General features: G+C 43.8%; 2 protein-coding genes and 2 pseudogenes across 3 annotated transcripts; 1 reads left to right on the forward strand and 3 right to left on the reverse strand.

Moving 5' to 3' along the window:
• Positions 1-2839: 2839 nt before the first annotated feature.
• On the reverse strand, positions 2840-11755 carry LOC137753893 (zinc finger protein interacting with ribonucleoprotein K-like). The gene is given in 8 exon segments (XM_068529332.1): positions 2840-3527; positions 3530-3813; positions 3898-4029; positions 4114-4337; positions 4419-4915; positions 9861-9987; positions 10415-10453; positions 11738-11755. Coding segments are annotated over 7 exon segments (1479 nt in total). The 5' UTR covers positions 10448-10453; positions 11738-11755; the 3' UTR covers positions 2840-3345.
• A 7449-nt stretch (positions 11756-19204) lies between these two features.
• LOC137753617 (zinc finger protein 530-like) lies at positions 19205-55107 on the forward strand. Of its 2 annotated transcripts, XM_068528903.1 has the most exons (6): positions 19205-19490; positions 34963-35089; positions 36997-38356; positions 49483-49488; positions 53693-53705; positions 53807-55107. In XM_068528903.1, exons 1-6 carry the CDS (start codon positions 19458-19460, stop codon positions 54506-54508), a joined length of 2241 nt encoding a protein of 746 aa, XP_068385004.1. In that variant the 5' UTR covers positions 19205-19457; the 3' UTR covers positions 54509-55107. The 2 variants fall into 2 exon arrangements, with proteins under 2 accessions (XP_068385004.1, XP_068385003.1); XM_068528902.1 differs by lacking the exons at positions 19205-19490; positions 34963-35089; positions 36997-38356; positions 49483-49488 and adding exons at positions 49043-49233; positions 51871-51997 and having other exon boundaries at positions 53250-55107.
• LOC137753219 (large ribosomal subunit protein eL6 pseudogene) lies at positions 25794-26630 on the reverse strand (annotated as a pseudogene).
• On the reverse strand, positions 30770-31438 carry LOC137753430 (large ribosomal subunit protein eL33-like; annotated as a pseudogene).
• Positions 55108-63524: the final 8417 nt, after the last annotated feature.

Below are 63524 nucleotides of genomic sequence, written 5' to 3' on the forward strand. Positions count from 1 at the left end.
AAAAGTTATTAGGATTATGAAAGAGTCCTTACGTTTTGGAAGTACATTCTGAGGAGATTAGGCATTGAATGACAAGATGTTGGGATTATAAGTACCACAACCCAGTTATATGCGTGAGAACAGGTGAAACAAGAATGGCCATGAGTTGATCAATAATGATGGGGTTGGGGCTTCCCTGGTGGTGAAGCGGTTAAGAATCCGCCTGCCAATGCAGGGGACACGGGTTGGAGCCCTGGTCTGGGAAGATCCCACATGCCGCGGAGCAACTAAGCCCATGCGCCACAACTACTGTGCTTGCGTTCTAGAGCCTGCAAGCCACAACTACTGAAGCCCACGTGCCACAACTACTGAAGCGCAAGCACTTAGAGCCTGTGCTCCGCAATAAGAGAAGCCACTGCAATGAGAAGCCTACACACCGCAACAAAGAGTAGCCCCCGCTCGCCACAACTAGAGAAAGCCTGCGTGCAGCAAAAAAGACCCAATGCAGCCAAAAATAAATAAATAAAACTAATTAATTAATTAATTAATTTTAAAAAGTTGTCATTTCCAAATTATTTTACTATGTTTTACTCATATATATTCCTGAGGTTATTTGTGACCACTCCATCAGCATGGTGGAAATACATTATAATACTGTGCTACTGCACACTTTTCCCAAATCCATGTTTAGTGCCATCCTTTTGGCAACTTGAAATTGGCCAGGGTGGGCATAGATACACCAGAGAAACTGACAAACTCTACAAAATGGGCCTTGTTTATTTGAATGGCTAGACTTACGAAAGTGGTGGAGAATATGTTAAGAAGGTAGACAACGCTTGAAAGTATATAGCCTCTGGGAGTGTTACACTCCCAGAATAGCACCAAACAATTGAGAAAATATTCTGATAGTATTCAAAAATAATACTTCCTTTTAGTAAAGATGACACATCACTGCTGAGGAGTGAGTGAAGTTCCAACACCTGTCTTTGTTAGACATATGTCTTTTATTTATTAATGGAAAAGGAAACATCAGCCAACATCCATTTCAAAATAAGCAACTGGTAGTAACAGTCGTTAAAGAAGACATACAAGTGGCAAATAAACAGGAAAAAAATGCTGGACATCATGAAACATCAGAGAACTGCAATTAAAATCACAGTGAGATGCTATTACATCCCTGTTAAAACAGCTAAAATTAAACAGACTGACAATACCGAGGATTGGCAGGATGTGGAGGAATAGGAGCTCTCATATACTGTTGGTGGGAACACAGAAGGGTCCAACCAGTTTAGATCACAATTTGGCCGTTTGTTAAATATTGAAACATTCACATACTCTGAAGTAGTGGCACAAGAGAATTAAAACACATATTCATATAAAGAACTGTATGCCTATGTTCATTGCAGCTTTATTTCTAACAACACCAAACTGGAAACAACCCAATTGCCCATTAGCAGATGGATGGATAAACACACCGTAGCATATCCATAGACAAGAATACTACTCAACGGTAAAAAAATGAACTATTCATACAAGCAACATTGATGAATTTCAAAATAATTAGGCAGTACGAAAAATATCAACAAAAAAAAAGAGCAAACACTTTTATACTTCAATTCAAGTAAAATTCTAGACAATGCAAACTAATTTATTGTTGAAGGCAGTAAATCACTGGACTCCTGTAGGCTTGGGAAAGGCAACGACAGATTGTAAAGGGGCATGAGGTAAATCATGGTTATGTTCATTATTGTGATTCTGATGGTTTTATTGGTTTATATATATGGCAAAATTTTTCAAACTATACACCTTAAATATGTATAGGTTATTGCACGTCAGTTATGCCTCAATAAAGTTTCTAAAAAAAATGGTTCAAAATAAAAAAATCTGGACCTCCCACTCTTTCTGGAAACCAGAAGGTTTAACAACTCAATATTGACTCCACTCTATTTTTTCCCATTCCTGGGGAAGGGCAGCCCTGAATCAGTGCTGGAAATATGGGCAAGCAATGGAGGCCATTGCAGTCTGGGACAACAGGACCACTGGCTGGACCACAAAAGACACGTCCCTGGACAACAGGATCTCCATTCTCTGTTCTCATTTCCCTGCCTTTACAGCAACAGACTTGAGTTGACCAGCCCAGAAAGACAACGAGAACACAAAACCTTTAGATTATTTGCTGACAATGAATTCAGCTATAGGAGGTACACAGCCTTTGGAGGATCTGTGATTCCTCACAGCCATAGTCACTGGAAGATTTATGGATGCACATTAGAAGAGGCACACTCCATTTAATTTGCTGCATGCTCTTCCACTGACTATTAATCCCACCCAGGATTTCACTACCAAGTATGGTTGAAACCCGGCTCCTGTAGTCTGAGGAGGGATACCAGTCCACAGAATTATGAACATCAGGACACTTGGTTCCTTTGTAGAACCTGGTGAAAAGCTTCCCCTCAACAGTGCTGGGCATTATAGGACACCCTCTGGGAATATGAGACAAAGTCATGGCGGTCCCAAAGGCCCTGGAGCTTGCCAAAATAAGTGACCCCTCCTCAGGGTAACCTGTGGTCATACATTATGTAGGCTTCCAGGTCCCAAATTAGGACCACAAAGCATTATTTTAGTTCCTAGGAGGTCTTGGGGAGCAATGCAAATTAGGCCAAAACTGGAATGAAAACTATTCTGTCATTATACTGTCCCTGCTGAGGCACAAGAGGCTGAGGGCCCATCCCTTTGTACAAACAGGCCAATTCTGTTTTCCACCCACCCCCCACAGTGAATACAACCCCCAAGATTAAAGGTAGATTAAACAATAAGACCTTTATTGCTGCACAAACCAGAGCAATGGGGGTGGGGGGAGGGGAAGCAGTTACCAGTTGGTGACTTTGAGGCAGGAAAATCAACCACAAATGTCATGTGAAACCAACAATTTTGATGAAGGGTCAGATTCATACTTAATCAATTGGAAATAGGAAAATATAAGGGCACAGACTACTCAAGATTTCCTCCAGGGAATAGGAGAGAGCACAGACATCTGCCTTGTGTTAGCACATCAGGGTGACCGATGAAATACTGTGCAAGGCAGGAGAGGTGAGATGGGTTCTATCAGAGAAAATGGCAGAGATGTAACTCTGACAAGGGCCCTGGGGAGTTTAGAACATGGAATGTAGCTCCTGTAAGCTACACAGGTCCCTGGAACTCATTGGGAATTTCGCCCCTCTGGATGTTTGCAAGTATGAGGTTCAATTTCAGGCAGATGGCTCCCTCACAGAAGCTGTCTAGTGCTATTATAATGAACGAGGAGACAGCAATTCCTTGAGGTCTAAGGCCTTTCTCAAAGTGTGGACTTCCTGGTACTAAACAATGTTAGCTGTTTGGAGTAAAGGATTTCCCATACTTCCTGCGTTCATGGGGCCTCGCCCTGGTGTGAAATTTTCGGTGGAGATTGAGGCTGGAGCGCTGGCTAAAGGACTTCCCACGTTCGCCACATTCATAAGGCCTTTCTTCAGTGTGAACTACCTGGTGTTGAATAAGGACAGACTTTGCCTGAAGGATTTCCCACACTGCCCACACTCATAAGGCCTTGCCCCAGTGTGAATACTGCAGTGCTGAATAAGGCTGGTGCTTCTACTAAAGGATTTCCCACACTCGCCACATTTATAAGGCCTTTCTCCAGTGTGAATTCTCTGGTGTTTAGTGAAGATGGCTCTTCTGCTAAAGGACTTCCCACACTGGCCACACTCAAAGGGCCTTGTTCTACTATGAATTCGCTGGTGTTCAACGAGGCTGTAGCTTTGTCTGAAAGATTTCCCACATTCAGCACACTCATAAGGCCTTTCTCCAGTGCGACTTCTGTTGTGCCGATCCAGTTTGGATTTGGATCCAAAGGCTTTCCCACATGCCCCACACTCATAAGACCTTTCACTAGTGTGAACTCTCTGGTGTCTAATGAGAGTGGCTCTTTGGCTAAAGGATTTCCCACACTGGACACACACAAAAGGCCTTGCTGTGGTATGAATTCTCCGGTGTTGAACAAGGGTGAAGCTTTGTCTAAAGAATTTCCCACATTCGCTGCACTCATAAGGCTTTTCTCCAGTGTGTGTTCTCTGGTGCCGAACAAGATTGGATTTGCACCCAAAGGCTTTTCCGCATTCCTCACACTCATAAGGCCTTTCTCCACTGTGAATTCTGCAGTGTTCAATAAGATTGGAGCACTGACTAAAGGATTTTCCACACTCGCCACATTTATAAGGCCTTTCTCCAGTGTGAACTCTCTGGTGTATAATGAGGGTGGCTCTTTGCCTAAAAGATTTTCCACATTCACTGCACTCGTAAGGCCTTTCTCCAGTTTGGACTCTCTGGAGCTGAACAAGTGAGCACTTACAGCGCAAGGCTTTCCTGTATTTGCTAGACTCATAAACCCTTTTCCTAGTAGAGACTCTTGGGTGGTAAACAAGACTCTGTTTGTAGCTGGAAGCTTTCCCACATTCACGCAACTTGTAATGACTTTTCCTACCACGAAAGGTCTCCCAACACTTGGTGATTTTGTTGGGTTTCTCACCAGTGGGAGTGATCTGGTGCTGGAGAAGACCCAAAGTGGCTGGGAAATCCTTTCCAACCTTCCTACAGGTGAAGGGATGCCCTGACACATGGAATATGCAACTCTTTACAAATGATGCCCTATCCATGTCACTTTTCTTTGCACTGAAATGCTTCTGAAGCTGTCGTAGGTTTGCACATGCCCCAATCAAGTATGGTTTCTGCCCAGGTAGGTAAGCCAGGTGCAAAATGTCTTTCAGGATTGGGACACATTTCTCACAGGGGTGAGCCTTCTGGCTGATTGGACCTACCTTTGGAGTCCTGACCTGTGACAAAGCTTCTAGGGAAACATTTTGCTCAGAAGGTGTCTCTTTATTCTCTGTTCCATGCAAACAAACTGAAAGAAAAGAAATATTTGTGAATCATGCTGATTATGGTGGGAGAGTATTAATCATGTTCTTTTTAAAACTTTCTGTATAATATGATGTTTTGACATCTTAAAAAACCTTCACGGCCAGGGAAACAGTGGACTTGAACACTATAAACCAAATGGATCTAACAGACATATATAGAACATTTCATCGAATACAGAATACACACTACTCAAGAAAATTCTCCAGGAATTTTCCAGGGAAAATTCTCCAGGATAGATCATATGGTAGGCTACAAAACAAGTCTTAACCAATTTAAGAAAACTGAAATCATACCAAATATCATTTCTGACCAAAATACGATAAACGTAGAAAATAATGACAGGAGGAGAATTGGAAGATTCACAAATATGTGGAAATTAAATAACACATTCTTGAACAACCAACGAGTCAAAGATGAAATCAAAAGGGAAATCAAAAAATATATTGAGACAAATGAAAATGGAAACACAAAATACCAAAACTTATGGGACCCAGCAAAAGCAGTTATAAAAAGGGAAGGTTATAGCAGATACATATCTACACTAAGAAAAAAAGAAAGATCGTAAACACCCTATCTTCACACTTCAAAGACTAGAAAAAGAACAAACTAAGCACAATGTTAGCAGAAGGAGGGAAACAATAAAGATAAAAGTGGAAATAAACAAAATAGAGACTAGAAAAACAACAGAAAAGATCAAAACTAAGATTTTTTGAAAAAGATAAAATTGACAAACTCCTTAGATAGACTAAGAAAAAAAAAGAGAGGACTCAAATAAATAAAATTATAAATGAAAGAGGAAACATTACAATTGATACCACAGAAATACAAGGATCATAAGACACTACTATGAATAATTATACACCAACAAATTGGATAACCTAAAAGAAATGGATACATTCCTAGAAATATACAACCTACCAAGATTTAATTTTGAAGAAATAGAAAATCAGAGAAGACCAATAATGAGTAAGGATATTGGATCAGTAATAATAAACCTCCCCCAAACGAAAATCCCAGGGTTTGATGGTTTCACTGGTAAATTCTATGAAACATTTAACACCAATCCTCAAAAAAACTGAAGAGGAGGGAACACATCAAAACTCATCTTACAAAGCCAGTATCACCCTTACACCAAAGTCAGATAAGAACACTACAACACAAGAAAATCAAAGGCCAATATCCCTGAGGAACATAGATGCAAAAATCCTCAACAAAATACAGTAAACCAAATTCAACAGCACATTAAAAGTGTCATACAGGGCTTTCCTGGTGGTGCAGTGGTTAAGAATCTGCCTGCCAATGCAAGGGACACGGGTTCGAGCCCTGGCCCGGGAAGATCCCACATACCACAGAGCAACTAAGCCCGTGTGGCACAACTACTGAGCCTGAGCTCTAGAGACCGCAAGCCACAGCTACTGAGCCCATGTGCCACAACTACTGAAGCCTGCGCACCTAGAGTCCGTGCTCCGCAACAAGAGAAGCCACAAAAATGAGAAGCCCGTGCACTGCAACGAAGAGTAGCCCCTGCTCACCGCAACTAGAGAAAGCCCGTGCACAGCAACAAAGACCCAACACAGCCAAAAATAAATAAATAAATAAATTTATTTAAAAAAAAAAAGTATCATACAACATGTTCAACTGGGATTTATCTTTGGGATGCAAAGACATTTCAGCAAACACAATAAATGTGATATACCACATTAATAGAAAGAAGGATAAAAATCAGAGAGTCATCTCAATAGATACAGAAAAAGCATATCTCAAAATTTAACATCCTTTCATAATAACAACTCTCAACAAACTTGATAGAGAAAGTTTTTATTATATACAACATAATAAAGGCCATATATGACAAGCCCACAGCCAAGATCATACTCAATGGTGAAAAGCTGAAAGCTTTTTTGCAAAGATCAGGAACATAACAAAGATGACTGCTCTCACCACTTCTATTCAACATAGTACTAGAAGTCCTAAGCAGAGTAACTGGGCAAGAAAAAGAAATAAGAGGCATCCAAACCGGAAAGAAAGAAATAAAAGCATCTCTGTTTGTGGATGACATAATCTTACATACAGAAAACCCTGAAGACTACACCAAAAACCTGTTAGAATAAACAAATTCAGTGAAGTTGCAGGATACAAAATCAACATACAAAAACCAGGTGCATTTCTATACCCTAAAAACAAATTATGCAAAAAAGAAACTAAGAACCAATTCCTTTTACGATGATAAAAAAACAAAACAGGGCTTCCCTGGTGGCGCAGTGGTTGAGAGTCTGCCTGCCAATGCAGGGGACACGGGTTCGAGCCCTGGTCTGGGAAGATCCCACATGCCGTGGAGCGGCTGGGCCTGTGAGCCACAATTACTGAGCCTGCGCGTCTGGAGCCTGTGCTCCGCTGCAGGAGGGGCCGCGATAGTGAGAGGCCCGTGCACCGTGATGAAGAGTGGCCCCCGCTTGCCACAACTAGAGAAAGCCCTCGGACAGAAACGAAGACCCAACACAGCCATAAATAAAATAAATAAAAATAAACATAGAATAATCATTAAAAAACAAAACAAAACAAAACAAAACAAAACAAAAAATACCCTTAGGAAGAGATTTAAACATGGAGGTGAAAAGATCTTTACACTGAAAACTATAAACCATTGATGAAAAATATTAAAGACACAAATAAATGGCAAGAGGTCCTCTGTTCATGGATTGGAAAAATTAATATTCTTAAATATACTACCCAAAGCTATCTACAGACTCAATGCAACCCTTTTCAAAATTCCAATGGCATTTTTCACCAAAGTAGAAAAAAAAAATCCTAAAATTCATATGGAACCACAAAAGACCCTGAATAGCCAAGGCATTCTTAAGCAAGAAGAACAAAGCTAGAGGCATCACACTTCTTGATTTCAAATTATATATATTACAAAGCTACAGTAATCAAAATAGTATAGTACTGGCATAAAAACAGACACATAGACCAATGGAACAGAATAGAGAGCACAGAAATAACCCTCTGCATATATGGTCAACTAATGTTTGAGAAGGGGGCCAAGAATACAAACTAGAAAAGAGTAGCCTGTTCAATAAATGGTGCTGGGAAAAGTGGATATCTACATGGAAAAGAATGAAATTGGACCCTTACCTTACACCATACACAAAAACAACTCAAAATGGATTAAAAACTCACATGTGAACTCAATATCAAAAAAAACAAACAAACAACCCAATTAAAAAATGAGCAGAGGATGTGAATGGACTGTTTTCCAAACAAGACATACAGATGGCCAACAGACACATGAAACAATGTTCAACATCACTAACCATCAAGGAAATGCAAATCAAACCACATGAGGTATCACCTCACACCTCTCAGAATGGCTGTTACCAAGACAACAAATAACAAGTGTTGGTGAGGATGTGGAGAAAAGGGAACCCTTGTGCACTATTGGTGGGAATGTAAATTGTTGCAGCCACTATGGAAAACAATATGGAGACTCCTCAAAAAATTAAAAATAGAACTACCATACAATCCAGCAATTCCACTTCTGGGTACTTCTCTGAACAAAACAAAAACACTAATTTGAAAAGATATATGCACCCCTCTGTTCATTGCAGCATTATTTACAATAGCTAAGATATGGAAGCAACCTAAGTGTTCTTACCACACACACACACACACACACACAAATTAATAATGATGATAATAATAATAAAGGGGTGGGAGGCAGTGGATATGTTTATGGTCTTGATGGTGGTGATGGTTTCAAGGATGTATACTTATTTCCAAACTTATTGAGTTGTATCCAGGAAATGTGTACACCTTTTTAAATGTCAATCATTCCTCAGTACAATGGTTCAAATATAAATAAATAAATAACGTTTAACATTTACAAAAAGGGACCAATGGTCAAACTTCTTAAACGTAATTATTAGTGGGGCTCAAATTATATGTGAGGATTCCACTACTTTTTTGGCCACACAGCATGCAGGATCTTAATTCCCCGACCAGGGATCAAACCCACACCCCCTGCAGTGGAAGGACAGAGTCTTAACCACAGGACCGTCAGGGAAGTCCCAGGATTCCACTATTTTTACACACCATAACTGTATACTCTTAGGAATGTAACTAAATACAAAACAGAGAAAAATAGGTATGTCTCACTTGAACTGTAGCTTTTCTTAAATTTTCCAATGTCATAGCACCCATTACCCAAAACTATCCCATATTGGGCACAGCTGCTCTAACATGCTGAATAATAAATTTAAATTAACATAAGTCTTTGACACAAATTGGCTTAATAAAATGGTACCTCACAGGCCACCCAGTTAAAATAGTTAATATACCCCAATGTATGTTAAAACAGGGCCTTCAAGGATTAAAACTTATTATAGAAAATCTAATAAATGAAGGGGTGATTATCCTCACTGCTTTTCCATTCTAAAGCCCAATTATGTCTGTCCTTAAATCTGGAAAAATTAAAGGTGCCTCATGGTGGATTACTATAATATTGTGGTCCCATCCATCAGGATCCCATACCTAACATCAGTAAAAATTATATATCATATATACATATTGTTAAATACTAATTATATATATTATTAAAATTACCGACTCAATCAGAACTTGGGAAACCAGGTGTCATGGATCTGGACACATTCATTCTGCCAGGGTGAGGGCAAACAAGGTGAGATGCTTTGTTTTAGGCTGACTGCAAGACTCCTAAATCCCAGATGCTTCCCTGCAAGCTTGGTGCAACAGGATTTAGAACTACTTGGGGTGGGCAGTGCACACAGTTCAGCACTGGTACCCACAACACATATGCCAAGAAAGTGGGGAAGTTAGCAGAGCCCATGGTCTGTCTGTGGAAAGGGCAGAGCTGCCTCTGGGGGACAGAAGATAAGATAGAGACCAGGACCCTTGGGTGAGGGCCTTACCCATTGAGGCTGTAAGTGCAAAGTTCTCCAGCATCACCTTGTGGTACAGGCATCTCTTAGCCTCATCAAGGAGCCCCCACTCCTCCTGCGAGAAGTAAATGGCCACATCCTCAAAGGTCACACAGCCCTGCCAGGATGAGGAAAGATCATTCCATGATCAAATTCTCTCCTAGGACCCCAAGTTCCTTCACCCAGACATCCATCTCCTGCTCATCCTCCTTCCAGTGTCCCCACCTTAGAGGAAATATCAGGCTCTGGGGCCTCAGATACCTGCTCTCTTCTCATGGTATCAAGATCACTGTGTCTGCCCACACCAACAACAAGCACGTGGGCAGGGAGACGCCATCTAAACTCTGAGCCTGGCATTAGGGCATATGCCCTCTTGTCAGGTAATTCCCCTGGAGTCCCAGATTATGCCTCCCAGAGACAACCAAATGTGGGCTTGGGGTTTCTTCAGGGTCTCCAGGTCCATGGACTGGAAAAATCCCAGGACACAATCCCAGAGACAAAGGGTGGGTCAGGACAATTGAAGGCCTGGAATATCCTCCACTCACCTTTGTACAGTCCATAAGCACTTCTGTAGTCATGGGAGTCTGTAGGAAGAGGGAGGTCATTAGAGGGATGTAACCATGGTAGGCTCAGTAGGCTCAGGCCTCACTGTACCCCTGTCCAGCCCTGGAGCAAGGTGACCTGGGATGACTGCATTATCTCTGAGCCTCAGTCCTTAGTGCTCTTACAACTGTATGATCTTGGATAAAAACTCAACCTCCCTGTGCCTCAGTGTTTTCATCCCCTTTCCAGTCTGTTCTTACTCAGAGCAACTTCTGGAAAATCTGAAAAGCCTAACTCACACCATGTGCCTCTTCTATTCACAACCCTCCATGGCGTCCTGAGGTTAAAACTCCTCACCTTGCCATTCCAAGTGGGAATGATTCTGGCTCAATCGCCCCTCCACGACTTTACATAAACTGGTCCCTCTGCCTGTAACACTCTCCCAACATGTCATCACACTGGTTTTTAGATATGGGGACTCCACCCATGAGATCCTCACTCTTCTGGACACAGGGATCTATACTGAATAGACGTGAGCAGGCTCCCCGCACTTGGGGCTTTAGTGTCTGGTGGGGTGAGGGCGGTCAGGGCCCGCAGGACGAGCGTTTACCTGAGGCGGGTCCCTAGGCGCAGCCGCCACCATCGGAGTCTGGGAGGAGCGGGGTCTTAGGTGGTGGGCGACAGAGACGGAACTCGTGTACAATCGTCATCTACCGCCGCGGCCCTGCAGACTCGCCGCTGTGCAGTGGGGACAACCTCTCCCCTAAAGCCTCCTCGCTCTGGTCACCCCGATCCTGACTCCGCTCTCCTAAAGGACTCGTAACGCGGGTGGACACTGGAGCAGCCACAGTGACTGCCACAACAGCGGCGCCGGAAGTCCCACCCAGATCCTCTGGTCCGAACGAGAAAACGCCCTGCTTTCGGGCGTTCATTGGCTGCTAGTCTTGGCCCCCGGCCTCCGGCATTGTGGATAGCGTAGTTCCCATGGCCCCACCAACCACAGAGGAGGACGCCCACACCGAGATCGCGGAGTCGCGGAGGCCGTGTTAGGGCTCTGTGGCCCGGGCGGCGGTCTACCCTGTGGGCCTGTACGGAGGGTGCCCAGAAAGTGTCCGGATGAGGGGTCGGCGACGCTTCAACCCCACATGGGAACCCCTACGCTGACCCGGGTGGTCGCGGGCTACATGGGAGGTCTCCCCCGGCGCGGGGGTTGGGGGAAGACACAGTCAGCACCCTTTGCGAAAAGTCCTGAGTTCCCTCCCTGGTGTGAGAGCCGCTCCCACCCCTCTGCGACCCCTGACCGCAAAACGGGCTCGTGATCTGACCAGATCAGGGTTGGCAGGTTTGGCTGCCCCTCCTGGGGGGCCGTCTGGAAAGGTCGGGAGTTGACTTTGTAGCCGAAAAGTTGAGACTCTGCCTTAAGGGCGTCAGGCGGGGACTCAGCGTCCGGAGAGCAGCGCGGACTTGTCGCTGGCGACAAGGGGGTGCGCTTGACCTCTGCAGGGGGAAGGGTGAGGACCTTCGTCCTGGGACCAGCAGTAGAGACCTCGCGCCTGAAGCCCAGAGGGGCTGGGGGAGACCTTCAGGGAGCTCCAGGTTGACCCTTCCCAGGAAGACTCTGGTGAACCCGGGAGCCTCCGCGGGGTCTGGAGGCCCTTTGAGCGTCCCCGCAGCTCCCTGCTCTCCCCCCGGAAAGCCCCAGGGCAGCTGGCAGCCCGCAGCCCGCATCTCTCCCGGACCGGCGGGCGCCCCCTGGCGGCTGCGTGTGAAAGTTGGGATTCTGCCCTTAGGTGAAAAGGGGGGAGCGCAGACTCTGCGGCCAGGGATGGAGACTCAACCCCAAGGGGAGTGCCATTAAAGACGTCCAGGGAGGTGCCCACTCTCCCTGGATGTCTCCTCCGGCTCCCGCGCCCCCCTCCTCTCTGCCTGAGTCACTGTCAGCCTGCAGCCAGCGGGCACTGTAGGGTCCGGAGTTGCAGCCTGTCCCTCCTGCCACACCCACTGTGCCTAGGCCTCATTGTCCTATCCAAGATGCGACCTCAGATCACACATGGCTTCGCTGCCTTGAAGTGCATCTGTTCCTGAAGGAAAAGAACTAATGGGGTTCTCTTGGAACACGGGAGCAGGGAGAGATTGTCACAGAACAGCCTCCCCAGCGTGGAGCGCAGGGAGGACCCTAGACCAGCCTGCGCTTGGGCCAGGGTCCTTCTGAAGGAGGCTCTGCTGCGGATGGGGTACGCTGGCAGTGGTTCCCCCACCGCCCCCACCTGCACGTCTTCCCAGAGTCGGGGTGTCTGGAAAAGCAACACAATTCAACGCGTGATTCTGCTAAAGCGTAACTCATCCCGTTATTAAAAGAGAGGGTTGTAAAGTACTTGAAGAGAATTCCTAGACTAGGAAACCCCTATGGGGAGGTAGGACACCGTCAAAGCCTAAATGCAGGCAGCTAGGGGATCGTTGCTGCTCTCATTCCCTCCTGGCCCCTCCACCAGCTGCTGCAATGCTGCCTGACCAGGGTAGGAGCATATATATTAGGGCACCCTGTTACTCCTAAGTGAAGCCTTTCTGGGGTCTCCACCAACCACCTAAGGTGTTCAGGGAGGTATCCCCACTCTCGTCGGTCAGGATTCTAATATCACCGGCGCTGTGCAGCCTGTGCAATCTCTGGCCAGTTCTCAGCCCTAGCCGCAGTTCTCTGTGCATCCCTGTGAAGTCTCACGCTGAACAGGCACAGTTTAGCTTTCTTCCAGACACCCTGGTGACCCCATGCAGATTTCTGAGGCATCTTCATTGCTCACATACCATTTTCGGTCAGGTCCACACAGGAATTCAAGCCTCCTCCTCTGCCCTGAGCTTTGACTACATGGAAATCCACATAGTACAGCATGAAACTTCCAAATAATTTAAAGGCTGGAAGAAATCTGATTTGAGTAGGAGCCCCTTCTAGAAAGAGACTTACTGGAGTTAGGGAAATTATTTTTTGAGCTGAATAAGAGGGGAGGAAAATCCCAAAATGACAGGCTCAAGTCATATTATATACTACCTCTGTTCCTAATAGGATATGTCTACATCCTGTTGGAATCAGTTTTGCTATGTGCAGTTTACTCACAGAAAGAAAGATGGCTTTCCCTGACTTATTTGGGGAATGGAAGAGACACTATGAGGAAAGGAATTTAACATGTGGGCTGCAAGCCCGACTGGGATGGGCAGGGGGGAAGAGGGGCCAGGGAGCCTCAGAAAATGGAACAGATAAAGCTTTAAGGAGGTGGTGGGCGAAAGGGAGTTTTCCCGTTAAGAAAGTAGGTATCAGTCCATGTTTGTTCACTGATGGGAGGTCAGAAGAGAGGGGAAAATGGAGGAAAAGGATCAATAAAAACAGGAGTAAAATACTCCTGTTTTTCAGTAAAATGTCAACATCATTATGCACCTGGGAAATTCTAATCAAAACCGTGAGATACCAGTCTACATCTACCAGGATAACTATGGGGGGAAAAGGGGAAATAACAAGTATGGATGAGGCTGTGGAGAAATTGGAACACTCGCACATTGCTGATGGGAATGTAAAATGCTGCAATGTGAAAAACAGTTTAATAATATGAAAACCGGTTTAGCAGCTCCTCAAAAACTTAATACAGAAATGCCACTGGACTCAGCAATTCCACTCCTTGGGAAACCTGAAAGAATTGAAAGCAGGGACTCAACCATATTCGTGTGCAACAATTTTCATAGCAACATTATTCACGATAGCCAAAAGGTGGAAACAACTGAAGTGTCCATTAACACATGAATAGATTTTTTAAAAAATTAATTAATTAATTGGCTGTGTTGGGTCTTCGTTTCTGTGTGAGGGCTTTCTCTAGTTGCGGCAAGCGGGGGCCACTCTTCATCGCGGTGCGCGGGCCTCTCACTATCGCGGCCTCTCTTGTTGCGGAGCACAGGCTCCAGATGCGCAGGCTCAGTAGTTGTGGCACACAGGCTTAGTTGCTCCATGGCATGTGGGATCTTCCTGGACCAGGGCTTGAACCAGTGCCCCTTGCACTGGCAGGGGGATTCCTAACCACTGCGCCACCAGGGAAGTCCCCCTATAAAGTCTTAATTAAATCTCCAAATTTTTTAATACTGTCTGTTAAATAAGCCACTTCTCCCAACTAATTCATCATTTAGTTTTTTTATACATATGCTCCTATAAACTTATCCTATAAAAATGCCTGCAAACGTAGATATATTGCAACCTTATTGTTCTATCCCATATTTGTGTTTTGCCAGTAGAAGTCTGTAGTCACTACTAAATTATATATACATATTAAGGATAGTTCGTTTCATTAAATTGATTTTAAAATTTTTGTATAATTTTGATGTTCGTAGAAACTTCAGAACTGTTAACATTTTCACCGGAATTTTATTAGATAACACACTTATTGTGTGAATTGAATTATTAATATTGGGAAAATTTCCAACTAGGAAAAGTTTCTCTGCTGCTATTTAATGTGAATCCTATGATTTGCATACAGTTTTTGATTTTCACTCAATAACTCCCTCACATTACTTAGTTTTTAATGTTGTTTTCCAAAACTTAATTTCTTTCACTGGTGTATTTTTGCCTATGCATTTAAGGAGATTGTTGTGTATAAACGAAAATATTGGCAATCTTGATTTGTGACTATTCTAAATTATATCATTTATCCTAATAACAAGTCCTGTGTTTCTAGAGTGTACCTCAAGTGTATAAGTGTTTCATTTCTCAATCATAGAAATTAAATACATCTCACAGTTATTATTCCTGCTATATTAAATGATCATGACAGGAAGATGGTAATTCAACAAGGTGCTGTCCAGCATAGTGGCTTTGTGTCTTCGCAATATGAGAACGTCCTCATATTTCATTGTCCAGTACTGTAACATCAGTGCATCTGGAAGAAGGAGTTGTTCTCATGAAGAAGTCTCCCCTAAAATGTTGTTGAACTTATTTTTTATTATTTAATTTTGTACCTCTGTATCTTTTCCCAGGATGTAAAATATTTTAAGTGACATCCACGGGGGTCATCCAAAACAGATCAATTTTGTGTGCCAGCACAGAGATTTCTTAATTGTGAAATACAGTCTGTATAGATATTCCTGGAGAAATGATTGATACTTTCCCATCACAGTTTTCTGAATAATGAGTTGTTTCCTTAACATCTCCCAGCATTAACATTTGCAGTTATTTTTATGTCATTTATAGGCATTTGGTTTACGTGAGCCAATCCTTTGGAGTTAGTGCTGTACCAAAATTGTGCAGGAGCAGCTTCTTCAGGTGGAATCCTGTGACCTCAGTGTTCTGTTTCCTTGCTTCCCTTAAATGACAAGTAATTTTAGGATTTTCTTGGAAAGCTCCTGCTCTAGACTTGGAATAAGATTTTTTCCCCTCTCAAGACACTCTGCTTACTTATATTGGGAAATGAATTAATAGTCCGTAAAGTGAGTAGATTTAGGCATTGTTATAGGGTTGTTCATAATTCCTAGATTTTCTTTCAATTTAAAGAGTAAGGAAAGGCATGTATTTTTAAAATCAAATACTATATGAGTTAATATTGATTGTTCCTATAAAATGTAGGTTTTAGTTTTATTCAGATTCTTTGGCTTTGTATTTGAATTTATTTATTCTTACATAGAAAGTTTTGTTTTCCACTTATATTAATATATTCGTTTCCAAAATACCATACCAATACTTTTAGTAAAATACATAGACAAAGTTTAAGATCTTTGCAGGTAGTTTTACCTTGATATATCTCCCTAGGGATATAAAGTCAAAATCCTGTGTTTTCTTTTTCTTTCTTTTGGCCGCACCTCACAGCTTGTGGGATCTCATTTCCCTGACCAGGGACTGAACCCAGGCCACGGCAGTGAAAGCACTGAATCCGAACTACTAGACCACCAGGGAACTCCCTGAAATCCTGTGTTTTCAATTCACTTGAAGTATTTTCTTCTCATATAGAAACAAGCAATGGGATAGTCAGTTATTTTTTAACCTTTATATTTTATACTTTAAAAACATAAATTTGCTTTACTATTGTTTAATAGTTATGTGATATTTGCACATTTGTACAAATAAAACACCATAACAAGATTTTTTTTCTTAAAAAGTCTAGCTTTAAATCCTGCCCCCTTCTATATATGTTCTCTGCCTATATTTTCATTCCTCAATATACATGGAAACACTTAGCATACTCTACAGAGTTCTCTACCTGGATTTTCACTTCAGGAGACATAAAGTTCATAACTGCAGATCAGAGTGTAGAGATCCTTCTCACTCAATTTATAGGTGTAGAAAACTCTATTGTGCAGCTGGGACATAATACAGACATCTGACTCATACAGATAGACATTTAAAGTTTTTTCAAGTTAGAATGTCCATGAATAGCCTCTGCACCCAAAAGCACACATACTTAATGCCCATTTAAATTGACAGAATATGTGTAAGATTTAGCATTGGAGGTTACTGGGCATGATGGTGATGGTAACTTTTTTTTTTTTAAAAAAAGACTATTTTTTAGAAGAGTTTTGGTTCACAACAAAATTGAGAGGAGGGAACAGAGATTTCCTATATATCTCCTACCTCCACACATGCGTAGCTTCCTCCATTATCAGCATCACTCATGAGACTGGTACATTTTTTTTTACCAAAGATGTAACTATTTTGATACAGCATAATCATTCGATATCCATAGTTTAAGGTTCACTCTTAGTGTTGTAAATTCTATGGGTGTGGACAAATACATAAGGACTACATTCATCATTATAATGTCATACAGCATATTTTCACTGCCATAAAAATCCTCTATGCTTTGTCTATTCGTCCCTCCCCACTCCTCTCTACTCCTGGCAACCACTGCTCTTTTTATTGTCTCCATAGTTTTGCCTTTTCCAGAATTTCAAATAGTTAGAATCATAGAGTATGTAGTCTCTTTAGATTGCCTTCTTTCACTTAGTAATATGCATTTAAGTTTCGTCTATGTTTTTTCATGGCTTGATAGTTCAATTCATTTTAGTGCTGAAAAACATTCCACTACCTGGATGTACCAAAGTTTATTTATCGCATATATGTTTTTGTTTGTTGAACTGTCATTCATCGGGCTTCAAATAAAATCAGTATCCCATAGATACTGATGTGAGGGCTCCTGCCAAGTGGGGAATGGGGATTATCTTCAGCTCTCAAATAGGAGTGGGAATCCTTGGGAACTTCTCCCTCCTTTGTCTTTATAACTTCACACTTCTCACTGGACATCAGATAAGACCCACAGACTTGATTCTTAATCAACTCGTCTTAGCCAACTCCCTGGTGCTTTTCTCCAGAGGGATCACTCATACAATGGCAGCTTTGGATCAAAATATTTCCTGAATGAGTCTGGGTGTAAACTTCTCTTCTTTTCCACAGAGTGGCCAGAGGGGTTTCCCTCACCACTACTCCCCTCTTCAGTGTCTTCCAGACCATAAAGCTTTGCCCCAATTTCTCTAGGTGGGTGGAGCTCAGAATGAGATCCCCAAGGTACATTGGTTTCTGCTGTTTCCCTTGCTGGGTCCTGCATCTCTTGGTAAATATCTTTGTTTCTATCAATCTGAATGGCCCAAAACACAGCAAAAATATTAGTGTGAAGGACTTCCCTGGTGGCGCAGTTGTTAAGAATCCGCCTGCCAATGCAGGGGATACGGGTTCAAGCCCCGGCCCGGGAAGATCCCGCACGCTGCGGAGCAACTAACCCCGTGCGCCACAACTACTAATCCTGCATGACACAACTACTGAAGCCCGCGCGCCTAGAGCCCGTGCTCCACAACAAGAGAAGCCACTGCAATGAGAAGCCCGGGCACCGCAATGAAGAGTAGCCCCCACTCACAGCAACTAGGGAAAGTCCGCGCGCGGCAACGAAGACCCAACGCAGCCAAAAAATAAACTAATAAAAATAAAAGAATAAAAGTTAAAAAAAATTAGTGTGAAAATAAATTATGAATATTGTTTCTCACTGAATCCAGACAGACTTACCAAGTTTGTAGTTGTAGTAATATTCGTCACAACTGACTTTGTGTGTTTAGGCCTAATGGTCTGCACTAGTGGCTCCATCGTCCTTTGCCTGCACAAGCACAAGCACAGGCAGCGAGTCCAACACATCTTCCAGATCTTCTGCTGAGGCCATAGCCACATGTACTATCTGGATCATTATGAGCTCCCTTTCCCCCTTTACTCACATTCTTCTCTTTTGTCTATTTGGATGAGTCTATTTGCTATTCCAGGACAGTGGCTGGTGCATACCTCTATGTTTTTGTCTGGGAAGGAACCAGCCTGGAGTCTTTTCTCTCTCGTCCTGACCCAACGCACTGAACCCGTCCATCCTCTTCAACGTAGGAGGGACAGACCCACGTTGTGTCTAAGTGACTCTGTAGAATGATGTGTCCATGTCCATGCATCACTTTGGGAGCCGCTGAAATCATATCTTTAGCCTTCAAAAGTAGTTGAGCTTGAAGAAGGCTGAAGTGATTCCTTTCTCAACACTTCGGTGACCTGCAGACAAGATTCCCAGAAATCAGCCTTCGGCCTCTTTAAGAAGGAGTTAAGCTCCGCCTCTGCGCCCGGAAGTTGGCAGCTCCACTTCCCAGTGTCCCTGGTGGGGCCGTTTAACCTGTGTTCCCCGTCACTGATGCGGCGCGCCGCTTGCCGAAGCCTGTGGAGCTGTGGGAACAGCCCAGAATGCCTTCTGCTAAGCGGAACAGACGCTAAGACAATGAACACTGGGTAATGGGGGGTGTGTTTGGACCACAGGCTTGGGGCGGGACTTCTGGCATCGCTCAGGTAGCGGCTGTTTTGTCTGCTGTTGCGTCTGTCCGCTCCATCACAGCTTCAAGAATGCGGTGTTGGGCCCAAGGTGACGAGAGCGGGAAGGCTCGAACGGAAAAGTTGTCCCTTCCCACCTGCACAGCGAAATATCTGAAGGTCAGCGGTGGTGGATAACAGCTGTGCCCTTGTCCCTATGCTTCTCCACCGCCCCTTACGACCCGGCTCGACCCACACCTGCGATGGCTGTCGCCGCGTGGAGGGACCCAGCTCAGGTAAATACAGCGTCCTGCAGGTCCTCACCCTACCTTACCCCCACTCGTGTCCTAAGAGTGAGGGGCGCCTGATCACATCACTGCTTCCCAGCCACAAAGATTTTAAAAAATCTTTCTGAAAGAATATAAAATATTTATTAGATACAAATGGTTAATATTCCTGACTACGAGTTCATGATATTTTATGGTCAAGAACTACTGAGATCCTCTCTCTTTTCTTTTTTAATATTTATTTAATTTATTTATTTGGTTGCGCCAGGTGGGCTCCTTAGTTGTGGCATGCATATGGGATCTAGCACCCTGACCAGGGATCCAACCCTGGCCCCCTGGTTAAGACTCCTGAGCGCGGAGTCTTAACCACTGTGCTACCAGGGAAGTCCCCCAAAGCCTCTCTTTATTCGACAATTCTTATGCATCAAAATTGAGAGAACATGAACCCATGAGAGAAGCATATAATTTTAAGGTAAGAGTTAAAGTCAGCTGTTATTTCTGATAATATAGCAGGGAAGGATCCAGAGCTCACTTATGTACTGAAACAATTTAAAATGCAGGATTTGAAAAACACACAAAGACATACTTGATCACCATCTGAGAGTCTGCACTGGAATAAGGCTTTAAGAGTCTAAAGAATGTAGGAAGCCTTTTGCAGCAAGTTCTCATGTGTTCAGCTCTAGGCAGTCTACACTGGAGAAAGGCCTTACTGGTAGTGCAGTGAATATGGGAAATCCTTTAGCCAAAACTCCTATCTCAATGGCCATTTGAGAGTTCACACTGGAGAAGGCCTTATGAGTGTGGGGAATGTGGCAAAACCTTTATGTACAAATACAAACTTGTCCAGCACCAGAGAACTCACAGCAGCAAAAGGCCTTTATAGTATAGCTAATGTGGGACGTTCTTTAGACAAAACTTCAGCCTCGTTAAATACCAGAGAATTCACCCTGGATCGAGGCCTTATAAATGCAGCAAATGTGGGAAGTCATTTAGAAAACATTGCAGCCTCATTCCCCACTGAAAATGTCACACCATGGACAGGCCCCATAAAAGCAAATGTGGGAAATCATCATTTCCAGGTCTAACATTTTTTTAGTACTAGAAAGTTCACACTTAAGAAAGGTCTTAGATCTGCAGAGAATGTGACTGGTGGTAAAAGTCATTTCTTTGGACTTCCCTGGTGGCGCGGTGGTTAAGAATCCACCTGCCGATGCAGGGGACACGGGTTTGATCCCTGATCTGGGAAGATCCCACATGCTGGGGGGCAACTAAGCCCGTGCACTGCAACTACTGAACCTGTGTTCTAGAGCCCACGAGCCACAACTACTGAGCCCGTGTGCTGCAACTACTGAAGCCCTTGCGCCTAGAGCCTGTGCTCTGCAACAAGAGAAGCCACCGCAATGAGAAGCCCACGCACCGCAACGAAGAGTAGCCCCCACTCACTGCAACTAGAGAAAGCCCGCGCGCAGCAGCGAAGACCCAATGCAGCAAAAAAAAAACAAAAACGGAAGTCCTTTCTTTTATGAAATGTGGGTGAGAGTAGATGATAGTTGATGTCTGTGAGATGTCCTCTTTGGACCAAAATCATCAGCAAATCATCCTCTCCCCCACCACTGTGACCATTAAATCCTCCCACTCACACTTCCCCCTTACCTCATGTCTACTTTCCTCCATGGCTGTTGGCCCCACACAGCTGCTATGAGCTGTTTCCTCCTTAGTGTAGCACCCAGGAACACATCTCTGGAGCCATTCCACATGGTGTCAAATCCCAGCTCTGCTACTTTTGAGCAGTGTGACCCTGGGCAAGTTAATGAACTCTGTACATCAGTTTCCTTCTTGTTAAAATGGGGTAATATGACATCTACTGTGCAAGATTGTTATTAGGATAAAATGTTTAAGAGAGGAGCACAGAACACAGCCTGATGCTGTGGGTGAATTAGTGGTTTTGATCCCTGCTGTCATTAGCATTGTGATCATCCTGCCTGATCTCAGCGCCTTGTGGAAATAAAGTCTATACACTTCTATTCCTTGGTCATCAATTTTAAAGATCCACCTATATCTGTTTCGGAACTTCTGTTTCCCTTCTTATTCTCCACAGTAGAAGTCTTGCTTCAGGCCATGGCCAATTGCTATAACAGAGTATGCATGATACTTTCTCATGTTTTCTCTGTGAATTTGCTTCATTTATTTCCTGGATCTTCTGTATCTTAATCATCTCTACTCAACAAAAAATATGCTCTGATTGGATGAAAAATAAAGCCAACAAAAATATTCTTGGATCTATAATGACCTTTAAACTGTGTTGACTTTACTCATAAAATCAAGCTATTAGAAGTTGAGTAGTTCTTGAAAGGGAAGTGTGTTGTTCCTTTTTTAAATCCCATTTACTCTTTTTGTTTTTTGTTTTTGTTGTTTTTTGGCTGTACCGCATGCGGGATTTTAGTTCCCTGACCAGGGATTGAACCCGTGCCCCCTGCAGTGGAAGCGTGGAGTCTTAACCACTGGACTGCCAGGGAATTCCTTCCATTTACTCTTTATTTCATTTTTTAACTAAAATGTACAATGATGCACACAAATCTTATGGGTTCACTTAAATTTTTACACATGTATAAACCAAAATATTCTTCACTCAGATCAAAATTTAGAATATTTCCAACACTTCGGTAGGTTCCTGGTGGCCCATCCTTGTCAATAGCTCCTCCTACAATGGTAACCACTATTTACACTATCACCATGGATTTGTTTTGACTGTAATTGAGTGGAAATAAGTGGTGACCTACAAAATTTTCTCTTTTGTGTCTTCCTTGTTTTGAACATTATTAGGTCTATGGCATTCGTCTGTTACACATACCAGAATTAAGTTAGGATGAGGTCAGAATGCAGTAGTGTAAGCCCTTAATTCAATATAACTGGAATCCATATAAGAACAGATAATTTGGATACAGTCCTTAGAAGAGAATGCCAGGTGAAGATGAAGGCAGAGATTGGGTTGATGCTTCTGTGTAACAGGGTTCAGTAGAGATTGTGAACAAATCATCAGAAGTTTTGGGAAAGTCATGAAACAGCTCTCAGAAGGAACCAACCCTGCTGACATCTTGATCTCAGGCTTCTAGCCCCCAGAGCTGTGAGAAAATAGAGGGACCCAGAGACATGTCACTCTTGTCTACTTGCTTTATGGCTGCCTGATTTTCTTCTCCACATTTTTTCTGTTAGCCTGTCTGAATTCCTCTTTCATTTCTGACCAAACTGACTGATCCTCACATCCATTTTAAAGCCTTCACTACACATGCAGTGAAGATCAGTAAAGAGTGTGTTGAACTCACATCTACTGAGCATTCTTTTAGCATCTCTATAGCCATTGTTGACATACACTATTAAAAATTCTTTTCCAGGTGCAATTTGCTAGTGGAAGTTGAGAGGAGTTTTTCTCTAAATTTCTCTCATCACTGAAAGAGATGATCGTCCTTTCCCATTTTGTGAACTGAAAGAGTCACATAAGAAAAACATCACTGAATGTTTGCAAGTTTCAAATGGCAGGAATGATCAGGGATGTGAAGAATCCCCAGATATAAATGTTACTGTGAAATAGAAGCATGTTTTATATGTACTTAATATCTTAATTCCAATAATATCTCACCTCCATTCAGTATAAAGATCTCAGATACTTCTTGGTTCTTAGTGTACCACTTACAAGACATTAAACAGTTTGGTTTAACCAATATTCAGACCACAAACACTGTGCTGAGTATCTTCATATCCCTTTCTTGGAGAGAGGCATTTTCTTTTTTTAAAAAATAAATTTATTTATTTATTCATTTATTTATTTGTTTATGGCTGCGTTGGGTCTTAGTTGCTGTGCACAGGCTTTCTCTAGTTGCGGCGAGCGGGGGCTACTCTTCTTTGTGGTGCGTGGGCTTCTCATTGCTGTGGCCTCTCTTGTTGCGGAGCACCGGCGCTAGGCATGCGGGCTCTAGAGCGCAGGCTCAGTAGTTGTGGCACACGGGCTTAGTTGCTCCGTGGCATGTGGAATCTTCCCCGAGCAGGGCTCGAACCCGTGTCCCCTGTGTTGGCAGGCAGATTCTTAACCACTGCGCCACCAGGGAAGTCCGGCATTTTCTTAATTAACTCCAATTATGCTCCTGTAGAATCTTTTTAATCAGAGGACGGTTAAGAGCCTTTATTTGTTATTGAATGACTGCAGTTCTTAAGGGTCAGCTGTGGTCAGTAAGGAGGGAAAATTTTGGATTTAAAAGCCTTTCTTGTCTCTAATACAAACTGTTCATTCTTACTCTAAGATGGTCAAACTTTTTAACAAATTTATTTCCTAATTTCTCTTAACAGTAGTTCTGTTTCTTTCCTTATAGCTCTTACTATATTTTGCTTCATCAATATAATTTTTTGCTTCATCAATATAATTCTACTAGTCATTTCTCTTTTTTTCGTTTAATTTTAGTATTTAATTAATTAATTAGTTTATTTTGGCTGCTCTGGGTCTTGGTTGTGGCACGTGGGGTCTTTGTTGTGGAATGTGGACTTCTTAGTTGCGGCATGCGAACACTTAGTTGCAGTGTGTGGGATCTAGTTCCCCGACCAGGGATTGAACACCGGGCCCCCTGTATTGCGAGCACAGAGCCTTACCCACTGGACCACCAGGGAAGTCTCCTCTGTTTAATTTTTTTTTTTGTATGTGAATGTTTATAGTGACTTTATTCATAATCTCCAATAATTATAAACAACCCAAATATCTTTCAATGGGTATATTTTAGAATAAACAGTGATACATTGATACAATAGAATGCTGACTGACAATAAAAAGAACTACTAAACCATTAAAATGTGAACAAATGTCACAGATATTATGCCAAAAAACATATTACATGATGTTCTGGAAAAGACAAAACTAGGAAAACAAAAATTTGATCAGTGATTACTAGGAGTGGGAACTGACTTTTGAAAAAACATGAAGGAACTTTGGTGGTGGTGGTGCTTCCCAAACTGTATAGATGCCACAGCACTGCACACAAAAAAGTCAATTTTACCAAATGTAAATTATCAATAAAACCAACTTAAAAAACCCATCAGTCATTTTTCACCTATCTATTGCCAAAAACCCAAGTCTAATGACCCATCATTTTAGGGAGCCTGTAGGGTAATAGGCACTCTTATACATGAGTATAAATTGGTACAACCTCCATGGAAGGCAGTTTGGCACCATCTACCAAAACTGCCTAAATCCTTTGACTCAGCAAAAAGCTAATTCTTACCTGGTACTTGCTCATCTGTATGCATGCCTCAAGTTACTACATCGCACTCCGGTACCCAGTACTTTCTGAAAGTTTGCTTTAACCGAAAGAACTTCATTCGTACCTGTCTTTGTTAACTGGAAAAAAATCGAGATTTTCACATCTATGAAAAAAGGCAAAGGGGGAAAACAGCAGTTTGTTTTGCAGAGAGCCACTAGAGACGGCAACATGTCTGGGCAGTGGGAGTGCCACTGCCAAGCTCTTTCCCTGGGAACTACACTCTGGCATCTCAGCATCCAGAGCCATCACTTTGAACTGTCTGTGAGCATCTGTGTTTTATCCCATTTTATGCCTCTGTTAGCAAGATGTGTCATAAGGTAATTTCTTCACTTTTTGCCATTTTGGCTTACAGAAGGTTTCAGAGGCATACTCTACTTTTGGATAGCAGGGGAAACCTGTATAATTACAAATGATGGAAACCCAAATATCCATAGAATGCACTACTATACTATGCAGCAGTAAAGATGGACACTTCCTATGGAATAATCAAATTCATTTGTTATCTGTATAACAGCATGTACTGCACATGGGGTTTTTGGTTAAAAACGGGGAAAGGTAATTATACTAATTTGTTGTGTATGCTTTAAGAAACTAGGTACACAAGAAACTAATAGTAATGACTATGGAGAAGGACTGAATTGGGCAGAAATGGATGTTAATTCATGGAAAGGGAGGGAAGTTTGTGGCCTGAAGAGCCCACAGTTGTTTCTTGTACAGTTAGTACTGACTTGTTCAGTGATGGCTGGGGAAATGCCACTACTTTGTATTGGTAGGTGCTTTGTGAAAAAGCCGAGAAGACACTTAGGAAGCTAAGAATGTTGATCCAAAGAGGGGATTCCACGGCAGCTGATAGCACTCCCCTCCAATCCCACTCCTCTTAGTAGAGGCTAACATCCCATCAAATTGGCTGAGTCATACCACACCTTCAGGGAGATTAAAAAAAAAGAGAGAGAAAAAAAAACACAAAGGAAATGGACTGAGTTATTTAATTAGGTTCTTTGTAAGAAGTTTAGAACACTGCTTTGTGAGGATAAATTCCGTTTGTGAGAGCAAACACAGAGCGGAGGTAGCCCTGGAGCTGAGGAACAGCTTTGATTCTTCGCAGAATTTGTGAGTCCACAGCTTTTTGATCAACCTTGCGCTGCTCTGTAATCTCGTATTTCTCTCTCTCTGTGTTGAAGATCTCACCTTCCTGGTGCCTGGGCTTACGCAGCTTCTTCTTGAAGTAAGCGTCAGTGAGATGTTCGGGGATTTTCACACCACTGATATCAATTTTGGTGGAAGTGGCAATGACAAATTTCTGGTGTGTTCTCCGCAGAGGATCTCGATTGAGGGACAGAGGCCCAGTCACAAGTAGCAAGCCACTGCGCAGCTGCTTCAGAAAATGACCCTCTTGCCTCTGTGGTGCCCAGTGAGGATAATCAGAATGATGCTAGCGCGCAGTTTTCTCACATGCTTACTGTAGGGTTTTTGCCGTGACTCAACAGCTTTCAAGGCACATCTTCAGTAGGATAATACCTAGGCATTTTGCGAAGTTTAACCACCCGGGTAACACCATTCTTGTCACCACCAACTGGTTTTGTGACAGTAGCAAGGACCTTCACCTTCTTTTTCTTTTCAACCTTGGATTTAGATGCTGAATACTTCCTCTTGTACAAGGCCTTTCTGGAATACATAGCCGATCGGGAATATCTGCCAATTCCTCTGACCAGGACAGGGTTTTGGCTGCAGTGGGGCTTCCCCTTCTTAACCTGCTTCACCTTTTTAACCTTGCCACCAGCCTCAGCCTTCTTGGCTTCAGGTTTTTCTCCTTAGTATCTGGCTTCTCAGCCTTTTCACCTGCCATATTGCAAGATGGGAAAGAGCCCCTCTTTTTAATTTTAAAGGATGTTAATAGGTTCATCATCTTGGCAGGGTGCTGAAGCAGTCTTGAGTTTTCTACTCCCTACATTCTTCTGCGATTCATTCTGATTCTCCTCTCTGCACTGCTGCTGCCTCCCATTAAGCCCTCACCCTCTCCACCTGGAATATATATTTAAACTTGACATATATGTCATGTGTTACCATCAAATGCAGGTATTTGTTAAAACTGGGGATATAGTCGAGCACAAAACATAAAAACCACTACCTGTCTAGTGGTAATGAGCTCCCTTCAGCTTTTGTTTATCTGGTAATGTCTTTATTTCTCCCTCATTTAAAAAAAAATTAATTTATTATTTATTTTTGGCTGCATTGGGTCTTCGTTGCTGCACGCGGCTTTCTCTAGTTTCGGCGAGTGGGTGCTACTCTTCATTGCGGTGCCCTGGCTTCTCATTCTGGTGGCTTCTCTTGTTCCGGAGCATGGGCTCTAGGCACATGGGCTTTAGTTGCAGCATGTGGGCTCAGTAGTTGTGGCTGGCGGGCTCTAGAGTGCAGGCTCAGTAGTTGTGGTGCACGGGCTTAGTTGCTCTGTGGCAAGTGGAAACTTCCTGGACCAGGGCTCGAACCTGTGTCCCCTGCATTGGTAGGCAGATTCTTAACCACTGAGCCACCAGGGAAGCCCTCTCCTCTTTTTTTTTTTTAAAATTAATTAATTAATTAATTTTTGGCTGTGTTGGGTCTTCGTTTCTGTGCGAGGGCTTTCTCCAGTTGCGGAGAGCGGGGGCCACTCTTCATCGCGGTGCGCAGGCCCCCCACTATCGCGGCCTCTCTTGCTGTGGAGCACAGGCTCCAGACGCACAGGCTCAGTAGCTGTGGCTCACAGGCCCGACCGCTCCGCGGCATGTGGGATCTTCCCAGACCAGGGCTCGAACCCATGTCCCTTGCATTGGCAGGCAGACTCCCAACCACTGCACCACCAGGGAAGCCCCCCCCCTTTTTTTTTAAAATACATATATGCTCTTTTTTTAAAGAAATAAATTTATTTATTTATTTATTTTTGGCTGCATTGGGTCTTCGTTGCTGTGCATAGGCTTTCTCTAGTTGCGGCGAGTGGGGGCTACTCTTCGTTGCCGTGCGTGGGCTTCTCATTGTGGTGGCTTTTCTTGTTGCGGAGTGTGGGCTCTAGGCACGCGGGCTTAGTAGTTGTGGTTCACAGGCTTTAGAGCACAGGCTCAGTAGTCGTGGCACGCCGGCTCGGTAGTTGTGGCATGGGCTTAGTTGCTCTGCGGCAGGTGGGATCTTCCCGGATCAGGGCTCGAACTCATGTCTCCTGCATTGGCAGACGGATTCTTAACCACTGCGCCACCAGGGAAGCCCATCCCTCATTTTTTAAAGGGAGCTTTGCCAGGTATAGAATTCTCAGTTGACAGTTTTGTTTTTAATCTCTGTGGGGGAAAGAGGGCTTGGAGTTTACTAGTCCACCATTTTGCTGATGTCACTCCTCACATAGTGTTTTAATTGAAACTTTTTTAACTTAACAAAAGAATGGGTCTAGCAATCTGGATTGGATGACCTGGTGACACAGTAAAAACTTGGTCAGAACTAGGAATAAACTAGGAAAAAGAGCACACTATGTTTTTGCCTTTTCCTGTTTGCACATCTGCCCATATGCCATTTCTTTCAAGAAGTTTTTAGAAACAACATGTATGTAATTTCAGAATTTAAATAATTATTTTACTGAAAATATTATCATGGAAATGTTTTATCTTTATTTCCTTCTCTTATTTATTAACGTAGAACACTGTCATATTGACTTTAGTTTTCATTGGAAATAATTCCTTTTTTGGTTAAATACAAAGTTTGGTACACAGGTTTATTTTAGTTTTGTTTTCATTTATGTGACTATATCTTAAACTATTTTGTTATATCTATTCAGGCACAATAATTACATAATTCTAAAACAAAAACAAAACAAGTACATTCTGAGCGCTATAGTTTCATCCTTTTTCCTCTGTCCTCTTCCTTCTCCTCATCTCACAGGTGCCCCTTGTATACGGTTTTTATTTTTCCATTATTAAGATACAAATGCATAAATATATAGAAATGCATAAACTATATGAATTATATTCATTTTCTTGCCAAAATAAAGCTACCTGCACAAAGTATTCTGATAGTTACTGACAGTTTAGGTCTGCATAGTTGAAATAACTTACTCATGTCCACAGCTGCCCAGTGCTCTCTTAGGAGGATGCACCCTGATTTATTCAATCTTGGTTATTACCAAAAATGCTGCAAAAATAGTTTTGTGCTTGTGAAAAAATCTGCTTTTAACATTTATATAAAGTTGGAATAATTGTTAGGAGAGCAAACAAGTTTACTGGCTCTAATAACAGGTACTCAATATTTTATAGTTTCCAGAGTCCTCTGATTGCAATAATATTAAACTCCAACATTCCCTCTAAATTTAGAAATAATGGTTTTTACTAATCTAAATGTGAGTATTAATTTCCTCATTCAGACTAAGGCTGGGATGCTTGGAACTTTCTCACTCCTTTATCTGTATAACTTCACTTTGGTCACTGTATACATTCTTCCATCCACTGACTTGATTCTTAATCAGCTGGTCATGGCCAGCTCTTTGGTGCTTTCCCTCCAAAGAAATCCCTCTGATAATAGCAGCTTTTGGATTGCAATACTGCCTGTATGATTTTGGATGTAAAGTTCTATTTACACTGAATGGGCAGAGGGGTATCCCTCAGCACCACCTGCCTCTTGAGTGACTTCTAGGCCAGTAAGCTTTGTCCAATTCCTTTACCACCTGTCACACTTGGGGCATAGTCTCCACTTTTCCCAGTTGTCCAAGCTGGCAGAGGGGTCCTGTGTGGGGGTCAAGCCACCAGGGTGAGCCCTGGACTCTGGCTGAGAACAGTGCCAGCCCTTTACCACACAACTGCTGAGACAATCTCGGGACTGGCCTGAGGGAGCAGGACCTGTCCAGGACAATGTACCCATCACCGAGGCTTCCTGCTATCCTCAAAGTACTGTGGCCAAACGCCGCCCCAACCTTGCAACCCAGACTTACCTGCATCCCAAGGCCCTAAGAGGGCATCTTCACCTCTCCTCTTTCATTCTAATGTACTTTTAATTTAGTACTTCCTTCATATTTCCTGTCTGTGTTCCTTAAATGGTCGAAAACTCACAAGGGCAGGCTTGTCTGTCTTGTTTTCTGACTTTTCTTGTGCACCTACAGTAGTGCCTAAAACTCAGTAGATGCTCATTGAACATTTACTGAAGAACTGAGGGACTTCTGTGGTGGGGCACTGGATAAGAATCCGCCCGCCAATGCAGGGGACACGGGTTTGATCACTGGTCCGGGAAGATCCCACATGCTATGGAGCAACTAAGCCCATGCTCCACAACTACTGAGCCTGCGCTCTAGAGCCTGCGAGCCACAACTACTGAAGCCTGCACACCTAGAGCCTGTGCTCCGCAACAAGAGAAGCCATCGCAATGAGAAGCCCGCGCACCGCAATGAAGAGTAGCCCTTGTTCGGGGCAACTAGACAAAGCCTGCGCGCAGTAAAGAAGACCCAAAAATAAATAAATAAAATTAAATTTTAAAAAATTTATTAAACATGACACCCTAGATTCCACATCCATTTTTGCTTTTTATTGTCAAGGCTACCTTGAAAGTCCTTTTAAGCTATACTTCAAAGTATTAATGTTTTCACGAATGAAAAAATAATCACATTTCTAAAACAAAATCCTGAGTGGCCAAAGTTTCAGCATAGCCACTGCTCAGATAACTGTCTCTTCTCAGACTCCAGTGTGTCCTGTTCAGTTTTCTTTGAGATCTTAACTTTTGTTTTTCAATCCTCTACTGATATTTTCCCAGAGCTATCCAGCCATTATCTTTAAATAAGTACATAATCATTAGTGGCTTTCAGTGATTTTCATTTCACAACTTTTTCTGGAATAATCTCAACTTCCCATGCCCACGCAATCCCTGCTATAACAGTAGGAATAATAATCACTTCTCATAAAAGAGATCAGATTTTGGTGTCCCCCCAATTTTTTTTTTTTTGTGGGTTTTTCCACACTTTAATTTATTCATTTTTCAATAAGTTTAAATCCTTGAGGGATACGGCATCACACAGATTCTGTGTCCACGGCCTTGGCAGCAAGGTTGCTTGGGAATTCGGCACGAACAATGCCACTATCTCCGTGAACACAAGGTACCTTTCCCCAGGTTACTCTGGTTTTGTTCGGTTTTCCACCAGGAGTTACTTTGTTTGCTTTGTACACGTAAGCACGTCTCTTGCCTAGATATTTAGAATTCTGTTTCATTTCGAGCATAGACCCCTTCAATTTTTTTTTTTTAATTATTAGCACCTTTTAAATTATTTATTTTATTATTATTATTATTATTATTTTTGGCTCTGTTGGGTCTTCGTTTCTGTGCAAGGGCTTCCTCCAGCTGCGGCAAACGGGAGCCACTCTTAATCGCGGCGCGCGGGGCTCTCACTATCGCGGCCTCTCTTGTTGCGGAGCACAGGCTCCAGACGCGCAGGCTCAGCAGTTGTGGCTCACGGGCCTAGTTGCTCCGCGGCATGTGGGATCCTCCCAGACCAGGGCTCGAACCCGCGTCCCCTGCATTAGCAGGCAGACTCCCAACCACTGCGCCACCAGGGAAGCCCCAGACCCCTTCAATTTTAAGAGCTGTGTGCTCCCTCTGGTTCCGGAGACTGGGCTTATAGCCAGCAAAAATGGCCTTGGACCACAGCCTTCCAGGCATATTTGTCCTTTCAGAAGTCCTGTTCCCAGCGGGCCTCCACAGGCTTCAAGATGGTTGAAACAGAAAGGCCGATGTCCCAAACTTTTATCTCAGGGTTCTGGTATCTTTGCACAGGTGCTCTAACCGGGCCACTTTACCTGGCGTTTCAGGTGAGCAGCGCTCCACGCTCGGTCCCAGAGCTGTTGGAACTACATTTCCCAGAGGACGCTGCGCCGGGGGCCTTCGGCGTTAAGCCAATTAAAGTTCAGGAGAAGGACACTTCCCTGTGAGAGCATCGCCTAGGGGCGGGACTTCCGGCATTCTCCTCGTGGCGGTCGTTTTGTAGGCACTTGGGGTGTGTTCGCTCGGTCTCAGGTTCCGCAGCTGTGAGTCGAGACCGAGAAGGTCGGAGAGGAGACGCTGTCCGTGCCAGGCCTGGGATAAGGTCCACTGTGCCCGCGTTCCCCCTCCTCTCCCGCCGTTCCCCGCCCCGTCCACAGTCCGATGGCGGCGGCGGCGCTGAGGCACCCGCCTCAGGTAAACGCTCGTCCTCCGGCCCTCACCGCCCTCACCGCCCTCACCCCACCAGACACTAAAGCCCCGAGTGCGGGGCGCCTGCTCTCGTGCCCGCAGCCCAGGCCCCGGTGTCCAGGACGGTGAGGCGGCCGTGGGTGGGGCCCTGTTTCTGACGGTGTGATGGCGCGTGGCAGAGGGTCACAGGCGGAGGGACCGGCAGGTGCAAAGGCTTGGAGGTCGGGTTGAGCCGGAGGATTCGGGAACCCCGAGATCTGCCTTGTGTGTTCAGGGAACAGAGAAGGTGAGGCAGAGTCGCGCTTGGAATGCCAGGCTGCCATTTTCAGGAGGCCGGGAGCATTGAGAGTTGTGAACAGAAAAGGACTGTCCTGATTTAGGCTTTCAGAAGTTTTCCAAAAGCTGTTCAGAGGGTTAGACTGGTTGCCTCTCGTATAGGTACCAGAATGTGCAGGTGCTTGCAAGGGAGACTGAGCTAGTTCAAGGGAATCTCAAGTCTCCTTTGTTTCTCATGGGAACAGAGAGCAGGGGGCAGGAGTCAGGACTGGAATGGCTTTCTGAGAAGTTGAGTGTCTATTCTGCAGGTGATGGGAACAATGGGAGGTTTGGAGCGGAGGAGGGAGGTGATCTGACCCAGCTCTTATCAGGCTCCCTGTGACTGCAGAATGGAGAACCGAATGGGGCGGGAGGGGGGTGGTGGCGGTGAAGAAGGTGGTAGGAAAACCAGGGAATACGCTACTGCAATAGTCCAGGTGAGTCTTGATGATGTGGACCAGTGTGGTGACCTTGGAGGGGGTAGACATGGTTAGATCCTGAATTCAATTTTTTCATTAGATCTGCTCAGATTTTCTGATTTTGAAGGTGAGAGTAGAAGTCAGGGATGACCGCAAGGTTTTGGGGTGTAGCAGCCAGAGGGATGGAAGCTCCATCAGTTGGGATCTGGAATTTGGTAGTAGGATTAATTTTCTTTTTCTTTTCTTTTTTTTTTTTTGACTGCGTTGGGTCTTCGTTGCTGTGCCTGGGCTTTCTCTAGTTGTGCTAAGCGGGGGGCTACTCTTCGTTGCGGTGAGCGGGCTTCTCATCGTGATGGCTTCTCTTGTTGCGGAGCATGGGCTCTAGGCACACGGGCTTCAGTAGTTGCAGCACGTGGGCTCAGTAGTTGTGGTGCGTGGGCCCTAGAGTGCGCGGGCTTCAGCAGTTGTGGTGCGCAGGCTCAGTAGTTGTGGTGCACAGGCTTAGTTGCTCCGTGGCAAGTGGGATTTTCCCAGACCAGGGATCGAACCCGTATCCCCTGCATTGACAGGCGGATTCTTAAGCACTGCGCCACCAGGGAAGCCCCAGAATTAATTTTCAATCGGTATTAGGGTTTTTGTTTTGGCCATGTTAAGTGTATGAGATGTTTCAGAGAACAAATCAGTAGAGGTATTAAGTGGGCAGCTGGACACACAGGTCTAGGTCTCTGGGGAGGGTTTCAGGACAGACACCTGAAGAAGGTGGTGGATAGTATGTGGACCAGGGTGGAGCTGTGTGTCTTGGCTTAGATGGCTAGAACAGAATACTTTTTATTTCTCACAGTTCTAGAAGCTGGGAAGTCCAAAATCAAAGTATTGGCAGGTTGGATTCCTGGTGAGGGACTCTCTTCCCATCTTGCAGATGGTTCCCTTCTCCCTGTATCCTCACGTAGACTTTTCTTGGTAGAAGGAAGTGGAAAGAGCAAGAGATGCCTGTCTTCCTCTTATAAAGGTTCCTTCTTACAACCCAATCTAAACCTGATTACTTCCCAAAGGCCATGCCTCCAACTACCATCACATTTGGGGTTAAGGCTTCAACATAACAAATTTTGGGAGGATGCATACATTCAGTCCATAACACTGTGGGTCACATTTAGTGGCGATAATCTTGGTCATGATAGTGTTAATAATAGCCCAGGAAGGGGAGAGCGGGGTCTGAGGGCTGGGCCTTGTCCTTGGGCACCAAGGTGGAGTATGATAGACATCACAAACATAGGTGAAGGAGATAAGTGGTCGTGGGAACAGTGTGGGAAAGAGGATGAGCTACCAGGTGATTTAGATTTCTGAGGGATGAGTGCACATGAGATGGAAATGGCGGCAAAGGAGCAATTGAGGCAAGATTGACAGTGAGGCCAGGACTACTGCTTATTCACTGCTCTATGGGCTCACCAGGGTTTTGCTGTGACCTTCTGTTTCTGGGGGTTTTTAGTCAGGTTGGTGGATTAGTTTAAGGGGCACAAGTGGTCATCTGGGAGAGTCACTGGACCTGGGGTGGAAAGTGTCTGGCACTCTGTTTTGAATGATGGTTAGGAAAGGAGAGGAAGTCTGTGACGGGAGAGCACATCAAGTGTAGCTCATGTGGAAGAGGGACATGGCTGTATGAGATCCACAAGTAGTTCTGGGTGGCTGAGGTTGAAGCAAGGAGCAGAGTCAGGCAGGACTGCCAATGGCAGTGGGGACCAGTGGAGGTCTGGGTAGTTGGATTCTGTTTGAATTTGCTGAGCACTCTGTATATGCCACGTGTTCTGTGACACGTAGGAAGGAGAGGCAGATGCCTGTGTTGCAGGGCAGGAAAGAGGTGGTGACTGTGAAAGAGTCACGTTGTACAAAGAGTGATGTGGAAAGGGAGTATAAGCTGATGGCCTGAGGGCCCTGGCACTGAGGACATAAGGGTGAAATGTGAGCCCACACCCTTGGTTATGTCCGGGAGGCATGATCTGGGACACCCTAGGAGAATTGCCTCGTAAGAGGGAGTCCTTCCCTGTGTGCCAGGCCCAGAGCATAGATATCATCTGTCTGCCCACCTGCCTGGTGCTGTGGGTGGACAGGGTAATCAAAGGGACCATGAGAAGAGTGTGCACATCAGTGACACCAGGGCCTGGTATCTCCTCTGAGATGAGAAAGTGGTGGGGGGTGGTGAGCAGGGTAGGAGTGGGTGGGTGGATGAACTTGGGGTCCTGTGAGAGAAGCTGATCATGGAACAAACTGTCCCCATCATGGCAGGCCTGTGTGACCTTTGAAGACGTGGCCATTTACTTCTCCCAGGAGGAGTGGGGGCTCCTTGATGAGGCACAGAGGTTCCTGTACCATGATGTGATGCTGGAGAACTTTACACTTACAACATCCCTGGGTAAGGCCTTCATATTCCTCCCAGTGTCCTCAACTGTCCTCTGTGTTTCGCCCTGTCCAAGAGGCAGCTCTGTCCATTCCATGGCTAGACCATGGTCTCTGCTAACTTCCCCACTTGCCTGGCATATGTGCTGTGGGTGCCAGTGCTGAGCTGTGTACACTGCCCCGAGCACTGTACTCCTCAAGCAGCCCCAATGTCTGATACCCCGAGGAATGCAGGGAAGTGTCTGGGAGTCAGTCTGGCAGTCAGCCTAATAGAGCTCACATTTCTTTTCCTCTCCTTGGCAAGATGACTGTGTCCAGATCTATGGTACCTTGTGCCCCAGATTCTTCCCCTTTCCTCTTTTTTTTGAGATATAATTGGCATAGGACATATTAGTTTCAGGTGTATTACATAATGATTTGGTATTTGTATATATTGCAAAATGCTCACAACAGTAAGTCTAGTTAACATCTATCACCATATAGAGCTACACATTTTTTTTCCTTGTGATGAGAACTTTTAATTTTAAGACTTTCTTGTGACTGCCTATATCAGGATTGCAGGCATTGTCATTGTCACTACTTATATATATGCTTTTCTTGAAAGACCCTGTTTTGGGATTTTGTTGTAATATTCTTTCCTTTCCTGTGGTCTGCTGTTTCCTGAGTTGCTCTGAGCCAGTGCTGACCACTCACATGTCCTATCTTTCCCTAAGGACTTGTTTCATTCCGGTCTCACGTAGTTACAGAACTGGGGGGGGGGGGGGGGGTGTGTGGGGAGAGCCCTGATTGCTTTACAGCGTGAACATGGCAAGTTGGTCTCAGAGGAGACCTGGTCCTGGTGAGTGGCAACTGGAGGGGGGACGAGGGGAGGGCATGAAAATGAGGCTGTGTTTAATCATACTGGGAAGCTACCCTGTGTCCACCAGTGTTTTGGTGCAAGTGCCACTGGACGCAAATCATTTCTACACTTTCTTCTGCATACTTGACACTTTTCTGATTTGTCATTTCCAGTTTCTGACTGTCCCCACCTTCCAGACCTGTATGCATCATGTCCCTCTCCACTGCACCATCTGTAGTTTCTCCCGCAGTGACTTACACTTATCCAGATACCTCGGAGATGTGGGTTCAGTTCCAGACCACTGCAATACAGTGAGTCACGCGAATTTTTTTGTTTCCCAGTGCATATAGAAGTTATGTTTACATTATACTTTAGTGTATTAAGTGCAGTAGAATTATGCCTAAAAAACAATATACCTACTTTAATTTGAAAGTACTTTTTTGCTAAAAAATCCTAACCATTGTCTGAACCTTCAGTGAGTCATAGTAGTAACATCAAAGATCACTGATCACAGATCATCATAACAAATAATAATGGGACAGTTTGAAAGATTGTGAGAATTACCAGAATGTGACACAGAGATACAAAGTGAGCAAATGCTATTGGGGAAATGGCACCGATAGACTTGCTGGACGTAAGGTTGCCACAAACCTTCAATTTGTAAAGAAAAAAACCAGAATGCAGTATCTGCAAAGGGCAATACAACAAAGTGCCATGATAACGACATATGCCTGTAAAGTGTTGTGAGGTGTGCACACATTCTTAAATAGTCCTTGAAAACCAGCTACTCACTTCCAATTGTATTTCCCTGGGCCTGGACACAGCCATCCTTCTGCATAGTATGGACATGTTCCCAGCTGACAAGATCTTGCTGAAGGCTGTTGGCAGAGGAGGGAGTAAGTGATCCTGCCTCTCCTCCCTGTGTTACACCCTGTATTTGTGCCCTTTGTCCTGGAAAGTTACCCACCTTCTGTGATCTTTAGGGGCCCAGTACTGCAGAGCAGCCCTCCCTTCAAATTAGTGCCTCATCCTGAAAACATTCCCATGGATTCATTAGCACTTTATTAGCATTCCTCTGCTTTCAGATTGTCAGTGTGGAGGAGAGGATGAGGAGATCCCTTCTGAGCAGAGTGTTTCTGGAGGAGAATCACAAGTCAGGACTTCTCAGTCAGTTCCATCGACCCAGAAGACTCATCCCTGTGAGAAGTGTGTCTCAGTCTTGAAAGACATTTTGCAGCTGACTGAGCTCCAGGCAGCATATCTTGGGCAGAAACCATACTTTGGTGGGGGGTCCAGCGGCTTCTGGTTGAATGCAAGCCTTCACCAGTATCAGGAGCATGGCAATGGAGAGAAAAACTTTAAAATGGACGTGGACAGGGCCTCGATTGTGACGAGCTGCAGACTCCATGTGTCAGGGAAGCCCTTCCCCTGTGGGGAGGATGGAAAAGACTTCCTAGCTACCTTGGGCCTTCATCAGCACCAGACCACTCCCAACAGTGAGAAGCCACGCAGCAGCATTGAGTCTGGGGAGGCCTTAAACAATGGGAAAAGTCATAACAAGTGGATTGAATGCAGGAAAGTTTTTGGCAACACTCATACACTTCACCACCAGAGAGTCTGCACTGGAGAAAGTCTTGATGAGTGTAGCAAATGCAAATACAGATTTGTTCAGCACCAGCAAATTCACGTTGGAGAAAGGCCTTATGAGTGTAGTGAATGTGGGAAATTCTTTAGCCGTAAAACCCACCTCATTCGACACTGGAGGGTTCACACAGGAGCAAAGCCTTATGAGTGCAGTGAATGTGGGAGGTCTTTTAGCCAGAAATCTGACCTCATTCAACACCAAAGAGTTCACACTGGAGAAAGGCCTTATGAGTGCAGTGAATGTGGGAAATCTTTTATCCAGAAATCCATACTCATTAAACACCAGAGAGTTCACACTAATGAAAGGCCTTATAAATGCGATGAATGTGGGAAATCGTTTAGCCAAAGTTCTGGCCTCCTTCGACACAAGAGAGCTCACACTAGAGCAAGGCCTTATGAGTGCAGTGAATGTGGGAAAGCCTTTAACTGTAAAACCCACCTCGTTCGACACTGGAGAGCTCACACTGGAGTTAGGCCTTATGAGTGCAGCGAATGCAGAAAATCTTTTAGTGAGAAATCTGTCCTCATTCAACACCAAAGAGTTCACACTGGAGAAAAGCCTTATGAGTGTAGTGGATGTGGGAAAGCCTTTAGCCAGAAATCTGTCCTCATTCAGCACCAAAGAGTTCACACAGGAGAAAGGCCTTATGAGTGCAGTGAATGTGGGAAATCCTTTAGCCGCAAAACCCACCTCATTCGACACCAGACGGTGCACACTGGAGCAAGACCTTTTGATTGCAGTGAATGTGGGAGATCCTTTACTCAGAGCTCTGGTCTCCTTCGACACAGGAGAGCTCACATGCAGTGAGTATAGGAAATCCTTTACCTGCAAATCTGACGTTGGTCAACACCAAAGAGTTCACACTGGAAAAAGGTCTTGCACATGCAGTGAATGTGCTTTTTTCTTACTTAGCATCATTGTATTGGACGAAAGTCTCTGTGAGGAACCATCTGCGTGAATTGAATCTCACGTCAGGATATCCACAGACTAGGGATTGATTCACCATAAATTTCACGGTTGTGTGGGAAGCATGTGTAACCTGCCCAAGGTCACTGCAAGTTTCTCTGGCAGAAACTATCTCACCTCTAGCATCTGGCAGGCCCTCACAGTTGGCATCAGTCACAAGCGTAGTATGCTCAGAGCAACTGGCCTCTGTGCTGTCCCGTTTGTTGGAGGAAATCGTGAGTATCCTGAGCCCTTATGGAGTCTTCATTCCCTTTTCTCTGACAAGTTAGGGCATGGACCTGACCTGTGTTGGCCCTGAGAACGCTGTCTGAGTTCTGCTGGCAGCTTGCAGAGAAGGACTAGCTTTTTCAAGGACACAGTTGGTCTCGGGTAGTTGTGATGAATGTTTCCAGCTTCCAAGTCACCCAACCAGAAATTGCCTGTTACACGTTGCTTTGGTTTGTGTAATAATAAAGGCCTTTTTGTTTAAGCACCTTAATTTTGGAAATGCTCTTCACTGTGTGTAATAGTTTGAAAGCACAATAGGACCATCAACTTGAGGGTAAATGACTTTCGTGGAGATCCAAACTTTGGGTGCCTCAGAGGACATGGTACGATGGCCAAATATAGGGCTCTCGTTTTGGCCTAGTTTGCATTGCTGCCAAGGCCTCCTAGGAAAGACTACTTTGTTGTTATAATTTTTTGCCTGGATGCCAGAGGTCTGTGCATTCTAGTGCTTCTGGAGACAACATGGATTCTTTTTTTTCTTGCGCACAGGGGGTAACACACAATGGCCAGCACTACTGAGGGAAATCTTAACCCCAGTTCTCCTCCAAAGCAACCATATACCCTGATACCTGGAATTCCATAAGCTAGTGTCCATAATTGTAAGGCTGCAGGGGCAGGGAAGACCGCAATTGGTACAGAAACACTGGTTACTAGGGAGTGGAGGAGACTGCAGCAAGCTACGTGGAACGTACCGCTTCTAAAGGTACATCCACAAATGTTCTACTGACAAGGACTGCAGGATGAGTGTGTCCAGAAATCTCAGGACCTCCAGGTATGTTTACGTTGTGAAGTCATTGGCAGACAAAATAAGGTTTTGGGGGATCCCTCTAGCCTTTCTGAGCTGTTGACCTCAAGGCCATTGCTATACAGGCAACAGAAGAAGGATGGTGAGATACTGTGGTCCAGGCATGTGGTTTTTGTGACCCAGCCAGCAGTCCTCTTGACTCAGCCGGAAATGGCCTTCACTGTTTGCCAGTATTTCCTGTCCCTGAGGAGAGGCTGCACCTCAAGGCATGAGGAATGAGATAGTGGAGTGAGTTTCTGAAGAGTGGGATATTTAGATTTTTATTATGAACCACTTTTTAAACCTGCATGATGGTATAATGGGCATAGAAATGTACGTATTTAAAGTGTACAATTTGATAAGTTTTCATATGTATACACTTGTGAAACCATAATTATTATCATGATAATGAGCATATCTGTCACCAGCATATTTTCCTCATGCCCTTTTCTAGTCTCCTTGCTCTCCCTGGCCATACAGACAACCATTTATTTACATTCCTTTACAATAGATTGCATTTTCTAGAATGTTATGATTGATCATAAAGTGTTTACTTTTTTTTTTTCTGGCTTCATTGATGCTACATAATTACTTTGAGAATCATTCATTGTACTTACATGAACATTCTTATTTCTAAGAATTCTTAGAAATGGAAGCTTTCTCTTCCATGTATAATTGACTATGTTCATCCATTCATCTGTTTATGGATATTTCAGTTATTTCCAGTGTTTAGCTTTTGTAAATAAGAGCTGATATGAACATTAGTTTACAATTACTTATATGGATATGTTTCATTTTTCTTGTATTAATAACTCAGAGTGCAGTACCTCAGTCGTGGGGTAGGTGAATAGCATGACTTTTTAAGAAATTGCCAAACTGTAATCTAAAATGTTTGTGTTTTTTTGCATTCCCACCAGCAGTGTGTGAGACTTCTAATTCCTTCACACCATTGTCAATACCTGGTAAGGTTACTCTTTAATTTTACCCCTTTAAAATAAGTGTGTAGAGGTAATCCACTGGTTTTAATTGCTTTTCCCTAAGGATTTACAACGTTGAGCATTATTTCATGTGTTTGCTGTATATATCTTCTTTAGTAAGATGTCTATTCTTTTCTTTGTCCTATTTTCTATTTTGTGAATTTGGCTATTTGCTTTTTAGTTACAATAAGACAAACAACAAAGACATGTTGGTATTTTACTTATTCTTCAATGATGTGAGTGACTTCTTTGCTTCGTGGGATAATTGTTTTTGAATACTGGAAGAATATTTTGTTATTTTTTACTTTTTTTTTTTTTTTGATGGAATGCACAGTGTATGGACACCTATACCAAACATTTAAGTTTCATCAGCGTTATTAACGTATTCTCCATCACTTTTCTAAGTGTAGACATTCAATATACTGCATTCAGTAATACTATAAATCAAGCCTTGGTTTGTAGTGTTTGCCAGTTTCTTTGGTATAAATACCATGAACAATTTCAAACTACCAACCTGATGTCACTGAATAGAGTTGGGAAGAGTTGGCAGTATCACACCATTCTAAACAGAGAAATGATTAGAGAGTGATGATGTTTCAATATTTGTAACTTAAAAGAGTTTAATTGATATATAATTGACTTATGTATATATTAAAAATGTCAATTTTGATGTTTTGATGCATAAAATTTCCTTAAGCCCTTTTTAAATTTGTGCTTTTCAACTTATAAGATTTCTGATACAGGATATAGTCTACTGTTTGTAATTGCTATTTTCAAATATACACAAAAGTAGAAAAGACTGTCTTATGGATCCCCAACCTTCTGTCATTGTTTATAGTCATTCGTGTTTCATCTCTCATGCACATTAGTGGGTTCTTTTACTTAAAACCCAGAGATTGTGTTGTTTAATGCATAGTTTCTTGAGAATGCTTCTCTAAAATGTAAGAGTATTTCCATAATGACAATAACTTTCTCACACAAAATAAAAATATTTTAAAGTGTGATAAATATTTTATCAGTGCTGAATTTTATCAATTTTCTCAAAAATATATTTGTTCTTTAAGGCAGACTACAGACGTACCTTGTTTTATTGTGCTTCACAGATACTGTATTTTTTTTTTAATAAATTGAAGGTTTGTGGCAACCCTGCACTGAGCAAATCTATTGGCACCATTTTTCAAACAGCATTTCCTCATTTTGTATCTCTGTGTCACATTTTGGTAATTCTCACAAGTTTTCAAACTTTTTCATTATTATTATACTTCTTATGAGATCTGTGATTAGTTATCTTTGATGTTACTTTTTTTTTTTTTTTGTCTGTGCCATGCAGCTTGTGAGATCCTAGTTCTCTGGCCACGCATTGAACCCGGGCCCTCAGCAGTGAAAGCACAGAGTACTAACCACTGGACTGCCAGAAAATTCCCAGTTGGTTTTTTTGTTACTTTGTTTTTTATTTTTGTGATGTTACTATTGTAATTGTTTTGGAGCACCATGAGCTGTAAGCCTATAAGATGGTGAACTTAATTGATAAATGTGTGTTCTGACTGCTCCACTGATTGGCCATTCCCCTGTCTTTCTCTCTCTCTTTGGCCTCCCTATTCCCTGAGACACAACAGTATTGAAATTAGGCCAATTAATAACCCTACAATAACCTCCAGTGTTCCAGTGAAAGGTTGGAGTCACTTCACATCTTTCACTTTAAATCAGAAGCTAGAAATGATTAAGCTTAATGAGGAAGGCATGTCAAAAGCTAAGAGCTTGTACGTCTGTCGGGAGTGGGCCCAGAACAGTATTTATGTACTTTTCCCAAACTTATATTTTTGGCATTGCTTGGGCCATGCACTTTTTTTTTTTTTTTTTAATTAATAGACTTTTACTTTTTTTTTTTTTAAGTATTTGTTATTTATTTATTTATTTATTTATTTATGGCTGTGTTGGGTCTTCGTTTCTGCGCGAGGGCTTTCTCTAGTTGTGGCAAGCGGGGGCCACTCTTCATCGCGGTGTGCAGGCCTCTCACTATTGCGGCCTCTCTTGTTGCGGAGCACAGGCTCCAGACGCGCAGGCTCAGTAATTGTGGCTCACGGGTCCAGCTGCTCCGCGGCATGTGGGATCTTCCCAGATCAGGGCTCGAACCCGTGTCCCCTGCATTGGCAGGCAGACTCTCAACCACTGTGCCACCAGGGAAGCCCCATGCACCTTTATAGCAATATGTGTATTTACTAGGAGAGTCAGGATCCAGCAAAAGGAACAGCAAAAGCCAATGTACTTTGAGATTCTAATTTTGAGCTCCATCCACTTAGAGCTACTGGGGCAAAGCTTTAAGGCTTCGAAGCCACCAAGGAGGCAGGTAGTGCTGAGGGAAACCCCTCTGGCTACTCTATGAAAATAGAACACGAGTTTATATCCAGCAATGACCAGGAAATATTTCAGTCCAAACACTGTCATTTCCTGAGGGATCCCTTTGGAGAAAAGACCTAAGCAGTTGGCTAGGGCAAGTTGGTTGAGGATTTGGTCTGTGGGTGTGAGACTTCTTCCAGTGATTGAAGTGAAAGTATAAAAACAAAGAAGTGAGGAGTTTCCCAGGATCCCATCTTTCATCTGAGTGAGGAGGATAATCACCCAGTCCAGGTTAGTAGAAACCATCACATCAATAACTTAGGGATAATGTTTAATCGGAGTCAGAAGAATCAAATTGATGTTTGATGCCAGGACAGTAACTGCAGGGGTAACATCCATGCAGGTGTGGAAAGGAGTCATCTGGACACTAATGCAGTCACCCAGAGGCAGAGCTCTCCCCCCGTCCCTGGGGCTCTAGGTATTCCTGCATGCTGGCAGGTTGTGTTCCTTTCTGGAGGCTCTGGGGAACCAGATTCTTGCTTGTTTGGGTTGTTGGCAGAGTTCAATTCTATGTGGTTGTAGGACTGAGGACTCTCAGCTCCCTAGATGCTCTCTGGTTGTGTTGAGGGCATCTGCGAAGTCCCAGTTTCTTCAAAGAGGTTTTTGTGTGAGTGACAGCTCTGACCTTTCCATCTTGCTGAGTCAGGACTAAGGTTGCTGGCTGTCAGACGTGTACTGTCCTTAGCTCCTACGGTTCCTCTCCCGTCCTAGCACAAAGCTGTTATCTCAAAACCAGCAATAGGGCATCAAACGCCCTTATCATACTGCCATATCTCTGACTGATGTCTGCAACTTTCTCCCTGCAGCTGCGATAGTTTCTTCACTCTTTTAAATTAGTTAATTAATTAATTAATTAATTAATTAATTTATGTTTTTGATGGGTTTTGCTGGATGTTACAAGTACTTTTGTTTTTTTAATTAATTTTTATATTTGGCTGCGTTGGGTCTTCGTTGCTGCGCACGGGCTTTCTCTAGTTGCAGCGAGTGGGGGCTACTCTTCATTGTGGTGCGCAGACTTCTCATTGCAGTGGCTTCTCTTGTTGCGGAGCACGGGGTCTAGGCACCCGGGCTCAGTAGTTGTGGCTCACAGGCTCAGTAGTTGTGGCGCATGTGCTTAGTTGCTCCGCAGCATGTGGGATCCTCCTGGACCAGGGCTTGAACCCGTGTCCCCTGCATTGGCAGGCGGATTCTTAACCACTGCGCCACCAGGGAAGTCCTAGTTTCTCTACTTTTAAAGACTTATCTGTATTTTTCTTTAAGATTATTTTCTTTGTATTGTAGTAAAAAATACATAACATTAAATTTATCATCTTAACCATTTTTAAATGTACTGTTCAGCAGGGTTAGATACATTCACATTGTTGTGCAACAGATCTGAGGGGCTTATAAAGACAAGGAAAGGAGGTTTGCATTACAAAGAATTTTAATTGGAATTGGAGGCAGAAAATAGTCTTGGCTGAACATGATTGACTGCTAAGTCCATCACTGAAGGGAGGTCAAAGTCCGTTACTGTGACAGGTTCTTGCAGAGCTCTTGGAAGATTTGTGGTTTGGCCCAGATCAGAAGTTCATGGTTCTACCCGTTGAGGACGTGTGTCAGGTTCACCTCCTTAATGGACTCCCAGCACCATTTTATTTTTTTTTAACACTTTAAAAAAAATGTTTTATTTATTTATATTTTAAAAGTTTGTTTATTTTTGGCTGTGTTGGGTCTTCATTGCTGCACGTGGTCTTTCTCTAGTTGCGGCAAGGGGGGGCTACTCTTCGTTGCGGTGTACGGGCTTCTCATTGAGGTGGCTTGTCTTGTTGCGGAGCACAGGCTGTAGGTGTGTGGGCTTCAGTAGTTGTGGCTTGCAGGCTCAGTAGCTGTGGTGCACGGGCTTAGTTGCTCCGTGGCATGTGGGATCTTCCCGGACCAGGGGTCGAACCCGTGTCCCCTGCATTGGCAGGCGGATTCTTAACCACTGAGCCACTAGAGAAGTCCCACAGCACCATTTTAAAAGCCTTGACATAAGTGACTCCATTTTGTTTCACATTTCACACTTGGGATTAGAACAAAAACACTGACGGAAGAGACATGTTCCTATGAGACCTCAGTGCACATGAATTAAAGTGTTTCTTTTTGTCCTGTTAATCTGTCTTGTGTCAGGTTTTTTTTTTTTTTTTTGGCCACACTGCGCGGCATTCGGGATCTTAGTTCCTGGACCAGGGATCTAACCCATGCCCCCTGGAGTGGAAGCATGGAGTTTTAACCATTAGACGGCCAGGGAAGTCCCTTGTGTCAATTTTATTATTAGTCCAGCCACAAGAACTCAAGAGGGGTAGAGCGGGAAATTTCCCCCTCCCTGACATAGCCTTGCCTCAGTCTCCCATAGTCACAGTACCCATTGCTTTCAGATATTCCATATTGGGCATAGATGCTCTGACACAATAGAAATGGATTAAAATTAAGACTTTGACATTTACAAATTGGCTTGATAAATGTGACCCCATGTAAGTCAAAACAGGACCTTCAAGGATTAAAACTTATGTGTAATAAAATGGTGATTATACCCCACTGCTTCTCCATTTACAGTCCAGTTTTGCTTGTTCTTAACTCTGAAAAAAATAATGAGCACCACTTGATAGATTACTGCAACCTTAATGCTATGGTCCTGTCCATCAAGGTTCCATATCCAATACCCAGTAAAAGTTACTGATTCTATTCAATCAACAACGGGTGAATATTTTTTGCTCTATAGATTTGGCTGACATGTTCTGTTCAGTGCCTGTTTCAATAGCCTCTACTGCAGTTTGTTTCTACCTTAAGAGGGATACAATACACCTTTTCCTGGCTACTCCAACATATTCGTCATTACAAATTTTACTTCCAAATTAAAATCAGCAGGCACTCCTGATAGTGCCCTCAGAAACTCTACCATAGAGGATTTGGCAATTTCTCCTTAAGCCTGCTGGAGTCTGGACACATGATGGCTGTAAGTTGACCAAGGGCTTCTGATACAAGAAGCTGGCCTTCTCTGCCCATGCTGTCTGCCATTAAAACCACCGATGACTGGCTACCTCCTGGGTCTTCTGGAAATAGAGGCTGTCACAGACCCTGAGCCTGTGACTCTCCGTATTCAGCTGCCCATCATGCTTTGAGTCATGGTAACAACACAGTCCAATCTCAGCACAGCTACCGAGGCCTCTGTAGATTAAAACAGCCTGGAAACAAACCTGGAACCTCTGGCATATTCCACCTGTAGGAGTGGTGGCATCCTCTGTCTTTAGTCACTTGCCAGATTCCATGGTGCTGGAAGGTCACCTCCATTCAGGCCCCTTGTCTACCTGGAGAGCCCCTTGGGATTAACTGAGTGAACTGCAGTGGAAGATGAACAGCACTGCCAACCATCAGACATGGTGGAGCTCAGTGAAATGTTGCTTCTTTCCATCCTTTAGCCAGGACATCCCTGATAGAACACAGGACCCAAGGGACAACACCCTTGGGCAAACTTCAGGCAAGAATCTTAGCATGGGGTGACCTGGCTCACAATGGCCACATCTCCACATTTATTATAAACTGTTGGGTCATTACTTAAAAATTGTCCCCTCGGTAAAAATAGCAAGAACCTCTAGGAATCTCTTGCCTCACAGTTAAATCAAAATCACACGTCTCCACATGTATTAACGCCACAATATGAGGTCTTGCCAGGATATTCCTTTTTCACTTCGGAGTTATAATTTGAACCTAAACTTCCTCCACAAAAAAACCTGTCAAGTGCAGCTGCACACCATTCTTGTGACTTGATTTTTCTGCTACTGGTCTGAGTACTTTTATCAATTTTCAAGAAGCTCCAACCCTCCAAGGAAGCCATTGTTTCAACTAAACATGGCAAATGCTGAGGTCCACATCAACTCAAGCGGGTACCCTCTTAGAAGAGACACTCCCATCCAACATCCCAGACAACATCATCCTGGCCCAGGAGCTCGTTGCTGGAGATGACCTCACCTCAGATGATAACAGTTCAAATGACGTTGTCCCAACCCAAGACCTCGAAGTTGGAGTTGACTTCACCCCTTACACTAAAATCTTCACCCCGGCAATGCCCATGGACTGCCTCTCCTAAGGCACAAATTGGACGCAGGACATGTATTGCATCTCTTCCTTTCTTTTATTATTATTTTTAAAGGCATCATTTATTTATTGAGGCTGCGTTGGGTCTTCGTTGCTGCACACGGGCTTTCTCTAGTTTCAGAGAGCAGGGGCTACCCTTTGTTGCAGTGCGTGGGCTTCTCATTGTGGTGGTTTCTCGTTGTGGAGCACGGGCTCTAAGGCGCGTAGGCTTCAGTAGTTTTGGCGCAGGGGCTTAGTTGCTCCGCAGCATGTGGGATCTTCCCGGAGCAGGGCTCGAACCTGTATCCCCTGCATTGGTTACATGCATGTAAAGAACAATAAATAAAAGCTGTGAGTCAAATTTATTCAGTATCTTACTGAGAACTATCGCCCAGGAGACAGCCTCTCAGATAGCTCTGAGAAACTGTTCTGAAGAGAAAAGAAGGGAGGTCGGGGGACTTCCCTGGCAGTCCAGTGGTTAAGACTCTGCACTTCCAGTGCAGGAGGTGCAGGTTCCATCCCTGGTCAGGGAACTAAGATCCCACATGCCACTAGTCACGAGGAATTTTAGTTAATGGTTTTAGTGTTTTTCTAAGTATGGGAAGATGCAAGAATCCAGGTTCATAAAAAATTTCTCCTCAAAAAAATGTAACTTTCTGAAAGCCTGTTCTGCCAGTTTTCCCAGAGCACAGACTGCCTCATTCCTTCTCTCTGCCCTGATCTTTTTTCAGGGTGTGCTGGGGATCAGTGACTGCATTGGCTAATGATTCAATCCTTATAGATCCAAATGGCTAGCAGCATTCTTTAGTTGGCACGAACAATGTACATATTTTATGTCCAAATGACTTTATGGAATTGTTTGTCTATTTGTATCTGTAGACTTTGTTTTATTTTATTTTATTTTTAACATCTTCATTGGAGTATAATTGCTTGACAATGGTGTGTTAGTTTCTGCTTTATAACAAAGTGAATCGGCTATACATATACATATATCCCCATTATCTTCTCCCTCTTGCGTCTCCCTCCCACCCTCCCTATCCCACCCCTCTAGGTGGTCACACAAAGCACGGAGCTGATCCCCCTGTGCTATGCAGCTGCTTCCCACTAGCTATCTATTTTACATTTGGTATTATATATAAGTCCATGCACTCTCTCACTTCGTCCCAGCTTACCCTTCCCCCTCCCCGTGTCCTCAAGTTCATTCTCTACATCTGAGTCTTTATTCCTGTCCTGCCCCTAGGTTCTTCATTTTTTTTTTTTTTTTTTAGATTCCATATATATGTGTTAGCATATGGTATTTATTTTTCTCTTTCTGACTTACTTCACTCTGTATGACAGACTCTAGGTCCATCCACCTCACTACAAATAACTCGGTTTCATTTCTTTTTATGGCTGAGTAATATTCTATTGTATATATGTGCCACATCTTCTTTATCCATTCATCTGTTGATGGACACTTAGGTTGCTTCCATGTCCTGGCTATTGTAAATAGAGCTGCAGTGAACATTGTGGTACATGATTCTTTTTGAATTATGGTTTTCTCAGGGTATATGCCCAGTATGTATCTGTAGACTTTGGGAGCACCTACAATATTACTTTTACCGTCTGGGAACATGCTTCATGGGGTCTGAAATAGTATTTCTGAAAACTTTTAGTGATTACTTGCAGACAACACTACCCATAAGTCTCCCTACAGCCACTCTAAGAAGTAACGAAAGCCTCCCCTCCAGCCTAGTTAGATCCCTCACAGTGCCTCTGGGTTTGTGGGGGTGGGACCACCAGCTAGAGCCCTAGCTAGACCTCTGAGAACTACATTTCCTAGAGGACTGTGCGCCGAGAGGCAGCGTGTCTAAGACAATGAAAACCCAGGGTAAAGACATTCCTGCGCATGCGCTTCTCATCGGGGAGGGACTTCCGGCCTCCTCCTCGTGGAGGCCATTTTAATTGCTCTGGATTTGTTCTAGTTCCGGAGCGCTCCGTGGGGGCTGAGATGACTGAACTAAGGAGGTCCGAGTGGAGGTGTCCCCGTTGCACAGAGGCGGGTCTGAGGTTCGGCGACACCGCCCGGGGTGTCCCGCGTCAGACCCTGGATAGGGCCGGCCGTGGCTGGGTCCCCTCTGTTCTCCCACCCCTACCGGCCCAGCTCCGCCCACAGAGTCCGATGGCGATGGCGGCGCTAAGGGACCCGCCTCAGGTAAACGCTTGTCCTCCAGGCCCTCACCGCCCTCACCCCACCAGACACTAAATCCCCTGCCCACATGCCGGCAGCTCAGGCCGCGGTGTCCAGGACGGTGAGGCGGTCGTGGATGGGCTCTGTTTCTGACAGTGTGATGGCGCGTGGGAGAGGGTCACAGGCGGAGGGACCGGCAGGTGCAAAGGCTTGGAGGTGAGACTGAGGAGGGAGGATTCGGGAAACCTGGAACTGTCTTGTATTTGCATGGAGCGGAGAGTGTGAGGTGGACTCACACCTGCACTGTCAAGCTGAGGGTTTTGTACCTCCGTTCTGAGGACCATGGCAGCCATGGTGGGTTGTGAAGAGAAGAGGGATATAGTCTGATTTAGGGTTTTAAAAGCTTTCCAAGAGCTACTCTGAGGGAGAACAGATTGGAATGGGGGTGATGAGGGTAGTGAGGCACAGGGAGGTTGAGTCCTTGTCCAACATAGAACTGGGAAGAGGCAGCACTGAGGTCTGAAGCAGAGAGTTTAGTCTTTTAGCCCAAGGTCATCTGGCCTCCAGGGCTGGCGAGGGGTACAGGGAGTTTTGAGCCCCTTGGAATACACCTTTATGGCTTGCTTCTGCCCACAGGTCCCCATGGCTGAGGAAGTACTTATGGAACCTACACAGGGAAGTGGAGGGTGTCCCAGGCCCTCACTGGTTTCGATCTCACTCATATGAACTTGAGATTGTGGTGTCGTGGGACTCTTCACCTGCCATTCTCCCAGCCCTTGGGTTTGGGGACCTGGGAGAAATCCTCTAGACGCATTCTAGTCCAGGCCAAGGGTTTCATGGAAGAGTTGCTTTCTGGTCATCTGTGGAAAATGGTGTAGAAGGTTATCCCAGAAACAGGTACCAGCATGTTCAAATGTTTGGTAGTGTGTCCACAAACTGGGAACAGGGCACAGCAGGTCTCCTTTCTTTTAGCAACAGAGAGCAAGGGGACAGGAGTCAGTCTTGTAGTGTGGCTGTCTAAGAAGTTGAGCATCTATTGTGGAGGTAATGGGAGATTTGGAACAGAGGAGGGAGATGATCTTACTTAGGTCTAAACAGGCTCCATCTGGTTACAGAGTAGAAAACAGACTTTGGGAGGAGGAAGGATGACCAGGGAGGAGGGTACTGCAGAAGTCCTGCTGCGTGTTCATGGACCAGAGTAGTGGCTGTGGAGTTGGAAGAAGTGGTTGGATTCTGTATCCATTATTTAAGAAGGGCTGCCCAGATTTTCTGATTTTGAGGGTGGGAGAGAGAACGGTAAAAGTCAGTGATGGCACTAAAGTTTTGGTCTTAGCAGCTGAAAGACTGGAAGCTTCGTTAACTGAGATGAGATAATCAGTAGTAAGAGTGATTTTCATTGGGGATATCAGGAATTTTGTTTTTGGCTGTGTTAAAATTATGAGATTCTTCAGAGAACAAATGAGTAGTGGCATCAGGTGGGCAGCTGGACACAGAGGTCTGGAAATCTGGGGCGTGGTTCAGGATGGAGACATCTGAAAGTGGTGGTTAGTGTCTGCACCAGTGTTGAACTATGGATTGTATTTAGAAAGTGGAATTCAGACCATGGTGATAATGTTATTAGCAGGTCAGAAAGAAGTGTTTGAGTTCTGAGAATTGATCTATTGCTTGGGCACCTGGTTGGGGGTTATGGACATCATAAACACAGATGTGGGAGAGAAATAGCCGTGAAGGGAGTATGTGTGGGACCGGAGGTGTTGGCAGGTATCCAAGACTTCCAAAGGAAGAGTAGACAGACAGATGCAGAGGCAGAGAACTAATAGAGATAAGATGCATTTGCTAGAATTTTGTGGTGGGCTTTGGTGAGATGTTTCAGTAGATAATGTAGATAACATAATGGGCAAATGTGGTCATCTGTGAGAATCACTATGCCTAGTGTGGGTACCATTGTGGCTGGGATTTTAATGAGGGTTAGGTGGAGAGAGGAGGATTGTGGCTGCTGAGGGAATGAGTACAGCCTAGAAGTAGGAGAGGGTTATGGGTATCTGAAGTTCACATATGGTTCTGTATGACTGATGTTGAGGCTAGAATTAGAAACAGGCAGAAAGGCCTTCAAATGGTGTTGGGATCCATCAGAGGTCTTGGGTAGAACTGGATTCTGTTTGAATTTGCCAGATTCTCTGGGGTGAGTCTAGGAAGATGACTACAGTGTGGGACAGGGAGTTGTCAGTGGCTGTGAGGATGCAACCATGGGCTCTGGAGATGTGAGAGAGGTACATGTGGAGAGAGGGAACATGAATTGATGGCCCCTGGGCCCTGGTACAGGGGACTTAAGGGTGATGGGTGACTCCACATTTTATTGTGAGGCATGATACGGAAGACCCCCCGGAAATTGCCTGGCAGGAAGAGATGGAGCCATGCAGTTCTGTCCCTGAGCATCTCTCTGATGGCCTCTCTCTGCCTACCTGTCTGTAGTTGCTGAGCGCTGGGCACAGTGATTATTGGAACCGTGAGGAGAGAGCAGTGCCAATGGCATCAGGTTCTGGTATCTCATCTGAAGTGGGGAGCCTGGAAGAAACTTGGGCATGGGTTGGATGTGTGCAGGATGGATTGTGGGTCCTGAGGAGAGAGGACCAGTGGGTTCATCTGTCCCCATCATGACAGGGCAGTGTGACTTTGGAGGACGTGGCTGTGTACTTCTCCTGGGAGGAATGGAGTCTCCTTGATGAGGCTCAGAGACACCTGTACCATGATGTGATGCTGGAGATCTTTACACTTATATCCTCACTGGGTAAGGCCTGCACACCCACCCCTATGACCTGGGCTAGACTTTGCCTTTCTGCTTTTCCTTAGGGGCTGCTCTGTCCTTCCTGCATCCAAACCGTGGGGACTACTTCCTTTCCTAGTTCCTTTGGAAGGTGCTGCTGTTGCTAGGGCTGGGTTGTTTGCACTGCCCTTTTCTCTCCTTGGAGACCTAATACCTGCTGCTCCGAAGCCTAGTAGGAAGCCAAATGGGTCCCATCTTGCTTGCCTCCTCCCTGCCTGGGTGACTTTCCAGATCCATGGTTCCTAGGTTTTGCTCCCTTCTTCTGACAGTTCTTTCATGCCTGCCTGTGCCAAGAATTGCATGTCACTGGACATGGGCACTACTTAGTTGCACCATGAGCTGTTTTTGTGATACCCTCATCTGAGGTTCTTTTTGTAACATTTAGTTTTCTTTTCTGTGCTCTGTTATGTGATGTTTCTTTGGGCTGGAATTGGCCACTTGCCTGTCCTGTCTGTCCCTTAGGACTTGAATTTTCTAAGTCCCATGTAGTTAATGTGGGTTGCAGGGGAGAGTCCTGGGTGCTTCATAGAATGGCCCACTGTGGCACAATGGGCTAGAGGGGGCCTGGCAAGGACATGACATCAGGGCTGTGTTCACATCATACCAGGAACCTGTTCAAACTAGTGTTTTGGTGCCACTGCTGGGTGCCACACCTCATTTCCATCTCTTCTTCCCCGTTCTTTATACTTGGCCAGCTTGTCACTTTAACTCTGACTTCTGGCCCCTGGCTATACCCAACTTTCCTGCCTCCACCTGTTACCTATTCTTCTCTACTGCTGCCTCTGCAGTGTTCTCCAGTGTTGGCTCACATGTTGGTGTGCACATATCCTTGATAGTCCTTGAACACCAGTTAGTCATTTGCAAATGGATTTTTCTATCCCTGGACAAAAATTTCTGTACAACACTCACATGTTAGCAGCAGCTAAGGCACTGCTCAAGGTGTAAGAAGTGAGTTGAAAACTGCCTGCCTCTCCTCACTGTGCTGCATCACATTCTTAACATTTTTTCATCTTGTGAGGCTTCCCTATTTCTGTAAACTTTTAGAGTCCCAGTACTGCAAAACAGCCCCTTCCTCGTCCTGATTCCAACTCCGTCATCCTGAAAACCACCTCATGTATTCATTCTTTGGTGTGTCAGACACATATTTGTGATGTGGCTGCCACCAGTCCCCAAAGTGAAGTCCCCACGTACTTCACTAGCATTTTTCTGTTTTCAGGTTGTTTGTGTGGCATAGAGAATGACAAGGCTCCTTCAGGACAGAGTGTTTCTCAGGAAAGAATGCCACAAATCAGGACTCTAAAGCCAGATCCGTCAACCCAGAAAACTCATCTCTGTGAGATGTGTGTTCCTGTCATGAAGGACGTTTTGTACCTGGCTGAGCATCAAGGAACGTATACTGGGCAGAAATCGTGTACATGTGTAGCATGTGGGGAACAATTCTGTTTCAGGGTGAATCTTCACCAACACCAGAAGGAGCACAGTGGGGAAAAACCCTGCAGCAAGGGTATGAACAGGACCTCCTTTTTGAAGAGCTATGGAATCTATTTGTCAGGGAAGCCTTTCACCTGTGGGGAGGGTGGAAAGGACACCGTGGGCCTTTTCCAGTACCAGGCCACTCCCAAAGCAGTACTGAGTATACACAACAGTACTGGCTGTGAGGAGGCCTTTCACTGTGGAAAAAGTCCTTACAAGTGTGGTGAATGTGGGAAAGCCTTCCGCCGCAAACGTACACTTGTTCAGCACCAAAGAATTCACTCTGGAGGACTGTATGAGTGCAGTGAATGTGGGAAAACCTTCACTTACAAGCACACATTTCTTCGGCACAAGACACTTCATACTGGAGAAAGGCCTTTTGAATGCAGTGAATGTGGGAAGGCCTTCAGGTTCAAATATAAACTTGTTCAGCACCAGCGTATTCACACTGGAGAAAGGCCTTATGAGTGTGCCGAATGTGGGAAAGCTTTTGGGTGCAAATCCAAACTTGTTCGGCACCAGAGAATTCACACTGGAGCAAGGCCTTATGAGTGTACTGAATGTGGCAGATTCTTTAGACAAAGCTCCAGCCTTGTTCAGCATCAGAGAATTCACACAGGAGCAAGGCCTTATGAATGTGGTGAATGTGAGAAATCTTTTAGCCAAAGCTCCAGCCTCATTCAGCACCGCAGAATTCACAGTGGAGAAAGGCCATATGAGTGCAGTGAATGTGGGAAATCCTTTAGCCAAAGCTCCAGCCTCGTTCAACACCGAAGAGTTCATACAGGAGCAAGGCCTTATGAGTGCAGGGAATGTGGGAAATCCTTTAGCCAAAGCTTCAGCCTCATTCTACATCGGAGAATTCACACTGGAGAAAGACCTTATGAATGCGGTGAATGTGGAAAATCTTTTAGCCAAAACTACAGCCTCATTCAGCACCATAAACTTCACACTAGAAAAAGGCCACAAGAGTACAGCCAACATGAGAAAGGCTTCAGTTAACAGTCTGCTCTGATTCAACACCAAAATCTCACAACTCAGATCTAAGTTTTAGGAATTCAGCTAATGAGGAAAAAATACCTTTTGCATGAGGAAATCTACATAAGATAATGGCCTTAGACCTTCAGGGAATGTGCTATCTCTTTGCTCAGTGTGATAGCACTAGAGAGCCTCTATGAGGAGCCATCTGCCATGAGTTCCAGGTATGTGAGAAATTTTCAGAAGCGGCATTTCATATTTTACCTGCTCAGGAACCTTGCCATAATTAAGTCACTGCCAGGTTCTGTGGCAGAAGTCAACTCGCCTCTACCATCTGGCAGGTCCTCATAGTGTGCATCAGTCGCCACAGCATGCTCAGAGAAGACAGATGTTTGTGCTCTCTCTCCCATTCTCTAGAGGAAATCATAGTCCAAGCCTCTAGGGAGTTCCCATTCCCTTCTCTCTAACTAGTTATGGCACGGACCTGACCCAGTTTGGGCCCAAAGGGCCCAGTCTGGGAACTGCTGGTGGCTTGTAAAGTTTTCCTTCTTCATAGCGTTGTTGGTCTTAGGTGATACTTTTGAAGCATTTTCTGTCCTCCAAGTCGCCAACCTGGGAACGATCTGCTGCATATTGCTCTGATTTGTATAATAATAAAAATCTTACTGTTTAAGTCACCTTTAACCTTAACAGTTTTATTCGCCATGTGGGGTAGTTGAAAACAGAATTTGAAAAAAAAAAGAAAAAATAGAATTTGGCTTTGCTAGTGTGAACAGGTGGACAGGTTTCATGAGGGTCTCAGGGAACAGTATGGTGTAAGAAAGTCTGTCTTACTGCAGTTTTTGTCTAAGCTGTATTCCTGTCTGTGGTAAAATAAAAAAGTAAATATTTGATGTTTGTCCCCGGTTCCTGGCAGAGATCTTCTAAAACCCTTGGAATTTCCTGAGTAATAAGAGTGTTTTTTTGTGTGATAATGAAATGACTCAAGGCGGAGGCCTGTAAAGATCTTCAGCATGGGGGCTGGTCACCAGATATTAGAGGGTTAGAACTTTTAAACCCCACCCCTGACATCTGGGGAGGGGAAGGAGCTGGAGATTGAGTTCAATCACAATGGCCAATGATTTAGTCAACCGTGCCTATGTAATGAAACCTTAGTAAAAAATCCCTGAACAGTAGGATTTGGGGAGTTTCCATGTTGGTAAATACATCCAACCAGGAAAGGGGGTATACGCTGACTCCACTGGGTTAGGGGCTCCTGTGCTTGGGGTTCTTCTGGACCTCACTTCTTTATCTGGCTGTTGACTTGTGTCCTTCATAATAAACTGTAATTGTAAGTATGGCATTTTCCTGAGTTCTATAAGTCATTCTAGAAAATTATCAAACCAGATTTGTAGTCGACTTGGCAGAAGTGGGGGTAGCCTTGGGACCCATTTTGTGGCTGGCAGTCTCATGGGACTGAGTCCTTAACCAGTGGGGTCTGCACTGACTCCAAGTAGTTAGTGTCAGAATTGAATTGAATTGTAGGATACCCAGTTGGTGTTGGAGAATTGGAGAATTGGTGTTGGAATGACATATTTGGTGTCAGAAAAAGTCACACAATGTACAAGGCCTTCTGGGAAAGACTGCTGGCCTCTGTGGTCCTAATAAGTACCTTGGATGGCAGGTTTTTTGTTTTTTGTTTTTTTTATTTATTTCTTTTGGCTGTGTTGGGTCTTCGTTTCTGTGTGAGGGCTTTCTCTAGTTGCGGGGACTGGGGGCCACTCTTCATCGCAGTGCGCGAGCCTCTCACTGTCGCGGCCTCTCTTGTTGCAGAGCACAGGCTCCAGATGCGCAGGCTCAGTAGTTGTGGCTCATGGGCCCAGTTGCTCCGTGGCATGTGGGATCTTCCCAGACCAGGGCTCGAACCCGTGTCCCCTGCATTGGCAGGCAGATTCTCAACCACTGCGCCACCAGGGAAGCCCCACCAGGTTTTTTTTTGTAGGCCCAAAGACCACCCTCAAGAGAGTACAGCTGTTACAAACTACAATACTTTTGGAACTGCAGTATCTGGGACGTGATAATTGTTCCCAGGTATAGTGAGAGAAATCAGTAGCACTTAAATTATGCAACATGACATTATTGAAGCCTGATAATCTAAAGTAAATTCGGAAAATACAAAGTGCTGATTAATCTTTCTTTGGCTCTGAAATTGTGAGATTCTTAAATATTAAAACCAGTTTTAAAAATCTTCATATCGATATTTACCATTAAACTTGGAGTTAAATTTTAGGATCGTCTCTGCATGGAAATTTTATTAAGACCATTGATGGTGACTTCCTCATTGCACAATTTCCACCTACACTTTTATCAGCCCAGAGAACCTTTGCTGCAGTCTCCATGTTCCATTTGCTCAGCCACCATCTCTTACAAAGAGCCTCACTATAGGAGTACCTCAGATGTTGTGGGTTCAGTTCCAGACCACTGCAGTAAAGCAAATATTGCAGTAAAGGAAGTCACATGAATTTTTTGGTCTCCCAGTGCTTATAAAAGTTATGTTTATACTGTAGTCTATTAAATGTGCAATAGCATGATGTCTGAAAAAACAATGAACATACTTTATTTAAAAGATACTTTATTCCTAAAGAAAAAATGCTAACCATCCCCTAAGCCTTCAGTGAGTCATAATTTTTTGCAATATTAACATCAGAGACCACTGATAAAGATCATAACAAATATAATAATGATGAAAATGTTTGAATTTTTGCAAGAGTTACCAAAATGTGACACAGCCATAAAGTGAGCAAATGCTGTTGGAAAAAAACAGCACCAATAGACTTGCTTGATGCAGAGTTGCGACAAACCTTCAATCTGTAAAAAAAAAAAAACTCGGTATCTGCAAAGCACAATAAAATGAGGTATGCCTATAAGTTCCCTTTTGTTTGAAGGGAACACATATTGCAGAGCTGAACTGTAGTTCTAAGATTTTTTTTTATCTTAAGTTTTTGTTTTTTAATATTTATTTTTTAATTAATTAATTAATTAATTTTGGCTGTGCCAGGTCCCAGTTGTGGCACGCGGGATCTTAGTTGCAATATGCGGACCTCTTAGTTGCAGCATGCATGCAGGATCTAGTTTCTTGACCAGGGATTGAACCTGGGCCCCCTGCATTGGGAGCACGGAGTCTTACCCACTGGACCACCAGGGAAGAAGTCCCTATTTTTGTTTTTTTACCCTAAATCTGCACTCTTTGATCTGACATCCAGAATGCTAAGGGCTTCTTAAAATCTTATTTTTGCTTTGTACACTCACCCCACTTGAATTCTTATTATGAACTCAGTAGCATCTTCATGGTGTGTCATAGGCCGTTTGTAGTGGAACACATAATTCTTATTTGTGGTTCTAATGGGAACTGTCCTTACAGCACAACCACTAGATCCCAACAGTTAGGGAAGTGTACTTGCACCCTACCCCAATAACCCTTGGCCCAGTTGCACATGCCAGCCACTTACAGCAGGGAGCATAAGATGCAGATACAGGGGAAGACCAGATCCATCATCAGGTTCACAAACACATTCTCTGCTCTTCAGAGCTACATAATTCCTGAGCTCAACAATCACTGCTCTAACATTCCATTGCTCCTGTTGGCTAAAAAGACTCCATATTTCGATTACTTATTAGCCTTACTAACTGCCACCACCTGCAAACTTCACATCACTTAGTTGGGGAATGTCCAGATAACCTAGGACCTCTTCTAGCCGGAATTGTCCTACTAATTAGTCCTACTAATTATCTATAAATGTTTAGTCCATCTGCTTAAAAAGCTGTCATTACTGATCTCTCATTTAAAAGATTCCAAATCCTGGTCAAGGACTTTACCTGAATGCTCCAGTTGTCCCCTATTCCAGCAGCACCTTCCCCACTTCTGCTACTTGCCTATCCAGCTTGGTGTTCCTAGCTTAATATATTCACCGAAAACCTCAAGAATCTCAGAACTATTTGTTACTTTATATAAAGTTCCCCCAGGATTACTTCTATCTATATTAACATTCTGCTACCTTTATACAGAGAAAAGAAAATCATTATTTGATTTTATTTGACAATACCCTCTGCCTCCCAAATCTAAAACAAATATCTTATGGGCTCCCTTATGTTGAGAAGGTAGTGATGCCTCCCCTCAATTTAGGGTCAGTCCCTCCATTAATGCCATATAAGGATGATTTTCCCATGACTTAGCTTCTGAGGGGTTTTGTTCTTGGTTTTGTAAATCTATTGATGATAAACCACCCATCATTGATCTTCAGTCTTTTAATCTGTTTTACAAATAGCAACAATAAAATTTGTGTACTTCATAAAATAGCTACCCTTCACTTTATGATCTAGTACATTTTCTGTTCTACCATTTCTCTCCCTCATGCTTTATGGCTAAATTTTATGAGCATTTTCTCTCTCTTTTTGTTTCTATTACCTCAACTCCTATGTATTCTCTAATCGTTCTAATGAGAGTTTTTATCTTCACAACTCCATCATTATTAATGAATTTAAGATTTTCCTTAAAGTTCCTTTCAGGAGCTTTTGACACCATTTTTTTTTTCCTTTTATTTTTTCTTTTATTAATTTTATTTTTGGCTGTGTTGGGTCTTCGTTTCTGTGCGAGGGCTTTCTCTAGTTGTGGCAAGTGGGGGCCACTCTTCATCGCAGTGCGTGGGCCTCTCACTATCGCGGCCTCTCTTGCTGCAGAGCACAGGCTCCAGATGCGCAGGCTCAGTAGTTGTGGCTCACGGGCCTAGTTGCTCCGCGGCATGTGGGATCTTCCCAGACCAGGGCTCGAACCCGTGTCCCCTGCATTGGCAGGCAGATTCTCAACCACTGCGCCAGGGAAGCCCCCTCCTTTGTATTCTTAATATACTGGATTTGTTTTTTTTAATTTTTTGATTTAATTTTTTAAAAATTTATTTTTTTTGGCTTGCTGTGCAGCTTTCAGAATCTCAGTTCCCCGACCAGGGATTGAACCCGGGCCACAGCATGAAAGCCCGGAAGGAATCCTAACTACTGGACCACCAGGGAACTCCCTGGCTTTGTTTTTTTTAAATGCATTCCCTTAATATTGTAATAAACAGGAGCTCAATCAGCAGTTATTTGTCTCTTCACAACCTATACACATTCTGTTGGTAATCTTATGCAATGGCATGGTTGTAAATATCGTTTTAAGCTCAAAACTTCCAAATGTATATCTCCATCCAAAAATCCAGTGATTGTCTAATGATCTACTTTGTAACCTATTCCTGGACATCTGGTAGACATCACAAATTCAACACCTTCAAACTTCTCAGCTTTCATTCAAAATTTTTTTTAAAACTTTATTTATTTGGAGCAGTTTTAGGTTGACAGCAAAATTGACAGGAACGTACAGCGATTTCCCATATACCCCATGCCCGCATATATGCATAACCTCCCCCATTATCAACACCCCCCACTAGAGTGATATATTTGTTACAATTGATGAACCTAAAATGACACATTATCACCCAATGACCATGGTTTACATTAGGGTTCACCCTTGGTGTACATTTTATGTGTTTGGATAAGTGTATAGTGGCATGTATCCATTGTTCTGAGCTGGTCTCAGTCTGTCAGTGAGCAATGTTGTGGTTGGACTGGCTCTTGTGGTTCTTATTGTGATTGCAAGATGCCCTTCAGCAATATCCAGGAAACCGAAAAAAAAACCAGGTTTATTATTATTATTTTTAAACAGTTTTTTACTACATTTATTTATTTATTGTTATTATTTGGCCGTGCAGCATGTGGGATCTTAGTTCCCTGACCAGGGATCGAACCTGCGTCCCCTGCAGTGTAAGCGTGAAGTCTTAACCAATTGACTGCCAGGGAAGTCCATATAGGTTTATTATTTACAAACCTGGAAATTACATAGCACATCCGGATCCACATAACAAGGTCGAGGGGAGAGAGACAGTACGTGGGCCTGGGGTTCTGCTTTTATTGTGGTCGAGAGTGGGGGTGTAGGGTTTTATGGGCTCACTCTTTATTGGGGAATTTAAAACATAAGAGTAGGAGTTTAAAGCACAGCAAGAGAAAAAAACAAGTAACCCAAATGGTCAGTTACAGAAATCAACCAACAGCTCCTAAAGCAAAGGAGCCCCAGTGGGAAAGGCAGGCTGGCTCTTTATCTAATCACCTGGCTGGCAATGTTGTTTATTCCAGATAGCCATCTTTGAAGTGGATGCCTCTTTGATGCCTTGGCAAACAAAGTTTAAGTCAGGCACTTGCTTTACAAAAAAGAAAATAAAACAACTGTCAGGCCTTACACTGCAATCCACCATTAGAGTTCCATTCAGATGAGTTTCACTGCCCTAAAAATTCTCCACCTTTTTATCCCTCCCTCCTGCCTAAGGCCTGGTAACCACTGATATTTTTACTGTCTCCATAGGTTTGCCTTGTCCGGAATGTCAGAGTTGGAATCATACAGTACGTAGCCTTTTCAGGTTGGCTTCTTTGCCTTAGTAATATGCATTTAAGTTTCCTCCATGTCTTGTCGTGGCTTGATAGCTCATTTCTTTTTAGAGCTGAATAGTATTTCGTTGTCTGTATGTACCACAGTTTATTTATCCATTCACCTCCTGGACATCTTGCTTGCTTCCAAGATGGAACACTGGCAGTTATGAATTAAGTTGCTATAAACATCCATGATGTGCAGGTTTTTGTGTGGACAAACGTTTTCAATTCCTTTGGGTAAATACCAAGGAACAAAATTTCTGGATTGTATGGTAAGTCTATGTTTAGTTTTTAAGACACTGCCAGACTGTCTTGCAAAGTGGCTGTGCCACTTGCATTCCAGCCAGCAATGAATGAGAGTTCCTGTTGCTAAACATCCTCACCAGCATTTGGTGTTTTCAGTGTGAGCTTTCTTTTAATTCTGCTCTGGCCACAGCTTTCCCATTTTCAGTCGATGCCAACCCCATCCTTCCAGTTGCTGAGACTAAAAACTCTAGGGATCATCCTTGACTCATTCTTTTTCTCATACCACAGAACCAGCCCCATAGGAAATCTGATTGGGTCCACTTTCAAAGTATATCATGAGTCTCACCACTTTTCATCACCATGCCTGCCCCCAGCCTGATTAGCACCATCCTCTACCTGGATTTTTGCAATGGTCATCTAACTGATTTTCTCTATCCTATGCTTGTTTTTTTGCAGTCTATTCTCAACTCTCCAGCCAACATGACCCTTTAAAACTATGAGTCAGGTAGTGTCCATCTTTGACTAAAATCCTGGAAAGACTTCTCCTTTTACTTAAAGAAAATTCAAAAGTTTTACAAGACCCTGAGGCACTTCACAGGCCTTTAGCCCATGTTCCTCTTGACCTCCCTTTTTTGAATTTTAAAAATTATTTATTTATTTATTTATTTTTTCACACACACACACACACACACACACACACACACACTGTATTTTATTTTTACAAGAGATAAATAGACTGACACCAAGCATTGTAAATGGATGACCACAACAAAAGCAACAATGATTGCAATTACCAAACACGAAACACACTCACACTATGTCACAATATTGACATTCAGTCCAGTAATCCTCCACTGTAACAGCTCCTTTACTTTGCAGTGAAAATTGATTTCTATATTCTTTGCCTCTGAGTCCTTGTGGGATTTTTTTTTTTTAATTCAAACAAAGTCACAAAAATTATAATCATCCTCATCAGTTCATTCAGTCCCATGGAATTAATTTTTTTTTTCATCTTGATCTTTTGTTAGCACTTGTATGAGTTCATCAGTTTTTCATTAGAGTTCTGAAAATGCTTATTCATTCAGTTCAGCAGTACAGTTACCAGAAACCTGTACTTGTCAGAGTCTTTTCTATGAATTCCTTGAAGATGAAACCCTTTTATAGGAACATATTTGCAAAAGCATCAGAGTACACCCAGAACTGTCTGTAAATGACAAAAGACTCAAAAATGACCACAGTTAAAGATTTGATGAAAGTTCATAATAGTGCAATTGACAAATTTTGTTTTTTCTGAGATATACATTTTAAAGTAATAACTAGAATTATGACTTATGACATTATACCAGAACATATAAGATTTTTAGAAATTTCACGTAATGTCTGAAACATTTATATTAACATATTTCCATACAGATAAGCCAATGAAAGTTTAGTATTAGTTGTTTTGTTTGTTTGTTTATACTGCAGGTTCTTATTAGTCATCAATTTTATACAAATCAGTGTATACATGTCAATCCCAATCGCCCAATTCAGCACACCACCATTCCCACCCCACCGCAGTTTTCCCCCCTTGGTGTCCATATGTCTGTTCTCTACATCTGTGTCTCAACTTCTGCCCTGCAAACCGGCTCATCTGTACCATTTTTCTAGGTTAATGCGTTAATATACTATGTTTGTTTTTCTCTTTCTGACTTACTTCACTCTGTATGACAGTCTCCAGATCCATCCACATCTCAACAAATGACTCAATTTCGTTCCTTTTTATGGCTGAGTAATATTCCAAAAAATATTTATTTATTTAGGCTGCACTAGGTCTTAGTTGCAGCATGTGGGATCTTTAGTTGCGGCACATGTGTGGGATCTAGTTCCCCAGCCAGGGATGGAACCCAGGCCCCCTGCATTGGCAGCGCGGAGTCTTACCCACTGGACCAGCGGGGAAGTCCCTCTGACCTCCTTTTTTTTTTTTTCCCTATAAATTTATTTATTTATTTTGGCAGGCTTCTCATTGTGATAGCTTCTCGTTGCAGAGCATGGGCTCTAGGCGCGTGGGCTTCAGTAGTTGTGGCTCGCAGGCTCAGTAGTTGTGGCGCTTGGGCTTAGTTGCTCCATGGCATGTGGGATCTTCCTGGACCAGGGCTCAAACTTGTGTCCCCTGAATTGGCAGGAGGATTCTTAACCACTGTGCCACCAGGGAAGTCCCTGACCTCCTTTTTAAAACTCCCTTCCTCACTCACCTAGTTCCATGGGCATCAGCACCTGGTTTTGCTTAGGACATGACACTGGCTGATACAGTGCTTGGCTATGC

This window comes from Eschrichtius robustus, chromosome 19, assembly GCF_028021215.1.
Source record: "Eschrichtius robustus isolate mEscRob2 chromosome 19, mEscRob2.pri, whole genome shotgun sequence".
Classification (NCBI taxonomy): domain Eukaryota; kingdom Metazoa; phylum Chordata; class Mammalia; order Artiodactyla; family Eschrichtiidae; genus Eschrichtius; species Eschrichtius robustus.

Coding starts and splice junctions, on each gene's coding strand:
- LOC137753617 (XM_068528903.1), top strand. CDS start 19,458: ATGGCTGTCGCCGCGTGGAGGGACCCAGCTCAG. Junction 19,491..34,962: donor CGTGGAGGGACCCAGCTCAG/GTAAATACAGCG, acceptor CCATCATGGCAG/GCCTGTGTGACCTTTGAAGA. Junction 35,090..36,996: donor TACACTTACAACATCCCTGG/GTAAGGCCTTCA, acceptor CTCTGCTTTCAG/ATTGTCAGTGTGGAGGAGAG.